General features: G+C 38.9%; 1 protein-coding gene across 1 annotated transcript; it reads left to right on the top strand.

Moving 5' to 3' along the window:
• The first annotated feature begins 326 nt into the window (after nucleotides 1–326).
• On the top strand, nucleotides 327–52,171 carry FBXL2 (F-box and leucine rich repeat protein 2). Its single transcript, XM_065627735.1, has 15 exons — nucleotides 327–455; nucleotides 14,497–14,558; nucleotides 27,044–27,098; nucleotides 28,587–28,661; nucleotides 32,138–32,232; nucleotides 35,390–35,458; nucleotides 35,545–35,640; nucleotides 35,941–36,067; nucleotides 36,263–36,337; nucleotides 39,623–39,753; nucleotides 43,778–43,838; nucleotides 45,266–45,310; nucleotides 45,608–45,664; nucleotides 50,795–51,007; nucleotides 51,970–52,171. The coding sequence occupies exons 1-15, from the start codon at nucleotides 453–455 to the stop codon at nucleotides 52,075–52,077; spliced, it is 1,272 nt and encodes a 423-aa protein (XP_065483807.1). The 5' UTR covers nucleotides 327–452; the 3' UTR covers nucleotides 52,078–52,171.
• Nucleotides 52,172–52,486: the final 315 nt, after the last annotated feature.

Below are 52,486 nucleotides of genomic sequence, written 5' to 3'. Positions count from 1 at the left end.
CTGAGCCCCCGGGGCCGGCCGCTGGGGGACACCGGTGCCGTCCCACCGGCAGGAAAGGCGGCTGCATGAGAGCCGCGGGAGCGGCCGGGCCAGGGCGGCAGCCCTCCAAGCTCGGGGCCCTCCAGGACCACCGCCGGCCCAGTCTGCCTGAGGCCGGCCCCCGGCAGCCCCCGGGCATGAACGGCCCCGGGCCGCCGTGTCACCGCCGCCCCTGCCGGCGCCACCTGAGGCGGGAGGGCGGGGCCGGCAGCCGAGAGGGGCGGGGCGTCCCGGCGCGGCCCCACCGCGCAGGGGCGGTGCCGGTCACGTGAAGCCGGCGGCGGCGCCGCCCCGACCCAGCTCTGGCGGCGGCGGCGGCGGCGGGGGCTGGCGCGCGCGCAGGCAGTGCACCTGGCGCCCTCCTCGGGGCTCCCCGTCGCCAGGACAACCGGCCTCGCCGTGGCGCCTCTGCCATGGTGAGCCCGCGGCCCGGCCCGGCCCGGCCCGCCCCGCCGCCCCCCGCCGCCGGGCGTTAGGGGGCTGGCCCGGCCGCTTGGGGCCCAGGGCGGGGAGCGGCGGCGGGGCGGGGCGGGCAGGTGTTCGGCGCCGCTGAGGGGAGCTGCCGCTGGCCGGGCCGTGTGGAGCGGCCGCAGGGCCGTGCGGCGGGCGGGCCCGTCGCGCCGAGGGGAGGGGTGGCGGCCGGGGCAGGCGGAACGTCTGCGCTTGGCGGGCGGGGGTGCGCGGGGTACGGGCGTGTGTGCGGCGTGGCCGCGTGGATGTGGTGCTGGGCGGGCGGCCCTGCGCGGCGAGGGGAGCGGGGCTGCGGCTGCGGGGGGGCTGTGGCGGGCCGGGCCGGGCCGGCCCCCCCTGTAACGGTGGGGAGGAGAGAGGGCGTCTGTCTGCGCCGAGCAGGTGGGGCCGCGTTGTCCCTCGCTGTAGCACAGACGGGGAGAGGCTGTGTCTGTGGGTGAGCTGTGACCGGTGCGTGTCCGCGGCTGAGCTGTGACGGGTGTCTCACCTCCCCGTGTAACGTCGGAGCAGCCATGGTGGGGGTCTGCCTGTGTGTTGTGTGGGCCGGGGGTGTGTTGTCCTCCCGTGTAACACAGGGGTGATAATGTGTGTATAGGGGTGCGTAAAGCGGCTGGGGCATGCGAGAGGTGTGTCGTCCCCCTGTATAAAGTAGGGGTGAAGCTGATGTGTGTGTCAGCGCACAGAGCAGATGTGGGGTGTCACAGTGTGGATGCATGGGGTGCTGGGGTGGGCGCTGTGCTCTATATTTATGCATGTGCCATAGGCCAGGGTGTGGCCTGGGATGTGTGTGTATAGCAAAAGTACGGTAGGACATGAGAGTAATATTACACCTCTGTGTCAGTCTGTGTGTGTGTCTGCTATGATTTGGGCTTTGGATATGTGTGCATTTGTGTTGCAGCAGAGATGTGACATTATGTGCGGGGACATGGCAAGGCATCGTGTGTATGTAGTTATGTCTGTATGCTGCTGTCGGGTATGGGCTTGTGTGCATATAGTGAACACTGGGTGTGGCATAATATGTGGGTATTCTTATAGGCATGTATGCTATGGGTGTGGCAAGGATTATCTGTACTTTTATACGTATATAGCAGATATAAGGTATGGTATTTTGTGCCTATAGAGTGGCAGTTGCTTATATGTGTAAGTATGCGTAGCTGTGGTGGTTTATGTGTGTGCACAGATGCTTTTATAAATAAAATAGTTTTGTGGTATGTATGTGGTGTGCATGAGGTTTGTTGCATCTGCATGTAGAGATAGTGTTTCATGGAGCGTATGTGTGTGGAGGGTGCAGCAAAGGAGGAAGAGTGGTTGAGGTTTGCTGTGGGGAGAGTATGTGGGGATGTGATATTGTACATGTGGGGATGTGATACTGTACATGTACACAGCGAGTAGCAGGGGAGAGGTGCACCGTTACATTTGTGAAAGGAAGATGACAAGGCGTGTAAGGGGGAGTGAGTAGGGACAGGCACGACATGTTTGGAAAGGGTGTTGATATGATCCCTGTTTTCAATTGCAACTTAATGCTTCACAGTAATAGTTTTATACAAGAAGAAGGCACAGTTGCTAACCTTTCACACATGGGGAAATGCGGTGTTTTAAGGCAGAAAATCGCTTTATGCGTGTATTTATGTGTGTGTAAACATAGTAGGTTTCCTGCAGCAAGTTCTGGGGAGGGAGAAGGAGTGCTCAGCCTTACAAAGGCAAGAAGCATATTCCTGTGGTGTTGTACCTTTTCTTTCTCCTCTTCCTTTGCATGAAGATGTTTTCATGCTCTTTCTCTTTCTTCTCCTGCAGTTTGCCTTCTGTTCCTTCTCGATTCCAGCCTGTATGTTTTGAAGCTGAGCAAAACAACCTTGAAAACTAAAATGTGATTTGGAATAAAAATAGAGAGAGGCTGCATGAGATTGCAGTACGCTTTTATGTAGAATCATGTTGGATTTGATTTGCAAAGGTTTCAGAATTTATCTGTTGCTCCAAGGAAGAGCAAATATCAGTGAATGAGGCTGCGGATGGCGTAGTATTAATGAAGTGATTATGATGCAGCTTAATGACATATCCTACTTCACGTTAGTATTCCATCACACATTGTACTGTATCTTCTCTGGTATGGAGTATCTTAAAAGTAATTTGAATAATATGTATTCATCTCCTGTTCTAAATGTAGGAAGAATTACAGACTGAAAAACAATGAACAAAATATTTTGTAAATTGTTTCACAATATAAATAAACATTTTCCATTTACCAAACTCCAGTTATGCAGTTTTCCTTCACGGTCCATTTTGACATTCCTAATTAGATACCTTTAACAGTCTAAACTCAGCAGACATAGAATCTGCAAAGAAGCAGTGAACTGTTGCTATAACAGCACAGGTAAAAGCTCGTAAATTATACCAGATAAGCTTTACTGCTCTGCAAAATCTTGTATTGGGCAGCTCCTTAGTTGAAAAGGATGAAATAGCATCACTTTTTCTATTATTTTCATATTTTTCAGACATTTTATTCCATGAATGCTTATTGCTCTCTGTTACAGGGTTAGTCGTGTTTAGGTTCTTTTTTCCCTCTTAATTCTTTATAGCTGCATAGTTTAAAATTCAGAAAAGGTGAGGAAGGGATCAGTTTTGACCAATTAACACCAGAGCTTTTATTATAGGGAATATCAGTGTTCCTACAAATCAAAGGGACCATTAACTTATTACTTTCTTATTTTGACAATAGACTGGAATATTTACTCATCTTGGTTAAAACTAGGGATAATATGGGGCTAGCAGATGTGGAAAGTTTAAAATAAAAGTCAGATTTTCACTGAAGCATGGCAACTATTTTTAGATTAGTGTAGAAAAGTAGTACTAATCCTGGCACTGTGACAATATCGATCTGAATGCCAGCAGAAGGCTACACATTAACAGTACTTCAGCTGTTTTGTCAATTAGAAATCAGAATAACTGCACTAATTTCATATAAATTGTTACCAACTTGTGTGATAGTTCTGTTAGTGTTTCAACTGAATCAGAAATACACATATACAGGGTACACTAAGTAGGAGAAAACCAGATGAAATAGTGAAATCAGTGAGTTCTCTGTCACAGTTCAGACTGTAACCTACAGCTAGTTAAGACAATAGCCACAATATTCACTTGCCTTCTTTCTAATAACCTTTTTAGGAAGGTGATCTGAATAGTCCATAGATTTTTTCCGTCCTCCCCCCCCCCACTTTATGTTATAGCACAATGCAAAAACTGTTATAATTTCTGATCATACTTGAGCTATGGATTTTGTGTGGCTTGATTTGAATGTGATAGGGTTGGAGTCCAGTGGTCTGAGCTTTTACAAAATAGCTTTCCCACTTGAACTTTTAACACAGAGTGGGATATTCTAATTGTAAAGCTTCTGAGAAGGAAGATTGTAACTTCTAAATGGTGAAAGTCAGATTTGCATTCTTAAAAAACCAGAAAGTTTTTATCCATTTTTACAACAGAAAAAGGTACACATAAGGCATTACAAGAGTATAATGATGGACTTAAAATTCACAGAATACTGATATCTCCTCCGTCAGTTCCTTGTTTATTTTTCAGGATCAAGAAATTTCTTGTATGTCTCTGTCAAAGTTTAAACTAATTGTTCTTGAGACTTAAGGGGTTTTTTTACTACTAGTTTGTGAAGATTAGAATTTTCTCCTAGACTAATTTTTCAAAAAATGGACTGTGCTACGAATGTCTCAGAATCTGTGTAGATAGTGTGATTCTACAAGATTGCGTGAAACCAAATGGATTATTTTTGTGATGAGATTAACTTTGAGTACAGTCCCTGTGAATGATGTCATGGTGGAAGCTGCCTTAGGTTATATTCCAGTATTTCTGCTTTGAGTCTCAAAGTTACTTGAATGGTCAAAGGGAAGTACCTTTTTCAAGCATTTTCAACTTAGGCTTTGGCAAATTGCATTCGAATGTCTGATGCCTGAGGAGGGATTTGTTATTTACCTGGTCAAGAAAAAGTACAGAATCCGTAAGATGCATAATTTTTGCCGACTCAAATGACCTTCCTCCTATCCCCACCCAGTCTATTGTCTCCCTGCTCTTCCTTCCCCTGCCTAAAAAAACCCCAAGCAGAACTACAGTATGAATTTAGGTGTTTAAATGGACTAGAATAATTTATTTGGTACAGAGAGGTAATGGAAATGCAACAATAGTTTCATTGTTTAAAATACAGGGCACCTCAGCTGATATAATCAACTTCAGCCAACCTCTTTAGTGTTTCCCTCCGGGTTGTTATCTTTGCCTTAGAGGAACCACTGCACTCATGCTAGAGGAGGACTGGAACTGGAAACATGCCCTTTTCTGGGCTTGTGCATTTATGACTGCTGCTGCTGTGTATTCCACAAGCAAGTACTTAAAATTTGGTATCAAGCTGCTACACTTAAAACAGTGTCCATACTTCATGGTATTATCTCTTTTTCTGTCCCAGTGTTTTCCTGTGTTCTCCTTCAGGCAGAAGGAAAAAGTAAATGCTGTATTCATGAGATTTGATTGCTGCTCAACTGGTTAACCAGTATGTTCTGTAAATTTAAATCAATAAGGAGACAAGACATCATCGAATCTGCATAAATGTGAAACTCTACCAGTATGTCAAGCTTGTCTGTCTTCAGAGGTTGAAATTGAGGTCAGAGCTTCACAGAGGAAAGACATTTCCATATCATGACTTGATGTTATGTAGTAGTTATCTAAATAGTAAGGGCTAAAGTGTCTGAGTGTGCTTGTAGTTCTGAAAATGGTCTATAATCTACTTCCTAAGCAAAGGTATCAAGGTTATTGTGTTTCTGTAGAAATTCAATAACCATAAATTTTGGCAAATACTAACAACTGAGTGTCCAGTTTCTCTCCTAAATCTCAACCTCTTACCTTTCCTGGAACAGTTTGAAAAAAGATGTTTTGGAAATGCTACTATGATGCTATTTCCTTTGAAGTCAGTTATAATTGCTGCTTGTAATCCTGATGAGGTACCTAGTATTTTTCTTATAACCAAAAGCTTTTATTAATTATACACTACATATGTGGTGTGTTTACCCACAACACAGATTTCGTGTCATCTTTTTCTGGTTCATGCTCTAGGGAGATTGCCTTGCAGAGAAGGTTTGCTCTTCATAATAAAGATTTCACACTTTCAGTACTAGGAAAAACATCAGTTCTGACATAGCGTTTATGATGCAGATCAAGCACTGCTTTGAAATGGCTTTGTAGAAGCTATAGAGTCATTTTGGTAATGAAATATACTTTTTAAGTCTCAAATATATTTTTGAAACGTGGTTATGTTGGGAGGTGCAAATATTAGTACTCAAAATTTTTGTTTCACCGGTGCTTAGAAGGGATTCTGCTTCAACCATGCAGTCAGGGCTTAAGCTGTAATTTCATTTACGGTTTGAGCTAAGTACAGTAAGTAAAAGAACTGCTTTTCTGGATGTGGGATTATGTGGCTGGAGGGAGGGCTATGTCACTCCAAATTAGAATGGTGCAAACTCTTGGGGAAATGGACCTGCAGAAGAATCTCAGTGTGCAAACTCTGGGAGGATTTCAGGTCTCCATTGTCATACCATTGGTTTGCTCATTTGTATGCTAATATTGGAGACTGGGAAGAAAACTTAGCCATATGTATGGCAGTAAAAAGAACTGTATGCAGAAGTGATGATTCAGGGGAATTTTGAAAAGTGTGCTCCTAAGGGCTCTGGTGGATCTGTGACGTGGATTGAATTTGGATGGCTGAGACTGAATGGCTATCCATAACCAAATACTGCTGCATTAAAACAAACAGACACTGACTTTTCTCTCTGCCTCATTTTCCAGAAACGTATCATGATCCGAATGTCTGAGAATGTGTATTATACAGCATGATTCTGCAAGACTGCATGAAACCAAATGAATAATTTTGGTGATGAAACAAATTGTACTTTGAGCACATAGTCCCTGTGAATGTTGTGATGGAAGCTGCCTTAGAACCTATTCCAGTATTTCTGCTTGGAGTTTCAAAGTTACTTGAGTGGTCAAAGGAAATAACCTTTCTCAGGTATTTTGAACCTAGGCTTTTGCAAATTGCATTTGAGTTCCTGCTAGATGCTTAAGGAGGGATTTGTTATTTACCTGGTCAAGAAAAAGAAAGCACGTAATCTGTTTAATACATAATCTAGCCTTGCAATAGGCTACAATCAACAACTGCTTTATGCATCTGATCTTAATTTTGTTACAGGTGTGTTGATCTCCAAGCCCATAAAGTAGATGATACAGGTTTCCCCATATTGCACTTGAAAGTGATTTATAGATTTGACCATTAATTGAATGCTGCTTTTTTGTTACTATTATTTGGGGGGGGGAATAATGTCTAAATGCTTCATTATGCACTGTTTTTATTTAGAAGTGCATAATCGTAAAAGAGGAATAATGGATAAATACCTGAAGAAGAAAATATTCAGGTTTTTTTAAATATATTTTTTTAAAAAGAAATCAAACTGACGACAAGATTTATTGATCAGTATATAACTAACAGATGATGAGGATAAAACTTTGTCAAACCTGTTTTTTCAGCTCTTTATGTATGTTTATAGAATATAGAAGAGTACAATTAACAGCTTTTTCCATGCTGCTTAGTGTTTAAACAGTAGTTGTTGCATACTTTTTTTTCCTGGCCTGAACCAGTCTCTAGTCATGAAAGATTGGGGAAGGGGTAGTTTATTTTTCCTTCAGGTTCAGGTTTGTTTTGCCATCTCTGGTAGTGGTTAGAACAAGATGCTTTAAAAGACAAAGTGTGAACTAGGTGGATCATAACCTGAATGGAGGGTTAGTCTTCCATATAGCTCCTATCAGAGTAACCTGGGGAAAGCAAAACTTGCAAACCTTTTCTGCAAATAATAGTGTAATGCCTGTTTCTTTTGGTTAGGTATTGTATTGAACCTAATGTTTTCTGTCATGCAGGCTACCAAACATCAGCTACATTATAGTAAGTATTGATAAAATGCTGTCTTTCAACTGAATTTTGTGCCTGCAAGTATTCAGGTCAATCACTACTTGTGCAAACTATTGGTTTTCCCATTCATATTTTTTAACAAGTTAAAGTAGGAACTATCACACTCAAGTCAGTCTGAAATGTGGACAGGATACAGAAAAATTTATGCAACTTTGGGTTTGTTCTATGCCTCTTTGGCATTTACAAATATTAAATACAAATATTAATTTACAAATAATTAAACATTTAAATAAATCTGTTTCACAGCACCTTAAATAATAGCACTAGTAGGACAGTTGTATGTGAAAGTATGCTTAATATGTGGGGCTTCATATGTGTCTCTTTAGTGACTTTGTAGGAGGTGAGGTTAAGTCTTGCATTGAAGGACAGACAGCTCAGCTAACAGGTCAGGCTAACCTGTTAGGCTTTAATACTGCTTGCAGTAATTAAGCCATACTCTTGAAAATATTTGCTTGGTGATTTCCAAATATGTTGTCAATAGGTGACTGCCCTTCTGAAAAACACACAGGAAAGGGCAATGCAAGCTATTTGGTCGACTGAGAATGAGCTGGTGTGCTCGAGACAGCAGACAAGGCAACCTCCAAGCACCTCCTGCTCCATGCTGAGAGACAGTTGAGTTGGAGCAGCCAAAGGCCTCAAGATAAGAGTTGTGCAACTATGGACATCAGCTCTGGAGTTCGCAAATGCTCTTGATCTTTCTTGCAGAGCCAAACTGATGCCCTCCAGTAAAATGTGAATGATGTCGTATGAATACCAGTGCTGGCAAAACAAGAATGATGGCTCTTCTGGAAGAAAACCAAGCAGCAGAGTGGCCAGCCACTTCTGCCTGGCAGGTTTTATTATATTGGACAGCACTTATTCTGGGGAAACATTAAAAGCAATGTGGCCCTTATAGGCAGCCCTACATCAGTGGAAGGCATTGTGGAAAGAGAGAGGTTCCCAGGTATATTTGATCATCTTCTCTGAAAGTGAGCCTTCACCGTTTAAGATGACCAACACAGTAAAAACAAAAGGCTTTCATATGAGGTGTTAGTTGCTTTTTGAACTGTCAGTTTGTCATGGTGCTGGAAGAGAAAATATCCTGAGGAAAGACCAGTGCAAAAGATCCAGTGGGTATCTGGCAGTGAGGAGGAAGCTAGAAGCCTACTGAATACCCTGGGCTCTGGTAGAGGGTGTCTGAGCCAGAAAGAGGGTAGTAACCACAACAGACCAGGATGGCTGGGATTTTTAAAAAGTGCACAAAGTCAAAGACTGAGATGGAGCACAGTGAGCAGCAGGAGTATAGGAGTGAGAGCCTGGAGGGCAGGTGCCTGTGTGTTGAAATAGAAAACTTTGCCAGTCTGTCTCCACTGTAGACAAGCTTGGTTTGAGATGGGATCGCCTTTTGAGATTTGCTTTGCTGTGTCGTAATTTTATCAATTATATGGAAAGCTTTATCATGGGTTCTAATTTAACGCCAGCCCTGTGCCGTCAGCTGTTTTGTCTTCAGTATCACTTATTTCAGTTCTCTTGGCAATGCATATCTCTTTGCCTGTCTAACACTCCTTTTGTTGCCTGGATACGGTTACATTTTGCTGCTTGCATGGTGTTAAATGATTCTGCCAGTCTGCCTAAGTCGAATGCATTAATTGTACATTTCTGGAGGAAGCACCAACTAGCAGCAGTTCTCTGACCATTAGTGAGCACTTTATAGTGTAATGTGAGATAATCAGAAATTTATAGTAAAGGAAGATTGTTTTCCCTTTTCTTCTTCCTCATCCATTTTTCTGCTGTGTTAGAGAGGTTTTTAGGATGCCACTCATTACTTTAGTGTGCTTGTGAACTGCTTTGGGTAGCAAAACTGATCTTCTGGCTTTCCTGCTACTATAGCAAGAGGCAATTTCAGTAGCATGGTTAAGGAGAAATTGCACAGGTGACAATTAGGTGTCTCCATTGATGGGAAGAGATGTGCAGCCAGCTGGTGGGGTTTGTGTTTGGTAACAAAAATCTTCAGTCAGAGGAACTGGATTAAACTTTATTTTGTCAGGATTTTCCTTTTAAATATCTTGTTCTTACAATGCCTATTACTGCATAAATAATACTAAGCAAGTACTGTTCTTGCCAACAAAAACCTGAAAGACTTGAGGCTTTTTACATATGATAATATTTATGATATAACTAGGGTGTTTGTTCTGTCAGCCATAGGAGAAGGGAAATGTATGGTTTTGATTTTAAACTACTATCTCCATTCGTGACAATGACCCTCCATTGGGTTTTATTCCTGACTTGATAAATAACTCAGCCATGTTGTCAGAATATATGTCTTCTCTCTTTGTTGATGTTCTTCGGTGTCTCTCAGACATCATCTTCCCTCTTTCCCAGATATACATTTACCCATAATTAGTCGCTTTAGCACACTACTAAGCAAGGCTATTTTTGAGAGTCTGGTTTTTAATAACTTTTGATTTGAAAAGTTGACAGGTTGGAAGTCGTTATCTGCTATGATTTCACTGAAAATTAGATACATAAATATATCTGTGAGACTGAGCCATCATGGCTGAGCTGCTAACAAAACTTTCGTCTGTAAAGAAAATAGTCCTCTTCAATAGAGGACCGAATGACAACAAAATTGCATCATTAAAAAGAGGTAAGGGCTATCAACGAATTTGGTAGTATAGACTTATTTTGATCTTGAAATACTAGTTGAAGGGAATTTCTAAATGTTTTGGATAAGCATGATAAACGAGGATGAATATTCCTGTGTCTTTGTAGAGAAAAATGAACTTTTTTGAGCATATTACAGTTCTTTGCCAAAATGACAAATGTGCAACTCCATCAGAAAAGTTTTCTTCAACTCAGTAATCTTGGTGAAAACAGGAGAGCTTAGTAACTCTTAGACTAGAAGACAATAATAGGTGTTGCTTTCAATGGTGGCAAGCTAACTGTGGTGTACCAAGAAGTTATATTCTAGGACTAGTAGCAATTAGTATGCTTAATAATATGGAAGGGAAAGCAAAAGGGGGCAATTATTCTTTTTGGATTTGAGAGATTTACACAATGGATACTTTTTTATACAAAAAAACATTAAGTGGTAGTTGGTGAAGAAATTTAGTGTTAGCAAGTATCAGATAATTTTTTTTTTAATGGAAATTCTCCCTTTTTAGCTCATAATAGCCAGTCTTTCAAAAGTACAGTGAAGATACCAAGAGATGTCAGTTAAGGAATGTAAGAAATGGCTCAAGATTCAAGTAATAAGCAATTACAGTTTTCTCTCATGGGTTTTTCTCGCAATTCCTTTAAGAATGTAGAGATTTTTCCATTTATCATCTTATGTTTACAGGAACTTTAGAGCTGGTTTTAGAGTAATATTTATCACATATGTTCAATCTCACCTATCCTTCTTCCTTGTGCACAGATTTGTTGGTTGTATTTTGGATTTTAATATGGTTAAATCCACACTTTTCTAGGATTTCAGATACCTGGTCATTAACACAGTCAAACTTGCTACCAAATGCAAAAGCAGAGAAAGAAAAAATACTCTTTCTATATCCACAGTATTCTTAATTGTTATTTTGTATTATTGTATACTGGTATTTTGAGGGCATGTCTTTGTCAGCATTACATGTAACTGAAGAAAAATAAATCATATTTGACAAGATTATTAGAATATTTTTTACAGCGATTGAACACTTCCTTGATTTTTCTTTTTAATAAAAAGAAACAGAAAACTAGGAGTTATGTGATAAAAATCAAGTAAAAAATAAAAAGGATGGCACTGTTTAATTCACAGAGGTGATACATAAATGTACTCACAGTATTTATTAATGGAAGTTTTAGATTATCGGGAAATGTTCAAAGAATAAATACATTACATAAATACATTATCTTGTTTGCACCTTCTCTCTTTTCTCTGTGCTTTTTTTTTCTAAATATTCTTATTCCATAAGAATAATACTTTATGATATAACTATAGCTAATGCATAATTTACTGTTTGAGTGAAAACAGCTTCAAATCTGTTTGTGTCTTCGTCTGTGACCTGTGCCACAGACATGGTACCTTGTGTGTCTGGGCAAGTTGCATTCTTCTTATATTCAGTAGTAAAAGCTGCATTTTTTTCAGTTTTAACTAGGTTTTCTAAATGCAAGCATATTGATTGTATCAGCTGTCATGTATTCAAAACAGTTTATAGTCCAACTTTAAGTTAAAAGTCTAAAGATATCTCACATAAACATATAGAGATTGTAAGCCCTTTTCCCATAAGAGTTGGCAGTTTGGTTGGAGGTTTAGATTTTCCTTGGCCTCAGTAGAAAAATATGTACTAATCCCAAAAGCCTGTGCTATGATTTGTAGTGATTTAGCTTTTTAATGCAGGTGTCGGTGAACAGTTGGAAATACTCAAGAGTCTTGAGCACGCATTGGAGCTGTTTGTATTAAATAGTAACGTGCTCATACCTTACTAACTTAAAAGCTATGTCAGCCTCATACAGTGAGCATATATACATGTTACTGTACATCTGGGAATCTACAGTGTAAAGAAAAAACTGATAATAACAGCTTTTGTACTTGCAAAGTGATGGCACACATGGAAACTAGTAGCAGTCTGCAAAGTAGCTTTATTTAAAAGTATACACTTAGGCATGTAAGTGGGAAGTCCATGCTAGATGATGGAACTTTTGAGGAATTATCTGCGACTCTAGAATAATTGAGTCGAAAGAGGATTTTTAGTGGTCTGTGATACTGAATGTTTAGATTCCAGACAAGAATTAACGAGATCTAAGTTCACTTGTCTGTTTTACCACAGACCTTATGTGCTCTCACGTGGTAACTTCCTTTTTTGCAACTTAATGGTTTTTAAACCTGTAACACTTTGCTCTTTAGTGATCTAAAGTTCTCTGAAGATGGCACGTGTCTCCTTTTTTTCTGAATGAATGCTGCAATAAATGCAATTAGGCCTATGTTTTGACTATGTTTTCGTATAAAACATCCCAGTATGTACTAATGTTTTCAGGCTATAAGCTACAAACTGTGAGTAGCATATAATATTAAAATGGCATGTACACAGATAATTCATAAATGGATGAATTGCCAAGCTCAGTTCTAAAACCAGTCTTGATGTACATAATGTGTTTCAGCATAAAGGCTGAAAATAACAACAGCAATGGTTATCGGACGTAAAGCAGAACCTGAGCAAACCTGGACCTGCGGTCAGCCGTGTGAAACTGCGTAAAGCCAAGAATGTCTCTCTTTAAGGAACTAGAATTATCCTTTTGACATATATATGCATAGGTGTTTTACACTTTGAGTGCCTACAGTCACCAGTTTGTGAACAATTGTGCCGCTCCAGTTGCAGGACAAGGAAGCTTGATTAAACTTGTTGGTCCTATTGAAAGTTGAGAGTTTTATTGTTCTTAGATGTGTGGATAACCGTGGACAGAGGTGACGAGTGAAGAAAGTGGCTTTTGCTGTTGTGTCAAAATTGAGAAACAGTGGTATGCAGTTAGACTCGAAATCAGCGTGGGATGTACTGGAAGAGAAAAAAGGTTCTTGATGGCAGCCAGAAGGAAAGTCAAGTTTTCTAATCTTACAGTATTTGTTAGGGAGATATTTTCAGAATTCCCAGATGTGTATTTTCTGCAGTCCCTTTTTTTTTTTTTCTTTTTTTTTCTTTTTGGTGAAGACAGAACCAAGCTTATATTCAGCTTTTTTTCATTCTTTGCTTGATGTACCTTTTTTCAGAACCATCTCTTGTCGACCTTCCTTTTTTAAAAAAAAACAAACAAAAAAACCTCCACCCCCAAACAAACAAACAAAACCACCAAAACAAAACAAACCAACCCCAAACAAACAAGAAGCAAAGCAAATACTTACCAAGTATGTGATATGTGTTCATGGTAGGATGGCCAAGAGTAATTCCCTGATGCTTGACTCAGGAGCAGCATATTCTTAGTGAAGCATAGAGGAAAAATTTCTCCCAGTTGTTTTTCATGTTTCTGTTTTGTCTGGTTTTCATGTTTACCTTTTAGCATTCAGAAAATTCTTAGCTACTCTGGATCCCTCTTTCTAGCTTTTGTTTCTGGTAATGGGGACAGCAAATGGATTCCATAAAGGTCTTGTCTTTAGAGGGGAAGTGATTGCCTGGTGACTTTGACTTCCTCCAGTCTATGCCATGGTTCCTTAAATTCTGATTCACCTTCTGTTTTATTTACTGCTGTGTTCTTCTGGCAAAATTTCTCAAACTGAAATATTTACAATAAGTTGTAAGTCCTGTATAGTATTTCTGTTTAACTGTTGACTGATCTTTTCTCCTTTTGCAGAAATGTTTTCCTATATAATCTTAGTATTTCCTGCTTTGACCCCTAGGCATTTTCTTTCAGTCTGTCCATTTTCTTTTTCTTAGGAGATATGTTAGTAATATGAAGTTCTGGGTGTGATGCATTTTCAGTTTTTCTTGTAGCGTTTTTTGAGGTGCTTCTGTTGCTTCTATAGCAGTTGCTGTCATATCTGTGGCATTAAATTCCTTAAATCTTTATTAATAATCTTCACATACCTGGGCCCAAGAATTGGCACTGTAGACAGTGAAGGAAGGGACCTGAACAACCGGAAAGTGTCTGGTTTCTGTTTTCTGTAATGGGACAGTGTTAGGACTGTGCAACTGGTGCATGTTTGTGTGTGTCTCGATATTGCTAGAAGTTTTACTGCTCCCTAAAATATTTCCTTATGGGGTGTAAGTGTGGCTTCACATTGCTTGTCTAATGATTATTAAGTTGCTCCACAACTTTTGTGCAGTTGAATCTTGGCACTAGGAAAGAGCAGGTGTATGTGTGGGTGTGGCCCTGTTATGTATGTTGAAATAATTTTATAGTATTACCAACTAACATGTTGAAAACTTGACTTTAACAGTAACTTAAAAGAGTTAAGCACCTTAATAGGTGAAAAGACTCTCTAAAAGGTATTTTTCTTGGTCTTTTTAAATGATGATTTTTCTTTCTGTTTCCAGGTTTTCTCAAATAATGATGAAGCCCTTATTAACAAAAAACTACCCAAAGAACTTCTGTTGAGGTAATTTTACATAATGTGTTAAGGAGTAAAACCTGACGATCGTATATTGCTTATGTGGCTTACAGGCTATCAACTGCTCTTCATTCTTTCTTAAATCTGTCTTGTAATAAATAGCAACATATCTGATTTAATTATTGGAGTTTTTGAACTTGTTGTCTTTTGGTTAGTCTTGATTTGTTTTAATGTGTTCAAATTTTTTTTTATAGTGTGCTATGGAAGATGTAATTTAATACGAATATTTTCCTTTCATATCAGAAAAAAAAAGTGAAATAAAATATCCAAAAAGCTTTGGTGTAAAAGTGGTCTGCTCTTCCATGCTGCACAATGTGTTATTTGTCTGTAGAGCCCATAATTCTTTCTCTAATGTAGTTCACACTCTTCATGTCATGAACCTTGTTATAAAAAAATATATATAAATTCAACTTTGAAGCTTTCAAAAAGTCACTGCAGTGAAAAGTGCTGGTTGTTAACATTGCTGCCAGTCTGTTATATAAGGTAGAACCAACAGGAGAATTTTCTTACTATAGTAATTCAGCTAGTCATAAATTTCATCAGGTTGCTGGTGTGTGAGTAGATCACCTTTGCAGGAGTTAGCTACTACACGAAGATCAGTAAGTTCAGCCTGGGGTTGCGACCCTGATGGATGTCTTCATATTCTCATCTGTTTGAAAGCTGGTTTCAAGCAAAGTGTTGGCAGCCAAATGTGGAGATACTGCTCAACTGGATGTCACCACTTCATAGCTGGAACTGAACCAGCTCAGCAATGTCTTCTGTACCTGCATATTGGTTTTGTTCCAGCCCACTCTTTGTGGTGGAGGAGGGGGAGGTGTTAACTTATAATGGTGCAATTACAGTTTTTTGTGATGGTGTTATTAAAATTGATCTTAAAGAGATGTTTGGGTTAGCTTGTATGTATGTTATTGCTTCCTGTTTGCTCTCAAGCAAAGAATGTGGTATTTTGTGTCTTGTGTTTGAAGAAAGTGCTCTTCAAACTCACTGACTTCACTTAGTGTCTGTACTATCACAATACTCTCTTGATGGTATTAAAGAAGCAGTGTGTTGTTAAAGGAGTTGAATTTTAAAAGGATTTTAATTTTCATTGAGAAATACTCATTCTGTATGGTTACAGTGTTGTAAATTAGACTTAGAGAACTATTTGGAAAGTGTGATTTAAAGAGACGTGTCACTGAATGATACCCTGAATAGAAATTTTAATAACTTCGCTTCTTTGCACTCAGTGCCACATATGAACCACAAGATAAGTCACTTAGCAAAGAATCATAATCTGCAAGCTTTTCTTTTCCAGCAGTAGGACTCTTCAAATATCTGTGGAAATTACTGTCCTTTTCCTTGTTAGAGGTGCTAAGCATCCCATTTATGTATTTCAACAGAATTTGTTTATGTGGTTTAGACAGTGAAAAGTATTGTGCATGGATGTAGTGTGCACATCTTCTTTTGAAAGAATTTATTGATTATGTAGTATGCCTCAGTTTTCATTGTAGGATAAAAAGAAAATATCTGTGGAGCTACATAAGTATTAAGTTCTTAAATTATTGTCTGTGTTAATTATATGAGTAGCATCTATAAAATGGATGTGTTGAGGGCTACTATGAGAATTCCTGCATCTAACTTCTAGGTGTCAGTTTCTTGAACTGGGTATTCCAACACCAAATTTGGTTCTTTAAAATGTTATATAGGGAGCAGTTTGTTTGTTTCATTGAGCAGTATGTTTATTCCAACATGTGTCCTACTATACAGGACATTTTAAAGAACTCAGAAGGAAAAAAAAAAACGTGCAAGTAATTGGACAGTACCAGTGGCTTAGCTATTCGCTCTTACACTCAAGATTAGCTTCTTACAGAGCAACTCAGAGGCTATATAGGCTCACACTGGATTCAGGCAACGGAGGAAACTGGATTGGGACAGTCTGCTTTCTTGGTAAAGACCATGAAGATCATGCTGAACGCGGGGGCTCTGGTGATGGTCTGTCCATAGCCAGGGAGAAATAAAGTCCACATTTCATAACACCTGAAATATTGTGCTGACCGTCAAGGCTTTGGAATGGAGGGGAAGGGGATGTGTGGGAGATATGTTCTGTTATAAACCTCCTTTTGAAATTGAACTGCTGCAGAGAAAAACTCACAAGGGTTACTGAGAGTGTTATGATGGGACGTGGGTCTGAGTTCTCATCCCTGCAGAGTGTAGATACCTCAGGAAATTTAGGGGTGCGAACCTGGCTGTCTAAAGGATTATCAGTGGGGAACTTGCTTTATGTTCCTGCACATAAATGCTCTCAGAAGACTGAGCCTGAATGTCTTTCAACACCTAAACCAGTTTATGCTTGTGCTGCAACATGTTTTAAAATTGTCTTGCCATGTGGTTATGACAGGAGAGATTAAATATTGCTGCCTTGAGTGTAATTAATATCCTAATTATTTTTACTATGTTGACTGTGCAGTCTACGTCTCAATTAAAAAGAGAGTAAACCAGTTGCAGATCATTGCAATTTCAATGGTAACAACTTTTCTAGTAAGATGTCACAGCCTTGAAGGTGATCATATTTTTCTTTTTTTTTGCTTGTAAATTGCTGGGAAAAAAATGGATTTTTAAAGTTACAGTATGAGTTTGACAAGCATTGGCAACAAAAAACCTAAAGTAAATGTAATTAATATTAGAAAGTTCTGACTTTCCAACAGATTCAAAAAATATTTTTTATGTTTTGTGCTTGATAAAAACTCATAATACCTGGTTGAAAATGGAAGTATAGCTAGTATTTCAAGTGTGTAGAAGAACAGATAACATTTGTTCATTTGTATTTTAACTGCTAATATTCTGTGCTATAAGACTTTGCACGAAAATGGCAAGCTTCAGAAACATAGATGCTTATTCCTTTTGGCCACTTGTACCAGTTTCAGTTCCTTTCTGCCTGCAAAGAATCAGCTTCATAAATTGTAGCACAAATGCAGAAGCTATTATGAGTTCTGCTATAAACCATACTAATTGGGTGCATATGCTTGAATTATAGGTCTTAGTCATCAGACTAAAAATTTGAGTGCTCAGTCAGATTCAAAAAGAGGATAAGCAAAGTTTTGAGAGTCAGGAGAGGAACCCAGGAGCTGTGTTTCAGCAGCAGCTTTTCTTTTATGCAAGAATATGAAGCTCGTGAGTTGGCTAATGAAGTATTATATATGTTTTCATGTTTCTATTCTTTCTTTTTATTACCGCACACTGGTTTTTTGCTCAGCTTTTAGTGTGTTTATTATTGTAGAGGAGAGAAATTACCAGAAGCTTAAAATTAGTGAAGTCAAACATAGTATTTGGTATGTTTGAAGTGATACTTTACTGTCTGCATGCTTAACTGTGGAGGAAACTTAGATATAGCAAAGTTCACAACAAGGAATGGTCAAACGTATTCCTTAGCTAGGTACTTAAATGGCCCAAAATCTCTGTAAAATTTGGCTGCTGTATCCTAGCATGCAAAGTACCAACTGGTGAATCAGAAAACTGAATAATATGAACTTCTATCTACAACTGTTCTGAGTTGCTAAGAATTTTGTAAGCAGACAAACAATGCATGTATTTTTGAAGGGGGGAGGCAACATCTATGCTCTCATGATCATGTAGTGATCATGGTTTATGGAGCATCCGTAGACTGCATACTACCAGGCGTAATGTTATTTTTCCACATTTCTACCTAGCCACTAGTGTACAAGGTGGAAATGGCTGATTTTTGGCTGTTCGGTGCCCAAACTATATAATCCCTTCACTTGTGGGAAAAGATAGACTGTGGGACAGTTGGAATAGCCAGCAAGTTGGATTGGTACTGTGGGCTGCAAGTTAAACCACTCTGAACTAATCATTAGGCTAACTGCATTTATTTAATAAGATGTGTTATAGTTGCCAAATTTGTACTTCATAAAATCACTTCATAAAAATCTTGTATTCAAAAAATTATGGAATAGCTGAGGTTGGAAGTGAGCTCTAGAGATCATCTAGTCGTGTAGATGTGGCACTTAGGGACATGGTTTTGAGGTGGACTTGGCAGTATTAGGTTTGTGGTTGGACTCGATGATCTTAAAGGTTTTTTCCAAACCTAAATGATTGTATGATTTGAACTCCCCTGCTGCAAACAGGGTCAACTAGGGCAGGGTTGTTCTTGGCATAATCCAGTCGAGTTTTTAATGTCTCAAAGTATAGAGACTTCATAAAATCTTTAGTCAACCTGGTCTAGTGTTTGACAACACTCCCCCCCAAAAAAACCGTTTTGTTTGTTTTAAGTGGAATTTCTTGTATTTTCAGTTTAGTTTTGTTTGCCTCTTTTCTGTCACTGGACACTGCTGAGAAGAGTCTGTCATCTTCACTCCCTCCCATCGGATATTTATACACATTTATAAGATCCCTCCCCAAAACCTTTTCTTTTGAGGCATGTTCAGCATAGTGCTCACCAGCACCCCCAGGTCCTTTTCTGCAAAGATACTTTTGAGTCAGGTGGGCCCCAGCCTGTCTGGGTGGATGAGGTGTCCTCTCCAGACTGTGTCGTCTTTTTTTTGAATTCCTGGCTGCCCATAAGTAGTAGGTTATTTCTCACTTATCAGATGCTTTTCTGTCATTTAGAAATCTTCAAATGAGCCCCATTTTTCGTTACAGAATTCTATCTACTGGTCGATGCCTCAAAAAACAAACAAACAAAAAACCCAACAACAACAAACACACACCAAAAAACCCACAAACCATCCCACAAACGTATACACACTGAACACCACAAGCCCCCAAAAACCCAACAAACAAAAAAACCCAGAACACCCACACAAAACCGCACCAAAACAAAATCCACCCCAAAAATCCTGTGCTCTAGATGAGATCGTCTATAGCTTAAACTTCGATAAAAATCCTGCTAATGAAGTTAGAGAGTTATATAGGCTGCAATGTGCAGGGCTCTAGAAGTTACATGTACCTCATGCAGCACGTGCAAGAAGTAACAAAACTGGATAATCCATGGGGCTTTTAAAGTTGGAAATCTGGATGATCTCCCTGTACAAATATTCTGATTTTAGGAAAGCATGAAGGATGTTGTGGAGACGTTAACGTGCACGAAGGGCGAGTGTGGAGTTGTTGGGAGTCCTCTTAGCTTGTTACCATTTTGTTTCTAGGCAAAGCACATGACTTGCCTCATCCTTTTCTTTGAAAGATAGTATTTGGTCTTTAATATTGTCTTGGGAAGGGAGAAAGACAAAAAGAGACAAGAGACACAGAAAACTTGTAGCAAATAAAAGATTCTGAAACTTTCTGCTTCAGCTTCCCTTTTGGAAGCACTGTAGTGAGATTCCTAATCAGTATTGTTAAAGAGTTAATAATGTTAAATATTAAGATTCTTTCCTAATAACAGTTGTTACAGTTTTTCTGCTCAAGAGTCTTGTGTTTTGCTATTCCATTAATCCAGATAACCAATGGAATGAGGCGATTGCTCAAAATCGTTAGGTCAAAAGCTATTTTGAGTGAAACAGCTAAGCAAGGATGCTGAAACTGTTTCTACCATATATCTGATATTTTGTGAAACATTAGATAACTTTTTTTCCATTGGTTGAGCTTTTCTTCGACGTTTTGTATATGTAAGTTTTGTGTTCAAGTCTTTAACTCAACTTCTAAAAGGTTACAAAAATATGAGCTTTTAAGTTGCATTACTCATTCATAATATCCAAGTATATATAAATCAAAGGTGCCACAGGGCTGCATTCATGTACTAGCTTCTCTATTTAATTTTCAGACTAAAGTTACTGTGTAATTTTCATAATGTAGTTGTATCAGCTGCATAATTGACCCTGCAAAATAAATTACCATGTAATGTAGTTACTGTATTTTGCATATTTGATGGTAAATTAAATACAACTAGCCCTTCTTGAATTAATCACTGGGCATTTTCTTTCAGATACTGTGAGAATTATGTACTGAAAATGCTGCAGTTCTGTTACATATGGTCATACTTTACAAAGAAGTAAAATTTATTTTTTAAGGAGTAATGTGATACACTTGTCTTGCAAGTAATATACAGGCCATAAAAAGTTAGATGCTGTCTTCTAACTATAAAATGAATCCAGCAGAGCTGATTATTTGTAGAAAAAGCTAACTTCCGTTTCAACTGAAAATAGGTGTTAGACAGCCTGTTCTTTTGCAATTGCTAATACTTACGTAAGGATTGCATAGCAATAATCATCTTGGCAAAAGAAAAGGTTTGACTTTTAAAGAAATTATTTTTCGTGCCCCATTTGTTACTGAAAGACTTGCTGTGTAGATCTGCTGAGAGGGATATCTTAGCCTGAGTAGCTTACAAGTGGAAATTGCAGAAGTGAAAGTTACTGGAAAGTTTAGGAGTCCCTCTCACAAGTTCTAATTTAAGTGCTTTGCTTTACAAAGTAGCACATCCTTAGTGAAAAGGGATTTGTTTTAGTAATTGGCTTGAAAGGTTAGATGAGTCAGTGGATGTGTGCTTGATGTAGAAATTGGTGTTTGTCAACCTTTTGTGACATGCTACTGAAAACAAGCCTGACAGAAATGAGCTAAAAGATACTTATTAAAAAAAAATAGAAAATAGTTAGACTCCTTAAGTTTTTAATATGCCACGCAATTTAACTTTCCAGCATATATTATTATGGGATTTTCTTGATTAAGATATTACTGGAATTTACCAATGGAGCAGGTTCCTACCTGCAAAGTTGGTGAAGGTTAGAACACCACCAACACTAGCCTTGTTAATTTAATAATGTATATATAAATTTATGCATGAAAATTCTACTTTTACTGATTATGGCTATAAATTATTTAGTTTATGTGTGTGTTTTCTAGCCTGCATGTTTTTATTGTAGCGTTCATATGTACTGCTGGACTGCAGTTATTGGTGATGTGTCTCATACTGCAGAAGGGTGTTTAGTAAAATGGGGAAAGAAAGGAGGAGAGAAACATATGTATGTTTTACAAAGAACTGTAATAATATATATAAATAAAAATAATTAATATTTGGTATTTGTCAAATTTATGAGAAAGATAAGACAGCTTCTTTAGTGCTTGTCAGACTTCGTGACTATCTGTGTTCGAACATGGTTAGTGGTGAACTGAGAGTGGCTGATGCTCTTTTCTCCCATCATTCATTAACAGGCCATACTTGGTCATTCTTCCAGTAAATTCTGAGACATACCTGATAAAAGAGGAAAATTGAATGTGCAAAAGCCGTACTTGGTCTCTCTGTGATACTTTTCATATGTGTAGGCTTTACTCTTTCATATTGCATTTACATTCAAATAGCATGTAAAGGACTTTCATGAGAGCAGGTTTGCTGTGCAAGGAATTGCGCAAATCAATAATGAAGTCTCATCCTTAAGAAGTTCACAGTCTAAAATGGGGAAGACATAACAAATCTGTCATATGCTTGTTTTCTAAGAACTGGATGGTGTAAAGTTGAAAGGATCTGAGCAGATTACCTAGATGATGTGCTGCCTTCAGTCAGGCATTTCTCATCCTTATTATTTTGATACAGTTTGTCATCATTCTTTGTGTGCAAAAACACTATAAATTTGAAATATGTGGAAAATAGAAGTTCCGAAATAGAATTCAATTCTCAAGTCAGTTATTTAAAAAAGCCTTAACTTATGTTATTGTTGGAGCTTTTCAGAAATTATTGGGCATTTCTGTGATACCAAATTTTGGGGTTTGGGCCAAAAATCCCAGGAAGTCATAGTATGTGTGTGCGGTACTTGCTGTATGCATTTTGTTACTCACTTTTTATCAATCCATATAGCATGGTGTCAAAATACTTAAAATGAGTAATTGCCAGTCTGTTACTGCAAAAGCTGATTCCTTACGTGATTGAATTTGGAAGTGCCTTACAAAGGTGAGAGAGAAGCAGTTTGACTCTTGCACAGCTCAATTTCTCACTCTGTAGGTGGTACGCTGTACAGTGTTGGGCTTGTAAGAAATAGCTGTTTCTTTCCATGGCTCCAAGGGAAAGGAAACAAAATATTAGGAGTCAGCCATCTCTGCGTTCGGAAAGACACAGGACAGCCTGTTTATAGCACGTGCAAATAATGAAGCTTGTGTGGAAATACATAGGAAAATGATGGAGACTGTAGATCATAACTTCTTGTAGTTGGCTGGACCATACATATTGCAGTGAAAATGCTTTAAAAAGGGGACTTAAGAGGTCTGTGGCCCTGTTATGCTGAGTTTTGGCGAGTTTTGAGTATCAAGAGGATTCCAGAAGACTAGAACAATATGAGTCCTGATGGTAACACGTGTAACTAGGCAAGGGAGAGATGACCAGAAAACTCAGCCTCATATTCAGTATGCAGTAGAAAATATCACTATAGATTTGTTTGATAGAAAATTGGGAGAGGAGAATATACCTGACAGTTGTTGTGGTTTTGTGGAAGGTAAGTCATTGGACAGTATCATTCTTTGAGATTAAACAATCAGTTGGCTTTACCAACCAAAATTAAATGTTTCTACTCAGGCATTTGACTTTAGCATTTGACCTTTTCATTTTAAAAATAGCACCATGTGTGTGCAATGTATCAATGCATGTTAAAGGGATTCTGGATTGGTTAACAGTTGCTGCAGCAATTGACATGGAGGCCCAATATAATTATTTTTATTTTTTTTAAATGTAATGCTTTGGAAATCACTGCTTCAGAAGTCACTGGAGAGAAAAGCTATAGATTACACAAAAAGAACTGTAATAGTAAACTACTGTGAAGACAAGGCAAGGAAGCCGAATAATGTGATAAATAGGGGTGTGTTCAAACAATATTAACTTTACAGTTTAATTGTACATAGATAGACATACAGGACTAAGGAATGCTACAGAAAGAGCTGTGGCCTGGAGTATGTAACCCCAGAAGAGGATGTGAGTCTGAAATGAGTAAGATATTATAAGATTCTTCTCTGATGCAGTGTGAAAAAGAATGTTACAGGGGCCTGAAGTGGCTCTGAAAATGAGAGTAGTGAAATCATACTCTATGTCTGTGTACAGCTTTGTTGATACTAATAATTTCTTTAATGCTGAACATGCTTCTGATGTGTGCATTTGAAGAAACATAATGGAAAAATGAAGAATGTGCATAGAGAACTAGGTTTAAAGAAAGATTGTTAACAAGAAGAATTAAAGATAACACGATAAATGGCTTTAAAACTTAGATGAGGAGAAAGTACTAACTGCTAAAGCGCTCTTTAATTTGGCGAGGAAAAGTAGAAAAAAGCATAAAGCTGGAAGTCACACATTCACTTTGGAAATAAAGCAAACATTTTAACAGTGGATCAAACTACCGGCGATTGTGGTGATTTTCCATCTCCTGAAGGCTTTCAAATCAAGAATAGATCCTTTTGTGGAAGTCAGGCTTTAGCCAAAGACAGGTTTGTCGTGAAGGAGCTGAGGAACTGTGAGCTTGTACAACCCTTCGTGTATTTGGCATGAAGTTCACACGTGGTGTGGGTACTGTTAAGATGGAAAGATCTGCGAGGCCAGACTCATGAAACATGTGTCCAGAGTGGTGTGTGTCCAGAGTGGTGTGTGCCCAGCGGGGAGAAGTCTTGGAGAGCTCTGATTGTTGGTAAGCAGATTCTCCTTCTTGAGCTCAATACAGGATAACTGTGGAAAATTTAATAGCCTGGGATGCAGGAAATCAGACTAGATGATCCTAAATTTTACTGTGAATCTATTAACTTAATTTCCAGTTTCCCTGTACTAATCCATGCCAAAGACTTGAGTGGAATTTAATCCTGCTGCTGGCTGCATTAGCTACCATCTACGTAGCTGTGGTCATGGAGGACAGAAGCGCTATACAACCATCAGCTACCTTACTTGGTAGTTTTTTCCACTTTTTAAAATTAGGAATGCATGCCAACACAGTCCTTCACCCAAAGTGCCAGACAGTGTCAGTGTCTGACACTGACAGATGACTGACAATGTCAGTGTTGCCGTTTCCATCTCAGTTTGTTGGTTGCATTTAAAGTCTCTTAAAGACTTTAAAGTCTTTTAAAGATGGCTTTAAACCTTAGAATCTTGTGGCTCGTTGGCTAATTTTCCTAACCAGGAAGTATTTGCTAGAAGTTCTACAGGACTGCAAGTGAAGAAGCAAGTGTATGTTAGTGATTTGCATATAAGACTGTACTACGGAAGGTAAATAAGTAGAAAAGTGTGGGAAAAATTATTTCAAGCAAGTTGGCAAAATGTCTCTTAGGAATTGTAAAATAATTTACTTATATCTCTTATCTATTGTGGTATTTAATTGAATAATCATCCTGAATTTTCTGGGTTATAATGTATCCTAATGTTATTATCTATTTTGATGGAGACAGCTTGGGCCACCTTGCAAGAAAGTTACTTCCTTAGAACAAAAATAAAAAACTAAAAGCATCATGAATATTTATACCTACTAAAGTATTTCTCCTTTAAACACAGAATGACCGCTTTTAGCTTCTGGCTTTTTAAAGGGTCACTTCATACAGGATGGTGCAAAAATAAAATGCATCTATTCTGCATTTGTGGTTGGTTTGTTTTGGTTTTTTGGGGGTTTTTTTGTTGGTGTTTTTTGGGGGGGGGTGTTTTTTTGTTTTTTTTAAAAATTTTAACAGAAATCCCTCTTCAACAATAATATTGTAACAGCAATAAGCAATCAAACATGAACACAGGCAACAGAATAGTGGGGGTATATACACCCTTTCTTCAACATATTACAATTCCTTCTGTTATTTCTTACTTTCAGTAGAACTTGATACATCATTTCCAAAGCATGTCACGTTCTTCATTTAGGCAAGAGTATTGTGTCATGAAATGGTTTGTCTCAACCCTTCCTTTCTTTGCCACAAATAATGCAGAAATCTGTCTTTCGTGCTTTAGCTCCTGTAGATCCAAGATAACTCTGATTCTGCTCATACCCTGGTACTGGGAGGAAGCTTCTACAAGCCAAGAAGCTTTTGCAGCTTCTAGCATGATTTCCACGCTCTCATCTTCTGTCGTTGGCCTCACGGTGGGGGGACAGGTGACTTCAGAAGAGAGTTCATAGTGTTACTGGCATAAATGTTGCCCTCTGAACAGCCTGGCGATCTTGCTGAGCACGTTAAGCTGTACTTTGTGGATAAAACACTGCTAAGTTTCTTAAGGTTGGCGGATCTCAGAATGGATGTTCGAATGACAAAACAGATGCTGTCAAAATAAATGTTATCTACAGGGTTTTATAATTTGTTTCGTAGTTTCTAAGAATGTCTCTCTTCCTGTTTGCATGGCTAATAGTTTTTGAGAAAATGTATTACTGTATGATGAAAAAGACAAAGTGTTTTCATGTGTTAATTAAATATTGGAAAACTAATATCTGAAGTGATCATAATAAACATCTGGAAGTCTGTTATGTTTAAGAAGTGCTTCCATGAACTTCCATTTTGTTTTTTCACTCTTATACAGCTAAAAATCAAAGCCCTTAAGATGTTGCCATCCATTTCAAGCTCTAGCTTCAGGTTTCCACTTGGAAAATACTGATCAGAATTTTACAGTATTAAATTCAGGCTGTCTTACCAGCTTGCTCCTCTGTGTTAACATCTCACTATAACATGAAATAGTTATTATTTCTGTTCGTTGTTTTGATAACTGGAAAAATTCATTGGTGAGCAGGTAACAGTAAATAAGTGAATTACAGTAACATCTTTCATATATTTCATATCTTTAATTTTCCATAATAGAAAATGATTTTTTGAATACCGTCTATATTTTATGCTTAAGCTAACGATTTTTTTTGCTGAGAACAGCCTTTGAACCAGTTTCATTGTTGTTTGGGAATGGTATTTAGCAAAATTATTTTGACAGTGAAAAATTTATTTCAGAAAACTCTTAAAGAGTTGGCAGCCTTGAAGAATTGGTTGCAAGATCAGAATAGCAATGCTGGGTTTTGAATTGTAGTTGCTTCTTGTAGAGTAAATAAAAAATACTGACTGTGTTAGACTTAGTAATCACTGTGAAACCCCTTAGAAATCTGAGTCCTTGTTCTTTGTGTTAGTACTTAGATTCTTGAACTTGGATTTAGTGTTGTTTTCCATGTCTTACTCTTCACCAAACTCTGAAATCTTCACCTGTATTTCTGTAAATTATTTCTTTAATTTTAGCCCAATTAAAGTTATATAAGCTAGTTTCTCTGAATTAAAAAGAAGAAAAAATAATTTTTTATCATTCATACATGAATAGGTAGTAAGGAGGGGGAAACAGCAAGCAGATTTTTAGAAGAAGCACCTGCTGGTTCTAATGTGTTGGTGTTGACTGTCTTTAGATGACAGCTATGATATTATTCCTTAAGTCTCAATAAGTAAAATAATTTGGTGAAACACTCATAGTTCACTTAACTTCTTGTATAACTGGTGTCTCTCCACAGAATTACAGAACTGTGAATCCATGTATTAATCCGAATTTATAATAAAACATTTTAATTGTTATTCTTTTCCTTTCTTCATAGAATATTTTCTTTCTTGGACATAGTTACTTTGTGTCGATGTGCACAAGTTTCCAAGGTATGTATTTCTGTTGGAGTTTTTGATGTTCTTTGACAAGGTATCTTCTTAATTACTTGCGAATCATGGACTTTAGGGCAATCTGCTTCCTGTCAAAAAAAAAAAAAAAAGTTCTGTCAGACTCTTTGTTTCCTAAAACAAATAAACATTGGATCCAGTTTTGTATTCAGATGTGGAATTAGTTGCTGTGTACTGGACTTCTGTTTAAAGGCTATGGAAAAGATATCCAATAGTGTATGCTCTATATCTGGAGAAAGGATTAAGCCTGGTCTGGCATAATGGCATTTGCTTTTTATAAAACATGTGGCTTTATAACACTATTTTTCAGATGTATTTTCTGTTGAAAATTCCATGTAGTTCGGTTAATGTGCACCATGTGTCTAAGAAGTACATCCATCATTTGCTTGCCAAGTACAAAAGGTGTTAAGTAGATGGACTACTAGTAGGGGAAAAAGGCCCACGGAAGATAATAGAGAGAGCATGCTAAGTAAGCTTTTATGTTCAGCTAGCCTTGATTTTTTTCTTGAATTAAAATGAAAAATATTCTTGCATCAAGTGTGTACAATGAAGTATATTCTTATACAACATGAATGAACTTTTTTTATTTCATGCTTTTCTTCCTTTTGATGAGGATTTTTCTTTGTTTGACGGATTTCATGTATAATTAAGTGTGTAACAGTTTCATTCCTGCACCCTAATCACCCTCACCTGCAACTTCAGTGAACTTTCTGAGCTAATATTGGGTTTTCTTAGAACCGTCAGCTAAAGCCTAGAGTACAGTGGAAGAAAACCAAGGTGACTGAATAAGTTGTGTTTTTCTCTCGGAACTACCTGCCATTTGGATACAGTATTCTTTTTTTCTGTTTTTCTGATTATATTTGTGTTTCTCTGGCTTTTTAGCCTTGTTTTACTTTGAACAACTGTTGCTTTGACCGTGAAGGACAAATTCTCATACACGTACATGTAACTTAGCACGTGTAAAGGAAAGGCCTGATCCCAACAGTGGAAAGTCAGCAGTTTTCTGAAAGGTTTCTGTTCCTCTCGGAATAGTAACTAGTGAGGTTGAGGAACTGTGGTTTTATGAGAAGGAATCTCATCTGCAGTTACTTTTCTCCGTATAGATCTAGCAAAAGTAACTTACTAGACAAATTTACAAAAGCTTTTTTAAAAACGGAGGGATAAATCTGGCTGTATCCAAGTACGTACTTTACATTTAATTTCTTGCTTTCCTGCATGTTTAACTGACATAAGTTAGCATTTGAGGTGTAATTCATTTAAGAGAGCTGAGATGAATTTCCACAAATTCTGTGTTTTTAACTAGTTGATATTATATGACTACTAACATCTACAGTTATATTTCTTTTTTAAAAATGCTACCTGAAATGGTGTATTTTTTTTATATTTGACTTTGTTATATTTGAATGCTGAGAGGCAAATGAAGGGAGGAGGCAGTGGAGGTAATAAATAAACTGTATTTGTTTTCTGTAGGCATGGAATGTTTTAGCTCTGGATGGAAGCAATTGGCAAAGAATAGACCTCTTTAACTTTCAAACGGATATAGAGGTGAGTGTCTCTTTTTTTTCATTCCTATGGTGATGATAAAGAGCATACCCCATTTTGAGTAGCTCATAGGCTGTGCTTGCATTCACACATTTTAAAGGCTAAAGTTCAAGGTAATAATACTGTGAAGGAGCAAATGCTAAAATAACTCTATATTTGAATTCTTTTACACTGTATGAGTATTTAAATTTTGGTTGCCAGCTATGTATCAGATAATTTGCCTATATCTTATACATGTAGGGCTCTAGAAATTCTAAGCTGCTTGTTTCCAGAAAGTAAAGGTTTAAATGTTGCCTCTGGACGGAGCAAGATCCTCCACATCACTTTCACGGTCTAGAGGATTATTTTGGTGGTCCCGAGTGCCTCTGTGAGGGTGCCATCTAGTGCTGAAAGCTCTGTGGACACTTGGCTATAGGACTTGGAGACTGAAACAATAAAATGCTGAACAACCTTTCTTACTCCCGACTTGCCTAGATATGATGTGGTGTTTATCTGATTACTGTATTCTGTGCATTTGTTTTATAGGGTTTGAACCTTGCCTGAAATGCAGGTGCATGTGGATTAAAGTCCTTTTCAGCAGACAGTGAAAGGAATAGGGCAGCCTTGTCTTCCATAAGAAAAACACGTCTGCATTAATGCTATCTCTCATAGATGTGCGTAACAAAATAAAATATGACATCTGAAAATGAAGACAAAAATCCCTGGGGAAATACAATTCCTTAATCGAATCTGAACTGGTTTAGTATTTGTTGTTTGATGATACAAATAAAATTTAGAATACATTTAGAATGAATTTGCTTCTGGATTTTATGTTCTAGTTTTTTAGTTGCATGTGTAAAATCCAGATGGGTTTCATTTGGTATATTTTGGTAACTGTGGTTCAAACCATTCCTAAAGCTTTACAGTAATATATAGGGTAATTTTTTTTTTCCACCGCTCTTTTAAAATTTCATTGCCAGCTTCTCTGCTATACTGATATTAAACATGAGGATCTTACAGAGGTGGGAGAAAGATTGTGGCATCTGCCTCTATCTAAATGTGTCTAAGGAGACTTGGAGCTTTAATGTCATATTTCCACTCTCCTTAAAAAAAGTTTGTGTTTCTCATTTGCCAAGAAATAATGAAGAATATCCCACAGGTCTCTGGTCCTTCTGTTGGTTAACCTTTTCTTTGTTTGAAACCTTTCTGCTACTTGGAAACACAGTATTGGATTTTTATGTTTTCAATATGTTTGTCTTGTGTTGTACCTAGTGGTGTTGCCCTTTGAGATGCTATGTTTGTAGCATGGGATTCAAGAGAAGGAATTAAATTATGAACTTCTTTTGCTATAAAAAACTTTGTGGTTTGGAGCAGTTCAGTTATTTCAGTGTAGTATATTTAAGTATATTAGTAATATTAAACCCTTAAATTTATTAATAAGAGTATGTTAAACCAGCAATTATTGCATAAAGTAATTTTGAACGAGATACGCTTTCACATTTGGTGTCTACGAACTCTGTTTTTTATTTGGCTGTTTTAGTAACTTCTTTTTGCCCTATAAATTTGAGGACAGGTAAGAGCTGCTAGTTGAGCTTGGCAAATTTTTGCTCCGTTGGACATTGTAGTATTTGGTGATGTTTCACGTAACATCAAGCAGTATTTGATCTGAGGCTATCAAATAATGAAAAATTAGGTTTTGTTGTGACATTTTCTGTATTTAAGACCTCATGTGGTAGGGAATAAAGTGGGGGAAAAAAACTATGAAGAAAAAGTGTTTCTGTTCTATCACAAACGTGTGACGATCTTCTTGAAGTTACACGTAGCTTAGGATTTCTTGGTGTGTGGAAGCGAATGTAAGCTGGGGTAATGTGAAGAGCTAGTTTTTTGAGTGACATTGAATTATTCTAACTGCTAAACACATTTGAATGCACTTACGTTGTCTTTTTGAATATGCTGTTTGTTGGGGTTTATTACATGCTTAAAGAAATAAATGGGTTTGAGAAAACTTATCTCATTATTTGTTTCTATTTTATTTGAATAATGCAGTAGGGTTTGGCTTTTATCCTGTAATGTAGATTGGACTCGCATTATATGTTATTTGTTGAAGACTTTATCCTTACAGTAAAGGTATTTGGCCTCTACTGAGAAATAATTCTGACTAATCGGAAAGCTTTAAAAAATACATAATTTTGTTTGTATGATGATTTTCAGTTTGCTTGGGTTTTTTTCATGTAAATTCTTCTGAGTGATAAGATAAAGTGTTACTTATGGACTAAGAAACAAGCTCTGATAAGAAAATATTTTCACATAGTGGTAGCCAGGACTTTGCTATAAGAGGCGAACAACAAAAATTAAGAAATATTTTACTGTTTCAGGAAAGTTGTTACCAACCTGTATAGAGAGGAAAACAAAACAAAAATCCACTGACCTGTAATTTTATAAGTATTCCTCCTTTAAAACAAGAAAGAAGAAAGTAAAAGGTGCTGTTAAGTATTAGTCCTGTTTGTTAAATGATCAGTGTTGAATTCTTTTACCTTACCTCCCTAAAATTAGACACAATGTGATGTCTAGTCAGTTTTTGCAGTGGTTACCTGCTTTTTGCTATCTTATATTTTTTTTTCTATTAAAAAAAAATTGTAGTTTAAATAGCATTTTTCCATAATGCTACTTTAAGATTGAATACTAGAAGTACTGTGCCATTGCCATTTCTCTTACTTCTGATATACAGCAAAATGTGCTTTCAGGATGTAAATAAAAAGTGTTTTGTAATAAATGTGGGGTTCAGTTTGAAGTTGTGTTTGTAAATTGTGCTTCAGCTTTTGCCAAATAACGAGGTGCAAAGTCTGTAAGCTCCGCAGTGCGAGAAGTCCTTTGGCATTCCCAAGTGTTAGGAACAGACTCCCAAATAGATATGGCGTTGAAGACTGGCAGGTGGGCTCAGGCAAATCTTCTGGAGGCCGATGAAGTTGGCTGCTCCCACCAAGGTGTTCAGCACCTTCCAGTTGAGGAGATGACCGTCCCTATGGCAGGGACTGTAAAATGGGACTTACGAGAGCCTGTAGTTGAGAGTAACATACTGGCCTAAGCACATCTTCCTGGACAATTTAAACTTACATGCCGTAGTGGTAGCTGTGGTCCTTGAGGAACAGGCATGGCTCCCATTCCGCCTCTGGGGCAGTTCTTCAGGTTCCCTACACATCTGGCAGAACTCGAAGGTCATTTTAGTAGTCTTAATGGGTAGGTTTTGCTGGAACAAAAATGTGAGTCATGTGTAATAGACTTAAAAAAGGAAGAGAGAACTAAAGATTGAGTTGACTATCACTTCAATCTGAGTGAAGATTCTCAACAGGTAACTTTTTTTCCTAAAGCAGCAGAGGAAAAAGAGCTGGAGTTCCGGTGGGGTATAGCTGGGACTGGTCTTCACTCCCGGCATTTTGAATTTGGTTAGAATGTTATGTCAGAATAAAACTCAACAAAATCTTCCTTTTATTTGCTTTAAGGGTCGTGTTGTGGAAAATATATCGAAAAGGTGTGGTGGGTTCCTGAGACAACTTAGTCTGAGAGGTTGTCTTGGCGTTGGAGACTCTTCTTTAAAGTAAGTAAAATCCTAGATTGAGACATTACTTATTTCCTAATGTCTGGACCAAAAGCAATAATTGTTACATTTGTTTGGATTTCTAAGTACTGTCTAATGGCCAAAATGGGATACTTAAATAAGTACTAAGTACCTTAATTATGACCAAATGAGACATCAGTTTGAGATCGGAGTATAGGTACTGTTTTTCTTTCTGGAAATGAACTAAGAAATTAGGACTATGCTTTTCAGAAATGTGTATTTTTCTTTCATTACTATTATTGTGCTATCTTTCCATTTTCAAGCATTTAAAATGTTTTCAGACTTTTATTTTACTCCAGCATTCAACAATTATAACTTCATCAAGATTAGTAGTCAGTCAGTTCATAGTTTATCTTGTAGTTTGGACAAGAAGTAACCCCTAGCAATTGGAGGAAGAGTAAAAACTGACATGGTTGAGTGCCCGAGAAAGGCCCAAGATTCTCTTCATACCCTCATATAAGAACAAACAGGCGACAGGAACATCCTGAGGGTCTCTGAACAGAAGGTGGCCCTTTTTTACGCAGTATATAAATTCCACTGCACAATTTTTTCCCACAAAATAGTGTAAGCTTTTTCTAGATGCAAACCGTTTAGCCAGATTCCTCTGTGGGTATTTCTGTGAGTATTTAAACCCAAAAATCCTACCTCAAGCTGAATGGTCCCTGAGCCACAAGTACTTTGGAGCTCAAAGAATACTTGGAGGAAGCCTTGGGGTATGGCTTTTTGCAGTTAAGCATCCCTATGCTTTCACAGGAGACTGGGCTGGATGGTGTTCAGTTGGACGTAATGTGACCATTCTAAGGTAGAAAATAGAAGCACAAAGGTTTTTGTTAAGCAGTGGGTGTTAACTTAGTGTCTTATCACCTTTTGCTCTTTCTAAACTTTGAGTCTAATTCACTGACTTTTTTTCGTTTATTTGTTTTGGTCTCTAGAGTAAATTCATCCAGCAACTAGTTAAGCAATGGGTTGCTTTAGTAACCCCAATGAGCATCCTAGCTTCAGACCTGAAGATTTCCCCAGAGCTTTCCTTGCCTCTGGGGCATCTCCCCAACTGCTCCCTGGTGTGTTGTCACCCCCAGGCACCCTTGCCTTCTCAGGGGAAAGTGCAAGTTCATACCCTTTCCCAGATTACTGGCCACTGCTGTCAAGAGAGGTATCCTCAACCAGGGTTAACTCGCTGCTGTGCTTCTCCAAGTCCCAGAGCATTCACACAGACGGTGCCTGTGTCCGCAGTAGGGAAGGCAACAGCAGAAGTGGAGGACAGGGGAAAGGCAGGCTCCGAGAGAGGCAGCAACTACCGTGAGGAGGAGATAGCAGGGAGGGTGATGAGAAGGGTGTAGGAAGAAAGAGTCCAGACAGTAGGTAACAGGTTTTCCACGCAGTAACTCAGTTTTCACATTTGGCTGAGTCTCCCTGCTGTGCTTTTTGGGACATTAAGGCTGGGGCCCTGCAGTGGGCGTTGTGAATAGGACCAGAAATCCTAAGTGGGTTCAGGTATTAGTGGCATGTGTGAAGAGAGGCGGGGCTGGAGATGGGATATTTTAAAATAATGATATATTTACTGAATAGATACTTGGAATAAGTACGCAGCAGTTCAGTGTGTAGCATGTGTACATTGTAGGGATGATACATCTAGTCACGCTAGCAGGTAATAGGACAGGCTTAGCTGAGACTGGCTACCGGTGTATTTACCAGTATTCACATGTGCATCCTGAACAACTAACTGGTGCAGACAGTGGTGTCTCAAACACTTAAGGAAAGAAGATGGTTCACCCCTGAGATACAAGCAGATGACAGCGAAGTCAATGAATGATAGATGCATGAGCTTTAAGACGTTCAAAATGTTCACGTGAGAAGGGTGGCATTAATTTTCAGATACTTGTTTTGAAAGTGACTTTTCCTATCAGGCGTTTTGCGCTGAGTTGTTTCCAGATCCATTAGTTTTGTGGGTGATATTATTTTTTTCTATTTATCCTTCTTCTACATCAACTTCAGTTTAAAAATAGCCAATTACCAAAGTAAGTATTGGCTATGTAAATACTGAATATTTGTGGCAGCTCTGTCAGGACATGCATGATGCTTGAATCTCAGAGGCAAAGTTTGCTATTCTCAAGTTATTGAAAAGTGTAGTGTCTTTCCAAGTGATTTGAAGAGTGTCTCAATCATAAATCTGCCTCCAATACATGAATTTTGGAATAGCTGTTTTGAGAATTCAAGTGGAAACTCTCAGCAGTATAACTCCTTGCTGGGTTTTTTTCCATTGTTTTCAATCCGCGCTGGAGAGCCAGGAAGTTGTTACCAGCTGAGTGTGTAGTCGGATCTGTTAACCACAGCAAGCCTCCAGACAAAACTGTTTTTGTGTGTTTCCTCCACCACTGCCAATAAAATCTATGCAGTTGGAGGAAACATGGGCATAAAAACAGTGTTCTGAAATGCAGTGCAGATGTAAATATTAATCTGAAGAGATAAAAAGGAAGTTTATGTGTTTCTTCTGGGTAATTAGGATAATGATACATACAGGCTTTTAACAGTGTAATAGCTCCAGTCGTCCTTAGAGTTCATACCCAGTAGTGCACACAGATGCATTTTAATTTTTAAAATCATAACTAGCTTGCAACCCACAGGGCTTTCCATTAGTAGCCCGGTACGTTTAGGTCCCACTTCTATGTTGCACAGGGTACGTTCCTTTTCATTTGATGTGGGCGTGAGCTCCTTAAAAAGACCTTCAAAGGCTTCAGTGATGAGATGTGTGAAAACTCTCCCCAGCAGCTTAGTATTTAACTAATGTGATATTTAAACCTTTCTGATTTATACCCTTAATGTTTTTAGTTAAGACATATGAAGTCAGTCAGTTCTGGCTTATTTATGACAGATATAAATACCTTACTCAAATGGTATCTGAGAGAGGAGTAACACTTGGTTTCAGGAGTGACCTAAGACAGAAACTTGCAATAGCTGAAGGAAAAAGCAACCACTGAGACACATGTATTTGACATGCACTTTGTAATTACTCTGAGGCTTGAAGATGAAGCTTTTTGACTGAAATGCAAGGAGGTAGAGAGCAGAGCACACTCTAGTGACTGTGTTACAACTTGCGACATTGTCTTAATTCTCCGGCTTTTTATTACTGTTTCAGGACCTTTGCACAGAACTGTAGAAACATCGAACACTTAAATCTAAACGGGTGCACAAAAATCACTGACAGGTAAGTCAAAGGGGTTTTTCGTTTGATGGGGAAATTTGGAAAAAGAAGTAACTGAAGGTATTTTTAGTGTGTCTGCTGTTTTGCAGCACGTGTTACAGTCTTAGCAGATTCTGTTCCAAGCTGAAACATCTGGATCTGACATCTTGCGTAGCCATCACAAACAGCTCTTTGAAAGGCTTAAGGTAAGAAGATTCAGTGTTTTGTGTTAAGTGTTTAAAGAACTGTTCAGCATTTAATAAAGTTAAAAAATCAGTGCAGAACCTTAATACTGTGTATCAGCACTGACTATGTCCTATATCCTGCACATCTTGGGTGTAGACTACGATGTTTGTGTGTGGTCTTTTCTCATGACTTTTCTGTGGAGGCCTGGCACAGTCCACGGGCTATCATTAATTTCCTACAGTGTGTTTAATTTGGGTTTCCCACTGTTATGATTATTTGAAGGCTGGATTTAACTTTATGTATTTTTTTAATTCTCCCAGTGAGGGTTGCAGAAATCTGGAACATTTGAATCTTTCCTGGTGTGATCAGATTACGAAGGATGGTATTGAAGCACTGGTGAAAGGGTGTAGTGGACTAAAAGCTCTATTTCTTAGAGGTTGCACACAGGTACATAACTGCTTGGGTGATCCTTTAGGAATAAAATTTTATTTTGAGTTTTTGAAATCTCCATGAATTAAAAAATACTGGTTTTATTATAGTCTTTTGTTCAATATTACAAGATGTGTACATTCTTTGGGCTGCCTTGGTGCGCTTTTAATTTCTTGTTTCTTTTCCTATGTCTGATTTAATTGCTAAATACAGTTAGAAGATGAAGCATTGAAACACATCCAAAATCATTGTCATGAACTTGTAATCCTGAATTTGCAATCCTGTACAGTAAGTATTTGAAGCTTCGAAAGATACATGCTCTAAAAATCATAAATCATTTTTGAATGCTAATGAATTGATCTGCGGCACACTTAAATAATTCAAATAATACATCTATGCAGTTTACAGAATTTCGTGTGGAAGAGAGCTCTTAAATGAGCTGGCTGTTTTTACAGCTGAATGTGGATTGGAGTGTTGGGTTATGGTGGGGTTTTTTCTCCTCATTACATCTTTTAACTGTAGCGAGCTCTAGAGTAAGACTGAACTGCATTGATTCAAATATCACAAACTGTGTATGCGCTAAATCATGCAGTTTTACAGATGTAGTTCTTGTTCTCCCATCCATTAAGGTCAAATATTTCCATTTATTCATAATTTTAGGGTTTCTAATTGAGTAGAAGCCATGTTCTGGGCTACATAATTGAGAGTAAAATGTTATGGCTTCATAACTGAAGATGACTCAGAACCCCCTAGGTAGCAGAAGTGCATGCTTTTTCAAGAGTAATGGAAGCACACACTCATTTGTAAATAAATGCCTGGGAATCTTTCAGGTACTTTTAATTCTACTTAGTACACAAAAATTAGATTTGCTCGATTTTGTATTCACTTTTCTGTTGTTTCTGATGTGACTTTTTATGAATGGGAAAGATCTCCTTTTAGATTTTAAATGTATTTAAGTCACTCTTTGTCTGTAAATAAGACTTAGAAAATATTGAAATAAATTAGAATGTCATGGTTTCTGTCATGCAAATTTGAATAATGAATTTTTTTTTTAAGTTGTCTACAGTTTTATTGCTAGAACATATCATAAAATCTGCTTGGGCTAAAACTTTCAGATCTGTTTTACACATTATTCCCAAATGAATGTGTCATGGGACCATTTTTTATTAAGACCGGATGAAGATTTTTGGACCTAATAGATTTCTTTAAAGTGTTGAACATTTTGGAGTGTTAGGGATTATGAAAAGTTACATTAAAAAATTGCAGAAATTATGAACAACATAAATACAAAGCTTGAGCTTCCATGAGCCAGATGTTTAGTGAAAGAGAATTTTGAGATTTTTCCATCCGAATTTAGGTGCCCACTAAAGTTGGGCACTTAAAGGTAACAGATATGAAAGGAAATTCCTTCTTTTGGTCAGAACCACACTTAAATAAATCAACACAGTAAGTAATTTCCTCTGCTTGTCCTCTCCCTTTTGCTGTGCTCCTCTTCCAAAGTTCTTTTTCTGTTGTGTTTTACCTGAGACTAATGAGGTGCACCAAGGCCAGCCTTTTCTGGTTATTTTTGTGAAAGGTTCTCAAGTGCTCTGATGATAGTGAGTTATGATCTCTCCTGCTTACACGGGCCATTGGCACAGAAGCGTGCCGGAGTTTTCCCTTGCCTGGTATATTTGTTGTACGTACACATTAAGTACAAACAAAAAAACCTTTATTGAGTAAAAGTAATTTTGCTTTTGAATTTTTTGAGTTGACAGTCTATGTGTCCTACCTAATTACATGTGCTTTAAAGCTTTATTTCACTGGAGATGTGTCCTGCTTGCTAGGGCTTAGAAGCGAGCTTCCAGGAGCAGCCAGGCTCTTGATGATCAAAGAGCTAGCACCGATTTTTACACAGCAGGTCTCCTTGTGCTTTGTATGATCCACACTTTAATTCTTGCGGCTCTGTTTTGTGGAGCTTGTAAAACGCCAGGCCAGCTGCAGTAGCTATGGAGTGAACTGATTTTAACTCTGGAAACTGCACATCTGAAAGGTACCACTTTCAGAGTGTAGGAACTGGGAACTTGCAGGCATTTGTTGAGCACTTTTCTTTCTTGAAAGGGATAGAGGCATTGAAACCACAAGAGATTTCAGAATGGAAAATTTTCATATATAACTCGAAGGGTTTATCCATCTCATAAAATTTACGTAGTCCTTACCTCTAAAATAGTTTCTTTGCTCAATAATAGTGTCATAAGTATCTCTTAAAAGCAACAAAACAGTTCCAGAAAATATCTTCTTATCTGTAGATGGTGCAAATCCTTCTGGATCCACAAAAAGAAGTCAGGATTTCGAGTTTTCTGTCTGCAATAATTTTAATTTGACAGAATGATTAGCAAATTTAAGCTACTGATATTATAAAGTGATGGGTTGGGGGAGAAGGCATAAGGTGGTCTCCCTTTGTGCTGAGCTACTGCTGTTTTTCATCCTGTTTTCATCTGTGAAAGGTAATGTTTGTGCTAATAGCCTCAGAAATATGCTATAGTGTTATCAGTGTACCTGGATGAATGGCTTATAAAAGGAATGTGTATTTTCCATTCAAAATACAGTAGAGGTCTTTGTTATAATTGGAAGAGTAACGTTAGTCCAGAAAATAAAATAACCTATTTTGCCACGAGTGATTAGTCATTCAGCAGAAAAATTAAATTCCTGGAGTTAGGAGTGGTAGGAGGAGAGAATATTATTTCCAGAATAGAAGACCTGTAAACAAAATAATATTTGCACACACACCCAGTAACCTAGTTCCTGTTGCTATTTTGTGTGCAGCTGCATTGGGGCTATTTCTTAGAGTTCCTGTTTCAGAGACAGAACTTTTTTTATTCATATTCCAAATTTAGAGTTACTTTCTTTCAGAATATCTAGTAAAAAAAAATAATTGAGAAATGAAAAACCCTCTTTTGAGTTAGATCTTTCAGCTAAAGACAACTGCATAGGGTAGGGCAAACCTGGCTTTTACATTTATCTTCTGTAAAGAACGGATTATATATAATTGCTTACCTGTAACTCTTGCTTTGAAAATTATCTGGAGGTGAAGGATTTTTACCCTTGGGTTCTAGTGTTCCAGTGCAAAATAGGTAGTCAGCTCTCCTGCTGTTGAGCTTTAAACTCTCTGTTGTGCTGTTCCTGAACTTACAGTCACTGGAACAAAAGACCTGAACTCTATGAACATGTAAGCAGCAAGCTATTTCATACAATGACAACTACAAATAAAAAAATGATGTGAAAATGATTTTTAAAAAGGCAAAGTGAAAGAGGGAGATGACAACAAACAACTCTCCATTTGTACTTCTACTGCCTTTGAGCAGTACTCAAAATCTGTGGAAAAATACACAGATAAGCAGGAAATGTGTGTGGTGATTATCTTCAATGTCATCAATGAGTGTGGTTTTGCAGTGGTATTTTTTGGTTGAAAATCCACAGGTTGCCATAGTTATATACAGTATCACACTAACAGTTCAGTAATATGACTTTATTTTTGTTCTTAGCTGATTACTTGACAGTGAAGTAACTTCAAAACCTTCTTCTGTGTTGCAGCAAATCTCAGACGAAGGCATTGTAAAAATCTGTAGAGGATGTCACAGACTGCAGTCGCTCTGCGTTTCAGGCTGTAGCAACCTGACAGATGCTTCTCTCACAGCACTTGGTCTAAACTGTCCAAGGCTGAAGTGAGTATGTCATGAGCATGTCGTGAGTATGTCACCTTGTTACTGGCCTGATCTAAGAAATTCACTTCTGAAGATAATCAGCCGATATCCACAGGTTTGATTTAGCTTTGTGTTGTTTGTGTCACTTCTGCAATCAAAACATTAAGTTAGGAGTACCAGTTCAATATAAACTTGAGGGCTCTGTAGCTGTGATATGAATGTAGTTCACTGTATATTGGAAAAACAAGAATTAATATATGACAAATAAAACATCTTGAGCCTAGCAGTTCAATTCTGTGCTTCTAGCTAAATATTTTAGGTACTAATTAAAAACCAGAAGATACAAAGCCCTTTGTTTGTTGGGGTTTTTTTAAAAAAAAGGTGAAAATATCTGTAGTTGTGTTGTCTTGTGATGTTTATGCTCTGATGTGATTTTGTGCAGTTGTCTTATAAAAAAATAGCTAAGTCATACCTGAGTATTATATTTACAGATTTGATTATAAATGTGGTTTTAATATGCTCTGCAGTATATCCTGACATTCCTCAACTCTGATGTGGAGTGTGCTAATGTCCCTGTAAGCACTGAGGATATATTTTGAGTAATAAGGGGGCTCATCAGTTAAAAAAATATATAAACTTATACATTGGTGTAATTTGTGCTAATGTACATGTGATGGTGATATTCTCAGAAGTGGGGACAGCTTCAGCTTTAATAATGAAGCTCAGTCATGCAGCAGCTCTCTGGTTGTAGAGACATACAATACTTTTTGTAAGGTCTCGTTTTAATGTAAATTAAATCACAACAAAAGATTTTTGGATTACACTGAGTTGCTATTTGTGACAGGAATGTGCAGGAGATGCAACTTCTCACACTTCAATCACAGATAAATGGAGGGAGGTGTAGATAGCAAAAATTAGGGAAAGGTACATTTAAGTGCCAGTGTTCAATATGCTGTCATGCAGTGTTCCTTTAGCTGACTGAGTGAAAAAGAGCTTTTGTTACTGTAGAAAACCCATCCTTAAGACAATTCCAGAGTGACAGTCCCCTTCATGCAACTGTTCATGTTTACAAGAGCTTACGTGTGCCTTTGCTTGGGGCTTAAGAGTCTTCTGGCACACTTAATTGTGTTCCTTAGAAATTTGTGCTGTTACTACTGGTCTTTTTCCATGACTTCTCACCTTCTCTCACTTCACGTCTCAGATTGGAAGTAAAGGGAGGTCTATTAGTTGTGCAATTCTTTCCAAGAGCAGTACAACTGTAGCAGGAATTATTCTGACTTTGGTAGGTAAAGCGTTCGCCCCTGTCTGTGCCACAAGGGGGAAGGCGTCTGCCGTTCTTCTCCTTTAATGATGAACAGTATAAGGAACAAAATGACCCTTTACAGTGATTACTGCCGAGGAGTGCGTGATGGAAGGACAGATGACACAGCTGGTTACATCTAGATTTTTGGGATAATATGTGGAAAGTATTTGATAAAACTTATGTTGGAAATCAAAGGGAAACGTAATTCCACACTTGTTCATACCGTCTGAGTATTATGGTGTTGAGTAAGAAAAAAACCTCTCCTGCCTCTGTTGGACATGCTGGCACTGTTAGGAATCTTTTGAGTATTTTCTGTGCTGTGCTATTCTCGCTTCACTCCAGGGTCTTGGATGCCCCCTCGTGCTGCTTTCCAGAGTACCGCTGTGTTCTGTTACCACTCCCAAATGACACCTCTTTGGAAAAAAAAATAAGCTTGACCAACTCCCTTCAGCCGTGTTTTTTCCCCTACGTCAAGACATAGCTGTCACCTCATCCCTTTTTATATTTGCTCGCTCAAGTGCTTGATACCTTCTCTGTTTTAGCACTTTTTAGTGCTAAAATACAAGTAGGTGTTTTGATGAGGCTTCTCAAGAAAAGCACCCACGAATCAGGAATGTCTTTGTCTAAGTGAGGCTGTGAAAATTAGGATCAGGTTGCCTTGGACCCTACCAGTGTTCTCTCCAACCCACTGCTCATTCACCAGGAGCAGGGAGGTGCTGTGTGCAGGGACACTCCAGGTGTCCCCAAAAGGAACCTGTAGACGATGAGTGCAGCTGTGAGATCTGCCTCGGAGAACCTTGCTTTACAAGAGTGGGGAATCTGCTCTCAGATATCATTTTGCCTCATCAGCTCCTATGCTAGGTACTTTGTCGTGAATCACGGCATGGAAAATAAATGTCAGCTGTATCTGGAAAAAGAAGAGCCTTCTGTCATGAAGTACAATCACTAAAACAAAGCAAAAATTAGAACTTTGCTCATTTTCATATTGACCCAGTGCCTTCCCACCTGTTTTTCATACTGGGCTATCATGGATGCAGCACGTGTATATGTAGCTCACTCCCCATTCTGACCACACACCTGATTTCAGGAAGGCTGGAGCTTCTGGTGTTCTGGTTTCTTACTCCCCTGTACCCATATTCTTCAGAGCTTTTCAACCAGGCGGGCAATAAGTGGCATCCCTACTGCTTTGCACACTGTGGATGTCGTTTCCCCTCACCCCTTTTAAAGCCAGAAATGCAATGGGGTTGGAAAGCCAATGGCTTTAAGTGTAGATGGAGTTGAGAGCACGTAAATGAGGTAAAGGGTAATGTGACCTGAATCACGTTTTTGTGGTGGTAGTGGTGGGGTTTTTTTCTCTTCCTATCTGGCATCCTAGGCAATTGTCAGAGTAGCCGAGAGTGTTTTATGATAGGCTGCTAACTGACCTTGATGGAAAGGCACATAAGGCACAAAATTCCCAAATGTGTGTCTGGAAAGAAAATCCCAGGAGCGTTACAACCATCCATGTGGAAAGCAGTAAGTGTCTTGTACCTGTCTGTTGGCTGTTCTTCAGTTTCCATCACACTCGTGAGCCTCATTGAAGACTAACACTCTGGAAGTTGTTATCAAGGATGGACCCTGGGGGGGCTGCTTCCCTCTGACCTCAGCCGCGCTCTTGCTCGTGGCTTGGAAATGAGTGATTGAGCAAAGTCATAGTCAGAGCCCCACATCCCGTACTCCGGTGGGGCTGCGTTTTTCTCCTGCGCAAAGCATGACTTTGCACTTTATCCATGGAGTGAGTGCTTTCTAATGACCTCCTAAACCAGTGGAAGGATCTAGATGCCTCTTCGGTGTTACTGCAGCAAGAGGTTCTTTTGTCCATCTTGCCCTGCCTTCTCCCCCACTGACCTCAGTACAGAAGTCCTGTTTGCTGTGGTAAGTCACACTGGGTTCGTGCTTCTCTTTGCACAGTTCTGTGGTTTCCCCTTAGTCGTTTTGATACTCGCTCCACCTGCGAAGTAAGAAGTGTTCATTCTAAAAAAAGAAGAAAAAGAAAACAATTACAAAAAAAAGCCAGTTACGGGTTGGAGGCCTGTTCTGTGTACTCGTGGTGCTCTTTGGGGCACCTGACCTTTTTTTGTCAGTGCTGCTTCCCGGTACCTCTCAAAACAGTGTTAGATTTATCTTTCCAAAACACTGCTAGTTTCTTTAGGGTTGTATTGGTATAGTTTATTGTTTTTACTGCGGGCTTGGAGAATTTAAGCTCCTCGCTTTCTGGTAACTTGCTTCACTGTGCTTCACGCAGAGGCTTTGAGCAAATTTCTAGTAAGCACTTTCTCAGTTTTGTGGCTTCTCAACATCCTGTGTTTAGATTACAGGGTTTAGATGCATCTTCATCTGCATTTTCCTGAACTCGGGGCCTATTCTCCCATATCTTTCCTCAGATAACACATGAGAAAACATGAGCATTATGCTGTCTTACTGAAACAAGAGGTCAAAATGTCTGTAATTATGTATAATTTTTTTCCACTAAAAGTTGAGAAGATTTGAGGATTTAACTTAATCTGTTCTGTGACTATTAGAAGCTTCTGGTAAGATGGATCAAAAGTCTGCCTAGTGCTTTTTAATTGCAAATTACTGTGAAAACTAGACATGTATAAATTTGCTACTGGGAGCTTTAAGTTGTAGAAAACAGATTTGTATCTTAAATGCATTTGCTTTTCTCTTTGTTAATGTTTTCTTTAACGTTTAAAACTTTTCCAGGATTTTGGAAGCTGCAAGATGTTCACATCTTACAGATGCGGGTTTTACCCTGTTAGCACGGGTAAGGGTCATTTCTGGAGGCAGAGTTCGCCTTGTTTTCATTGCTGCTAATCAGCTTTGAATCAACATAGTCCTGATGGGAAGGAATATGAGGAGAAAAAGAAAGTAGGAAGAACCCAGTGGAGGGGGGGACTAAAAAGTGATTTGATTTCTGGATTATATTTAGAGTTGCAACTTGGTCTATTTTGCCATCTACCATTGCATTTTTCATGTTTCCCCCTCTTTTTTAGTATGTTTCAGTTGGATTTATTATGTTTAACATAGTTCTAAACTTGTGTTATGTATTCTAGCCAAATTTCCCCATAAAGATGACACATGCCCTTGTGATATTTACACCCCCTCCCCAATTCACCATATGATAGATTATTCTGAGCATACCTCTAAGTTACAAAAATACTTACATTATACATGATAAACTATACGCGCTTGTGCCCTGATTCCTGCTGTAAATACGTAAAGTAAGCATATTGATGGTATCAAATGCTTCAAGATAGACTTGTATGCTTGCTGGTTTTGGAAATGTGAACACTTAAAATAATACTCTGTAGATGGAATTCATTTACACTGCTGGTATTTAGTGTGAATGATGGGGGTTTTTTTTCTAACCGCAGTGGTTAAACAGAGTGGTTTTCTAATGATTCGACCCTGCAGCCTTGGGCTTTTGGTGGTCACCTCAAGGCTGCTTCTGGGAGCTGCAAGTTACATCATTTCTTCCTATGCCTGTAAAAACTAAGGGTTTGAGTTTGAGCTGAGCTGTGGCACCATGTGGTCTGTTGTGAGGTCACAGGGTTACATCATTTTCTTGAAATTAGTCATGATCAGATATTGAAAGCACTTCTGAAAACTTGCTGAGGATCTCTCAGAATATTGGGAAAATCGCTTGTGTAAATGTGAAGCACAGCTTTCTCCCAGCCTTAAAGTGGACCCGATTTTAATATTTTCAGCATTCATTAGCAATTCGAATTGCTTTTAAGGCTTCTTTCTAAAGTATGATGGTGAAGAGAGATGTTTCACAGGCTTAAGTGTGTTTCGGATTAGTTCAGTGCAGAAGTTGGATTTATCTGTATGCAGACCAGTTAACTTTAGTGCCCAGGCTATAAATACCAGGGGTTTGAATTGAAGTTGACCCCAAGAGGGAGTGAGTACTGATCACATACTGTTCAACCCTTACAGGGCAAGAAGGAGAAACTTCATTTAGTAAGAGAAAAGGCTGAAAATGTACATGTTTGAGTGGGGAATGGTGCTTTGCTTGTGGATTTTTTTTTTTTTTACCATTTTTTGTCCTTTACTGGTGATCAAATACTTGAAGGGATTTAGCTCACAATATCCTCTTGGAAGCTGAGCTTTCCCGTATTGCTAGTCCTGTGCACGATTTTTTGTCTGTATGTTGTTCTATTTCATCTTTTATTTATCTGGTATTTATTTTAGAATTGCCACGAGCTGGAGAAGATGGACTTGGAAGAATGTGTTTTGGTGAGATTTAGTATGGAAAAGAATATTTGAACATCCAGTGTAATAATGCAGTGCCAATAAGAACATCAGCACTTTCAGTTAAATGTGCTTTGGGTTTTTATTCAGTGCTGTGTTTATGATAGTAATTAAAATAATTATTGGAAAATTCCATACAGGGAAATACTTGAAGAGTAACAGGTGACTGGGTGTTTTCCAGAATAACAGAACCTTCATCTGGTAGAGAAAGATACATCCTATTTGAGGGTTGGCCCTCCTACTGTCTGTTGCTTAGGGTTCTTTGGTTTCTTTTATTTCTAGATAACTGACAGCACGTTGATACAACTTTCTATACACTGTCCTAAGCTACAAGCATTGGTAAGTTTAACTGTTTTTGTGAACTTTTAATACATACTTCCAAACACACACACACAGCTCCTTCAATATGAAACCAGGCTGTTTACACTGGATCTAGAAAAAATTCCTGAATGTATGATGATACTTTGCAACTTATATGCGAGTTTCAGAAGTATTCTAAAAGAAGGAGATTACTCCTAAAATATTTACATGCATTGTGTGATAAAAAATATTGCCAAATCAGTGAGTAATAACCAGAAAGCCTATATTGTATGGTTAACATCCTTCGTATTTGATTACTTGGTTCAATGTACAGTACTCAGATCCTTTTACTCATAAATGTTCATTAATGTTTTTTTCATAGGGAGTATGACACTTTATGTCACATATTGAATAAACAAAACCACCCAGTGAAGATGAATGTGATCACTCTGATCAGTTTTGCATGCAAACAGTTTTTCCCAAGGACATTTACATAGTATATTCTGGAAGGGTTTTTTGACCCGGACTTTCGAACGTAATTGGAGAGGATCGAGATGCCTTCAGTGGGGGATACGCTGCTTACCGTGTTTCAAAGAGCTGTTTTCGAGGGAGTGGTTGCTTAGATCTTTTAGAACATCAGAAGCAATTTCAGGTGACATAAATTTGGCTGTTCTTTGGTCAAGGTACTCCAAAATTACTAGACTGTCCTTAGGGTAGGAGCTTATGTATTTAGGGCCAGTTGTCCCATAAGTGTAGGTTTGTTGTGTACTACTTCAGATGTACCTGAGAGAACATGGATCTTTATAATCTGTTCTTAGATGGGATTAAAGGAAGGTTTGTGGCTTCATTAATTAAATTGTGTTATGATTAGTGTTACCCAGTGTTACTAAGGTAGTGCCATGAGGAGAGATGGCTTTTAAGAAGGAGCTTGTTCACTATTTTTTTATTGTTGTTGGTTTTTATTTTTTGCTTATTAATTGTCCGACCTCGTTTCTGTACCATAATTCTTTATGTTAAGCCAAACAAGAGTTGTCAGGAGATGTGGAGACATTTACATGGGACACTTTCTGTTCTTCTGCAACAGATACGTTTTTGTCTTGTAATCCCAATTGTAACCAGGACTCACGAGAGAGCTTTTGTACCAGTTCTGCCAGTGCTTCACCAGACATACCATAAAACCTCATAATTTCCAAGTATTTTTCAGAATGTGCTCCAAATTGCTTGCCTTTGTATGTTACCCTCACAGACAGGGAAGCGTGGCATTGCTAAAATAATGTCGCTTTTCTAAGTGAACCAGAAATATTGATTTTTTTTTTTTTTTTCCGGATGTGTATATCCTGTGGGTAGGAAGGACATATACTCAAAAATTGTGAGTGAACAGTGATGGCTGAGAACAACAGGGAAAGGAAGAACAGACGAGCAGGTGCCAAATACCCTGTGTGATAGCTTTGGTCTTCATCTTGGTACTTCAAATGTGAAATCAAGTACTGCTAATGATTCTGTGAAGTCTTGTGTGGCTGTGCTTTGACGTCCGTTTAGGTATATTTGCAGTTCAAACAAATATTCTGAAGTTGCAGAAATCAACTTTGAATTTGTTTCTTGGTGTTTGGAGACTCAGTGGACAGTGGAAATAAGCAAAAGTGCTGTTAGACCAATATAACCAGCTGTTCTATCTTCATCAGTATCAGAGTACAAAAGTGCTTTGTTACTGGACTTGAGAAGTAATTTCTGGGGAAAGTGTTTAACATTTGTGCATTCAGATTATTACAGAAACTGTGAAATACTCATATTCCTGTAGTTGAGAAGACAGTTGAATTCTTCAGTTATGTTGATCGTACTGTTTCTTCCTGTCACTGTATATCATGCCGTATTTGATTTATATACAGCATTTGATAATGTGTGCTAACAAAAAAAATTATGTTAACATATCTTTTTGCTCTGAAGATTTCAAGTCATTATCTTAATCAATTTGTTGTTATTAACACTTTTGAACAGACTTATGAAGTCAGAAAAATAATACAAAGTACATCTCATTTAGCATATTTGTTTTACAAAGTTCTGCGAACTCAGCTGTACATCCTGTATTGTCCTTTCAGTACCAAATACAGTGTCTCAGGAAAGCTGAATTTTATAAGCTGCTTACTTCCTGGGATGGAAAACTCTTAATTAGCGAGCAGACTGCTTCCCATAACCTCCTGTCCTTCCTTGAAACAGCAGGTCTATTCTAAATGGTCTTTAACCCTGCAGCTGCCAATTGTTTCTAGGCTGTGAGCCAAATCGAATGCTCAGAACACGAACATAAAGTGCCTCTAGGAGAGAACTTAAGGATTTGAAGAGTTGATAGAAATAGAAGTAGATGTGATGTAACCCCTCCCTTCACTCAGTACATGTTTGATTCAGATGACTGGCAGGAGATATCGAGTGCTAGTTAGCTTGTGCCAAGTTAAAAAGCATTTTTAGATGGCTGCAAGTGTTTCTTCAGCAGTTGCTGTTTGAAAAAATCTTGTGGCAAGGAAATGCTACTTAAAACCAGTCACCATTAGACTTGGGTACAAGTACAGTCAAGACACAGTGTTGAGCAGAAAGCCAAGAGCTACCTCAGAGCCCAGGGTGAGATGAGTAGAATTCATACATCCTGCTCATTTCTAGGGCATAAGACTTGGGAGAATTTATTTCACTGGTGACGAGGGGTGGTTTTTAAGCCTCTTCCAAGGAAGGTCTGTTTCCTGTTGTTGTCATCATCATTGCTTCCTGCCCTAGTTTTGCATGGGATAGAGTTAATTTTCTTCCTAGTAGCTGGTGTGGTGCTATGACTTTGGTGCCCACTAACTCCACGCAATACACCATCTCTCCTGTCCTGAGTGACCACCACAACAGATGGAGCCCAAAGTCATGGACTAAATGAACTCGATGGACATTTTGTGGACATTTATGGACGTTTGCAGACATTGCACAGGGGTGATCCAGAGACCAAGGGAATGATATCTGTGTATTATATCTAAGGATGGGAAGGGTAGTGGTGGATAGTGAAAGTGTATTGGATAGTGTGAGACCTGAGCATGACGTAAATGGTATAGAATAAGGGGTGGAGAGTGAAAGGACTGTCGTGGTTTAACCCCAGCCAGCCACTCAGCACCACGCAGCCACTCGCTCACTCTCCCCAGTGGGATGGGGGGGAGAATCGGAAAAGTTAAAGTGAGAGAAGTCATTTAATAAGTAAAGCAAATGCCACACGCACAGGCAAAGCAAATGTCAAGGTTTAATTGCAAGGCAACAATAAACCGTGGCAGACGTTCTCCGTTAATCCCCCACCATAAAAGGTGATAGAAAGAAAAGGAAGAGAGTCTTCAAGTTAGAAAGAGTTTGCAAGTTGTAAAAGTTTTAAAGGCTTTACTAATGCTACTAATAAATAGAGAAAATATACAAAATATACAAAACCAATCTTGAATATCTTGGGGTAGCAGCTTTGCCCCATATGGAGTTGGCGTCACTCCAGCAGCTGCAGGGCAGGCACCCGGAAGTCCTGAGTGGGACTTCACAGCAAACCGGGCCTGGATTCAGGGATGCAGGGTCTGGAACCAGGCCTGGGATTCGCAGGGATGACAGGCAGGGTCCTCTTCAGATGCTGGCCACGGTCGAAGAGAGCGAGAGCCTCGTGATCTCCCTGTTTTATAGGGTGTATGAAGTGGATGGGTTGGAATACTCAGTTGGTCAGTTTTGGTCACCTGTCCTGTCCGCCTCTTCTTGCAAATACACCCCTCTCACTTGTGGAACGCGTGAAATCTTATCAGTCCTTGCTTGTTATAGCAATAAATCTAAACATGAGCTTCTTCTGCATTCCATTGGTCATCTTATCAGTCCAGAGCGAACAGTGTCTCAAAAACCTTGTAGCTAAATTCAGAAAAATGCAGTTACTTAGAAGGTACTTAGAAAAACTTAGCTGAAAGGAAAATTCACTAAAAGAGAACTGGTCTTGTTTTTAACAAAACCAGGACAGCAAAACAAGGGATTTATTCACAACTTCCCACGGGCAGGCAGATGTTCAGCCATCCCCAGGAAATCAGTACTCCATCACATCTAACTGTTACTTGGGAAGACAAACACTGTCACTCCAAATGTCCCCCCCTTCTTGCCTCTTCCCCCAACTTATATACTGAGCATGACATCTGGTATGGAATGTCCCTTTGGTCAGTTGGGGGGTCAGCTGTCCAGCTGTGTCTTCTCCCCACTTTTTGTGCACCCCCAGCCCACTCGCTGGTGGGGCGGTGTGAGGAGCAGAAAAGACTTTAACTTGGTATAAACATTGCTTAGTAACAACTGAAACACCGGCGTATTAACAACATACTAAATCTGAACCACAGCGCTATGCCAGCTATTAGGAAGAAAATTAAATCTATCCCAGCCAAAACCAGCACACTTCTCCAAAAGTCATGAATTCCCTAAAGGAACCAGGAAACTGCTTTATGTGGTGCTACTGCCTGAGATGCTGCAACTTTTTCCATGCTTTTGAAATTCAAGGAAGTGAAAAAATATGCTGAAAAGGAGCAGAATTTTTTGGTTTATTATGCTGACTGTTGCAGTAAAGACCTGCTCCTGCAGTTGCACAAGATGTTTATTACTCCTTTTATGTACAGGCCAAGGTGCTAAGCACTCACAGTTTTCCTGAAATCAGTATTTGGCAAATCAGTCTGGTCTGATTGTTCTGTTTATGTGGACTTACACAGGCATGGTCTTGTGGTGTGTGTGAAACACGGTAGCTGCGGAACAGGAAGTCCTGTCAGTAGATCTTCATCTATTCCTGTGCGTTCTGGATCAACCTTTATGGTTGTCTCCTGTTTCCGGCACAGCACATGCGCTGTGCGCACCCACCGGTAATGGAGGGTGTGACAATTGGGCAGAATTTCCACATTTATAGAGAGCAAAGGTGCCCGTGGAGTTTGGTGGTGGCGTGGGATTCTACTTGTTTTGAAGTCCAGTTTGAAAAAATACACAGCTCTTGTTTTGTTAGGTAGACCTGTTTCTTTTGTTCCTCTTCTGGATTTCAGCTGTATATTCTTTATAACTGTTTAACCATGAGAACGGAGGAGGTTGAGGAGGATTTCTGATTTTTAGAGGATAGAGTAACTTAGGACTGAGCGATGTCATTAACTGTTTGCCTCTCCATTTTAGAGCTTATCTCACTGTGAATTGATCACCGATGATGGGATTCTTCATCTGAGCAACAGCACGTGTGGTCACGAGAGGCTGCAGGTACTGGAGCTTGATAACTGTCTTCTCATCACTGATGTGACCCTGGAACACCTGGAGAACTGCCACAACCTGGAGAGAATTGAGCTGTATGACTGTCAGCAAGTCACGCGTGCTGGAATCAAGCGCATCAGAGTACGTGTTGGCTGACTTGTTTGGGTGGGAATGCCCAAGCTGGTGATGCTGGTTGAGATTGTATGAGTCCTGCAGATGTCCCAGGCAAGGGAGGACAGAAAGAGTCTGAATATCATTGTGTTAGGGTCCCATCTCTAGGGACAAAACATAGCTTTTTTTTTTTTATATGGGCAGTAATAATCATCTAATTCAGTTTATAACTCATGACACTTTTGTTGTTGGAATGATGATCTTCTGCTTACTGTATTTTTTTCAAAGAGAGGCTTCTATGTTTTTAGGATTGTGTGGTGGCATTCTTAATCTCTCTGAAAACATACATTAACGTACAGAGCCAATATCAAAACACCTGCATAGAGATTTCAGTTAATGGTTAGCCCCTGGAATCCAGCCATGAGCTCTTTCCCTCTGTGTATGTCCTCCATTAGGTCAGGGACCGCCTGCCAGGGCAGGCAGCAGTGTTTCAGCCTTACTGTTAAACTTGTCTGCAGCTTCGTGTCCCAGATCTGCATCCAAACACTTCTGGAATTGGAACGCTCATCCTGAGTGCAGATGCCCTGTTCTATTCCATGCTGCTTGCTAGGATGAGAGAAGCAGGGAATATAGGAGATAAAATACAGGCAAGTCTTTTTTTGGGAGCCAGGGGTCCATCTCTCTCCTGCAGCAGAACAAGTGCCCCTTGTGACAGGGAGCTCTCTGGGCTGATCGCTGCTTTATTGGGAAATAAGTGGGAACCCTGAGCAGGTGAGTGTGCCCAGGCATCACTGTGCCTTAGCGGGTTGCAACACGGGAACTACGTGTCAGGAGAAACACCCTGGATAGTACCACGTTACGTACAGATGCCTTCTTTTTAGCTGCCCAGCCTTAATGAGCGCAGACTTATTGGCAGTAATTGAGGTGTTCTGCTTCTTTTTACTAGTTCTGTTTATTTCTCTCCCATTATAACGCATGCTTTTCATCTGCAGGCTCATCTACCTCATGTGAAAGTCCATGCTTACTTTGCTCCAGTCACACCCCCTCCCTCAGTGGGAGGGAGCGGGCAGCGCCTCTGCAGATGCTGTATTATTCTTTGACAGTAAGTGCAACCACACAGAAAATGTTGTTGTTGCTGAAGAAAACCGTGGGACTGCAAGTCAGTGGAAGGAGTCGGTTTCCTGACAGTCCTAATGGTGATGTTTGGTCATCCAGTTTTGTGACAAGAAAAGCATTTTTTTTTTTCCAGGTAAAAATCTTTAATGTAATGTGCAGCTGTGGATTAAGTTGGTGATGCTTCGGTTTGCATTAGTAACTCCTTCCTTCTGTTGGCATGAGAACTGAAGTACCATGTAAAATGTGGGGGCATTTCAGCATAGCAGCTACTTGGTGAAAGTTCACTAAACTTGGAAGTTCATTTGCATTTGTAAGCACTGTTCAGTGTGAAGTTCTAACGTAACGTAGGGCTCAAGTCTGGCCCACCAAGGAACTGAACCTGCCATTCTGTAA

This window comes from Caloenas nicobarica, chromosome 2 (genome assembly GCF_036013445.1).
Source record: "Caloenas nicobarica isolate bCalNic1 chromosome 2, bCalNic1.hap1, whole genome shotgun sequence".
Lineage (NCBI taxonomy): Eukaryota > Metazoa > Chordata > Aves > Columbiformes > Columbidae > Caloenas > Caloenas nicobarica.
This window is presented reverse-complemented; position numbering and strand designations above follow the sequence as displayed.

Bases quoted from the DNA above. Each gene is read 5' to 3' on its own strand.
- FBXL2 (XM_065627735.1), top strand. The intron at 28,662-32,137 runs GTGAGTGTCTCT...ATTTGCTTTAAG, and splicing joins ACTTTCAAACGGATATAGAG to GGTCGTGTTGTGGAAAATAT. The intron at 45,311-45,607 runs GTGAGATTTAGT...TTTTATTTCTAG, and splicing joins ACTTGGAAGAATGTGTTTTG to ATAACTGACAGCACGTTGAT.